Source organism: Marmota marmota, unplaced genomic scaffold (genome assembly GCF_001458135.2).
Source record: "Marmota marmota marmota unplaced genomic scaffold, marMar, whole genome shotgun sequence".
In the NCBI taxonomy this organism is placed as follows: domain Eukaryota; kingdom Metazoa; phylum Chordata; class Mammalia; order Rodentia; family Sciuridae; genus Marmota; species Marmota marmota.
This window is the reverse complement of record NW_025999853.1, coordinates 36476256-36548344: the sequence shown is the minus strand read 5'-3', so window position 1 is coordinate 36548344 and position 72089 is coordinate 36476256. Positions and strand designations below refer to the sequence as shown.

General features: G+C 35.1%; 1 protein-coding gene across 3 annotated transcripts; it reads right to left on the bottom strand.

Annotated features, from left to right (window-relative positions):
• Positions 1-35749: 35749 nt before the first annotated feature.
• Positions 35750-69858, bottom strand: Tspan8 (tetraspanin 8). Of its 3 annotated transcripts, XM_015482609.2 has the most exons (9): positions 69765-69858; positions 62400-62571; positions 54133-54195; positions 49757-49894; positions 48218-48292; positions 48012-48119; positions 44863-44994; positions 41297-41380; positions 35750-36044 (listed from the first exon to the last, which is right to left on the bottom strand). In XM_015482609.2, exons 2-9 carry the CDS (start codon positions 62457-62459, stop codon positions 35991-35993), a joined length of 714 nt encoding a protein of 237 aa, XP_015338095.2. In that variant the 5' UTR covers positions 62460-62571; positions 69765-69858; the 3' UTR covers positions 35750-35990. The 3 variants fall into 3 exon arrangements, with proteins under 3 accessions (XP_015338095.2, XP_048661053.1, XP_048661059.1); XM_048805096.1 differs by lacking the exons at positions 54133-54195; positions 69765-69858 and having other exon boundaries at positions 62400-62788; XM_048805102.1 differs by lacking the exons at positions 49757-49894; positions 69765-69858 and having other exon boundaries at positions 62400-62786.
• Between the last annotated feature and the right edge of the window lie 2231 nt (positions 69859-72089).

The window sequence follows — 72089 nt, the reverse complement described above, 5'->3', positions numbered from 1 at the left end:
TTCATTCAATTATTTGACAAATATATATGGAGTACCAGCTCTCTTCAGGGACTTTTGTCAGTACCAGGGATTTAGAGTAAATGTCCAGAGAGGCTGGAGGATAATCACCAATGGTCATAGGTAATGTTGCCCAAAGTATAGGGGCAAGGTCACTCATAAATTTGAAGAACTTTGAATTTTATTCCAAGTGAAATGGACCGCCATGGCATGGAAAGTCAGGGAAGGGGCAGGGAGAAGGAGTCAACCAAAGAAGTGACATGATCTCCTTTTTAAAAGAACATTTTGGCTCTTCTTTGGAGAATTAAATCAATTCCAATGATATAGCAAACCACAAGTTTGCAGCAAGACAACAGAAACTACTGGGAACTTGGCTTTTATTACTGTTATTGTAGACAAAGAGTGGTACTTTATAGTCATTATTCCCCTGGCCCATTTGGTGGTGAGTTACTCTGGCAGCCCCACTAACTGACCTCCCAATGTTTGTAGGAAACTGTATAGAGTGCTACTAGTGGAGAGAAGTCAGTTTTAGAGCAAGGTACACATTCCTCCACTTAATCAAGCATGAATTAACTGCTTCCCAGCCCTGGCATCTTCTTAGAAATAAGAGGATAAAAATAATCTAAGCAATGACTCTTCATAGCTGAGACACATATGCATTTTATAGAAATACTAACTGCTATAGGCTCTCAAATGGTGCTAATGTCCACAACCAGAAAGAAAATGGTCTGTAGGTAAGGTCCTGTTGGGGAAATAGCTGAAATAAGATCCTATGTCTTCATCATAAATTATAAAGAAAGAAAGCATTTTTCCTGCAGTGTAAATTTTCATGTGAGTCATAACACAAATAGAATAAGCCATGATTAATCAACTAAGAAACTCAATTTGTGTTATGTTGGTAACCAGAACTCAACTAAGAGTCAATAGCAGCAGCCAGGGAACACGAAAAACATAACAACACACAAAAAATTCTGTTAGCATCTTGTATTTACCATTACACTATTTTTTTTTCTTCAGTTAGGACTCTTCTGAAATATGCTTCAAGTCAAATAGAGAAATAAAAGTCAAACATAATAGAAGACTCTTAAGAAGCTCCTGAATAAGTAGACAGAAAGGCATTACTTTGGTAAATCACTTTGGTAAATTTCTCCATTTTGATCAACCAATTCTTTAACTTGATTTTTATAAGGTGGTGTCACTAAAATATGTGCACAAAATTTTTCATGGAAAAATATTTTATTTTTTCTTCCACATTTTTTATTTTTGCATTATAGTTGTATATATTGATGGAGTATGTTGTTAAATTTTCATACCTGTACACAATATAACAATATAATTTGGCCAATATCACTCCCCAGCACTTCCCTCCTCCCTCCCTGCCTCCCACTCCTTGGTCCTTTTTCTCTACTGGTCTTGGTCTGATTTCCATGGGATCCATCTTACCTTTATTTTCCTTTTCTCCTCTCTAGCTTCTGCAAATGAGATAAAACATACAGTACTCAACCTTCTGAGTTTGACTTATTTCACTTAACATAATGGTCTCTAATTTCATCCATTTTTCTGGAAAATGACATAATTTAATTTTTCTTTATGGCTAAATAAAACTCCATTGTGTATCCATTCATCTGTTTATGGATACCTAGGCTGGTTCCATAGTTTGACTATTGTGAATTGTGCTCCTAAAACATGGGTATACACATGTCATTGCAGCATGATGACTTAAATTATTCAGGATAAATACCAAGGAGTGTATACCTGGGTCATATGGTGGTTCCATACTCAACCTTTTGAGGAATCTCTATACTGATTTCCATACTGGTTGTACTAATTTATAGTCCTACCATGTAAAGGTGTTCTTTTTTCTCCACATCTTCTCCAGCATTTATTATCGTTTGTGTTCTTGATGACTGCCATTCTGACTGATGTGAGATAAAATCTCATTGTCCTTTTGATTTGATTTGCATGTACTAATTGCTAATGATGTTAAACATTTTTTCATATATTTGTTGGCCATTTGTATCTCTTCCTTTGAGAAATATCTGTTTTATTCATTTGCCCATCTATTAATTGGATTATTTGATATCTTGTGTAAAGTTTTTAAAGTTCTTTTTATATTCTAGATATTAATCCTCTATCAGAAGTGTAGCTAGCAAAGATTTTTCCCCATTCTCTAGGCTCTGTCTTCATGCTCTTAATTAAAGTTTCCTTTGTTGCACAGAGCTTTTATTTTGATGCTCTCCCATTTATTGGTTCTCAGTTTTATTTCTTGTGCTTTAGGGGTCTTGTTGAGGAAGGTGGTGCCTGGATCAATATGTTGCATTGGTGAACCTATGTTTATTCTAGCCATTGCAAAATTTCTCATCTAATTCCTAGGTTTCTGATAACTGTGAATTGACTTTTGTGAATGGAATTATTTCATGAAGTTTGAAAGAAATCTAGCTTCATTTTTCTGCATATGGATATCCGGTACTCCTAGTACAAATTGTTAAAAGGGCTATCTTTTCTGGCACCTTTGTCAAGAATCAGATGACTGTGTTTATGTGGAATTGTCTCTTTCATTCTACTCCCTTGATCTTCATATCTGTTTTGGTGCTAATAGTATGCTTTTCTTGTTATTCATTGTTTGTTTTCACTATATCTCTGAAGTATAATTAGAGGTCTGGTATTATGATTTCTCCTGTATCAATATTCTTGCTGAATTTCTTTGGTTATTCTGGGTCCCTTATTCTGTCAAATAAATTTCAGGACTTTTTTTTCTAGTTCTATCAAGAATGTCATTGGTATTTTGATGTGTGCTGCATTTAATCTGCATTTTACTTTGGGCAGTATCACTATTTTGACAATATTAATTCTGCCTCTTTAAGAATATAGGATGTCTTTCCATATTCTAAGGTCTTCTTCAAGTTCTTTCTTCAGTGTTCTTAGTTTTCATTATATAGATCTTTCACCTCCTTGATTAGATTTATTCCCACCTTTCTATTTATTCTTTTATTTTGAGGTTCTTGTGAATGGAATTATTTCATGATTTCTTTTTCAGCAGATTCATTATTGGAATGTAGAAAAGTGATTAATTTTTGTGTGTTGATAGTGTAGCCTTTTATTTTGGCTGAATTTTTTTTATCAGCTCTAGAAGGCTTCTGGTGGAGTTTTCTGGGTATTATAAATAAGGAATAATGTTATTAGCAAAGAAGCATAATTGACTTCTTATTTTCCTATTTATATCCCTTTCACTTCCTTCTCTTTCCAGATGGCTCTGTCTAGAATTTCAAGGATTATACTGAATAGGAGTTGCAATAGTGAACATCCTTGGCTTGTTTCTGATTTTGAGGAAATGATTTCAGGTTCTCTCCCTTCAGAATGATATTGACCTTAGCATTGTCATATATATTCTTTATAGTGTGGAAGTAAGTTTCTTCTATCCTGAGCCTCTCCAGCATTTATAACACGAGTAGATGCTGGATTTTGTGAAATGCTTTTTCTGTGTCTATTGAAATACTCATAAGATTATGGTTCTTAACTCTATTTATATAGTGAATTACATTTATTGATTTACATATGTTGAAGTAAACTTGCATCCCTGGGATGAAACACACATGATTACTATGTACTATGTTCTTAATGTGTTTTTTAATGCAATTTGCTAATATTTTACTAAGGAGTTTTGCATTTATGTTCTTTGGGGATATATGTGTAAAGTTTGGGTTTTTTTTTCCTGATTTGTCTTTGTCTGGTTTTGGTATTATGGTTTAACTGAATTCATGGATGTATTTAGAATGTTTCTTCCTTTTCTATTTCATGGAATAATTTGAGGAGGATTGGCATTAATTCTTTAAAGATATGTTGGAAAGTTGTCTGTTAAGTTTTCTATATCCTCATGGTACAATTTGGGTAGGACATACATGACTAGAAATTTTTCAATATCTTCAAGATTTTCTAATTTATTGGAGTATAAGTTTTCAAAGTAGATTTAATGATCATTTGGGTTTCAGAAACGTCTGTGATGATATCTACTTTTCCACCTACAATTTTGATTTGGGACTTCTCTCTCTTACTTTTGGTTAATTTGACTAAGTTTTTATCATTTTTTTTACCTTTTCAAGAAAAAACTCTTTGTTTTATTGACCCCTTGCATTTTTTTTTCAGTTTCATTAACTTGGGCTCTGATATTAATTATTTCCTGTCTTCTGCTGATTTTGAAATTAGTTCAGTCTTCTTTTTCTCCCATTTATTGGTTCTCAGTTTTATTTCTTGTGCTTTAGGGGTCTTGTTGAGATGTAACATTAGATTATTTATTTGCTATCTCTCTATTTTTTAATGTAGTAAATCAGTGCTATAAAAACTGCCTTCTGTATACTGCCTTCATACTGTCCCATAGGTTTTCATATGTTGCACCTCTAGCCTCATTTGTTTCTAAAAGTTTTGTTTTTAATTCTCCCTGATTTCTTCTATGATCCATTTTTCATTTAAAATTATATTATTTAATACCCAGGTGTTAAAATATTACCTGCTTCTTATATGTTGTTGATTTCTAATTTCATTTCATTATGACATGTGAGGATGCAAGGAAATATTTATATTTTCTTTTTCAGTGGGGGGGCTGCTGCTAAGACTTACTTTGTGCTCTATAATATGATCTATTTTAGAGAATTTTTCGTGCTCACTGAGAAGAAAGTGAATTCAGTTGTTGATGGATAAAATATTCTATAGTTATCTGTTATTTTACTTATGTACTTTTTTTAGTTCTGAAGAGTCTTTTAACTTAGTTCATGTCCAATGACCTATCTACTTATGAGAGAGGTCTATTGAAATCACCTACTGCTAAGCGAAGCTAGCCAATCCTTAAAAAACAAATGCCAAATGTCTTCATTGATATAAAGAGAGCAACTAAGAACAGAACAGGGAGGAAGAGCATGAGGAAAAGATTAACATTAAACAGAGACGAGTGGGGAGAGAGAAAGGGAGAGAGAAGGGAAAGCATATGGAAATGGTAGGAGACCCTCAATGTAACACAAAATTACATATAAGAGGTTGTGAGGGGAAAGGGGGGGAAAACAAGGGAGAGAATTGAACAACAGCAGATGAGGTAGAGAGGGAAGATGGGAGGGGAGGGGAGGGGGGATAGTAGGGGATAGGAAAGGCAGCAGAATACAACAGTCACTAATATGGCATTATGTAAAAATTGTGAATGTGTAACTGATGTGATTCTGCAATTTGTATTTGGGGTAAAAATGGGAATTCATAACTCACCTGAATCAAATGTATGAAAGATGATATGTCATGAGCTTTGTAATGTTTTGAACAAGCAATAAAAAAAATTAAAAAAAAAAAGAGATCACCTACTATTATTTGTTAGAGTCTACTTGAGTCTTTGTATTGAATAGGGTTTGTTTTGTGTATATAGGTGCACCAATAAAAATATTTAGCATCACTATATCTTCTTGTTGAACAGTTCCCTTAAACAGCATGAAGTGATCTTCTTTTTCTCTTCTGATTAATTTTGTCTTGAACTGTACTTTATCAGATATAGCTATCCCTGCTTGCCTTCATTATCTATTTGCATGGCACATTTTTAAAATCCTTTCACTTTCAGTCTGTGGATGTCTTTGCCTGTAAGGCAAGACTCTTGTAAACAACATAGGGTTGGATCTTTGTTTTTAAACCTATTTTGCCAATCCATTTCTTTTGATTGGAGAGTTTTCAGCATTTACATTCATTGTTACTTTGGAGAGATGATTTGTATTCCCTGGAATTTTGATTTATTTCTAATGTTCAATTTAAACTTGATTATCCTCAATTGACTATTGTTCTAGCAAGATTTATTCATATTTTGACTCATATTTGTCACTGCAGGTGCATATAATGAATGACAATTCATTGTCATTGCATGTGCATATAATATTTCATTAAGTATGTTCTGTAGTTCTGACTTAGTGATAATAAATTGTTTTGGTTTCTGCTTATCATGGAAATTTTTTATTTCTACTTCAATTCTGAGAGATAATTTTGTTGGATATAGCAATCATGGTGGGCACCATTTATTTTTTGTAGTGACAGTACTATTTCTCAGTTTCTTCCAGAGACTATAGCACACCAAACGTGGAGTCAGGTATCATTAGAGTCATATCAGTCTCTATTTAAGTTTTTTTTTATTAGAGCATTATAGTTACACATAGAAGTTGTGTTTGACAAAAAAAAATACATGCATAGAATTTATTTACTCCATTTCAATCCCCATTCTTCCTTTCCATCTCCTACCTCTTTTCACATCCCCAATTGTTTTATTTGCTGTGCAGCTTTTTAATTTTATGCCACCCCATTTATTAACTCATGGCATTATTTCCTGAGCTTTAGGGATCCTATTGAGAAAGTCATTGCCTGTGTCTATATACATTTTCTTCTGGGAGTTGCATAGTTTCTGGTTTAATTCTTACAATCTTTGATCCACTTTGAATTGATTTTTGTGCGAAGTGAGAGTTAAGGGTATAGTTTCTTTCTTCTACACGTGGCTAAATGGTTTTCTCAGCACCATTTGTTTAAAAAGCTGTCTTCAATTGATATTTGGCAACTTTGTCAAGGATCAAATGCCTGTAAATGTGTTACTTGGTATCTGTGTCTTCTATTCTACTATGTGTCTGTTTTTATGCCGGTACCATGCATTTTTTGTTACTATAGCTCTTTAGTATAATTTGAAATCAAGTATTATCAGATTGATTAGTCAAGACTTTATTTTTCTGCAGAGATAGACACCTGGAGGAATTTTAAGTTAAGTATATTGCAGACCCTCTTTCTGAACAGGGATTTGCAAAGCTTATAAATTTTTAAAAATTTTTTCATGCTGAAAAGGAAACATTATATATGTGCCGATCTATGTGAAAACTGCATTCCCACATATTCTACTATGAACTCAGATTTGTTCTTCCTTATCTAGTTTAAAGTCAACTTTTGGTGAATTCCACTATACTTGAATCCTTTTTATTTCAAGTGAAAAAACTCAAACTGAATTGAGGGAAAAAATGAGTCATAGAACTAAGAAGTTAGAATTTTGGCTTATATCCTATAAGTTTAGCAGCTACAGCAGAAAAAGTACACTTTTTCCTAGTAATCCCATCAGGAATTCTAGCTTTTGTTTCACATGACTGGCTTGAATATGAAGTAAGTCTCTGTCTATCACTAGGGGCTAGGGCATATAATGCTCTAATTGGTTAGGGATTCCTCTCCCAGACATCAGGTGGAAAATCAGCCCTAGGCAAAGAAAATAATAGAAAGGAAATTCAAAGGCTTAAAAATCAAAAGAACACACAATGTATGGAAAGCATAATATTAAGAAAACACAACACTGGGAAAAGATGAAAATGTTACAGATAAGACAGTAGAAATAGATAAGGACTAGAAGGATAAAGGATGTCATGCTCAGGAGTGGGAGTAGTATGAGCATATTTGCATCATTGGTTACATAATTTTGGAAGCCAAGTGAAAGATAGATTGAAAGGAGGAGAGTCTATATAAAATTTTGAACTATAACACTTTTATTATTAAATTGTAAGCTGTTGCTCTTATGCCTGCTTTCCAACTTGATTCTTAGCTCCTCAATAGCAGAAACAATATTTTTACATATCTTTCACTTAGTTCCTTAAAGAAATTCAATAAAATAAAAGGAAAACTACATTTTAATGTAATGACCAGAAGTTTTTTTAATGTAAATCAGATCTGAAGGAAAAAGATATTACTATAAATTCTATGCTTCTGAAAAAAAATCATAAAAATATTCATCTTCAATTCGTTTCAAAACATCAAAATGTACTAAACCAAAACCTTTACACAAATCAGTTTTTCTGGGTTAAGAATTCTATTTTTACTGTAGAGTGTTGTAAATTTGGAAGCTGTTCCTCAGTTTATTTTCTTCAAATCATGCTGTACAACAGGGAAACACTTGCAAACTTTTTCTATAAAGAATCAGGCAGAACCTGGGTTGTGGTTCAGTAGTAGAACATTTGCCTAGTATGTGTGTTGCACTGGGTTCGATCCCCAGCACCACATTTAAAAAAACTAAATAAATAACTATAACAAACTAAAAATATTAAAATGAAATAAATAAAGTAAAAATATTAAGAAAAATGAATCTAGGAGTCATTAGTTTTGGCTTATGGGACAAATGGTCTCTGTTGCAATGACTCATATCTGAGTGAATGTGTTTGTGTTCCAATAAAACTTTATTTATGATCATTGAAATTTGAATCTCCTATAATTTCATATTATATGAATATTATTCTTCGTTCTTTTACCAATTGCTTAAAATATTGTTCTTTGTTCTTTTACCAACTATTTAAAATATAAAAAAAATTTTACTTCACAGATCATACAAAAATTGGTAACAGTGTAACAGATTTGCCCCACAAGCTATTGTTTGCCTATTCCTGTTCTAGAGTAAATCTGGAGAAAATAGTTTCACTCACATCAACATCATCCACAAGCATGCTGTGCTCCTATTATGTGCTTGTAACCTAATGTCCTTTCTTTGTCCCTTAAATGATATCAAATACCATTATCTTTCTATTTTTTGCAAAATGGAGTTAAATATTTTCTCAATTATAGCCTTTAAAGTGCTTTAAACTTCACATTAAAACTAACTAAATAAAACCACTTCTATTCTGTCATAAGAAAGCAAGACTTCAGCTTATCCTCATTCTATTGTAATCTAGTTATATTTGACTAAAGTTGATAACAAGATGTTCATAAATGTAATTACAGCTGGCTTTCCAATGAGTTTATATGTGCTCACACTTGTTTGCTAGTTATTAGTCACCAACTTGTGATTCCACCTATAAATAAGTAGATAGGAAGCCAAGATGTGATTTCGGCAGTGTGAGAAAGTCCTTGCCCCCCAAATACCTTCCTTTACCCTAGCTTGGTACCAGAAATGGTAAAAACCCATTTATTTAGATCTCAGTTAAACAAGTATTCATTTCTAGTTTAAGGATCCCAGCTTTATTTTTCAACACTTTGAAAGATAAAAGCTGTCAATAGAAAATAATAAATACACTAGGCTTGAAATTCTAAACAGTCTCCAATTGTATGGCTACAGCTTAGGAAGAGAGTGGGAGGAAGCCATGGAAAGGAGGGCATTAGGAAAAAGTTCTGAGAGCATTCTGTAAGATGTAGGAAAAAAAGATTTTCTATCTTCTCAATTATGTCCAAGATGGTCTTCATAGTCTTGGATTTCCTTTTATGAGTTAGAGCATAATGTTTCAATTCTTGAAAATATTAGCTTTCCTTTTCTCTCATTGATAAGATTATTAAGGGAAAAAATGGAATTATTTTTATTTCCTGAGCCTTTTATCCCCCTTTCAAAGAGTCAAGTTTTCCAGACAATGGTAATAAATGAACCATGACAGCACAGTTTGTGGAAAGTTTTACTTGACCTGTAACTTAGCTTTATAAATAATTCTAAACAGTCATAAAATGACTATGCTTGAAAGATAATTGCTCATAGAAGTAGCAAGTAAACTCTCTATGAAATTTAGCAGGAATATAATGCCACAAAGGGCTTTCCTTTAAAATTGTGGCTTCTAGCTATAATTTGAATGCATCATTTTATATGGGAATGTTTCCTATACTGAGATAATTATAAAATTCATCTTAGAAAGTATTTATTTTATTTTAAAGGAAAACATTTTAGTATAACAGGATTTTTTAATTTTACTCTTTATAAGGTGTTAAGGGGAGAAGGAATGGGAAGGAGGCAAGATCAGTATTTTCATGTCATTATGAATTATCAGTGAGTTGCAACAAATTTTCAGTACATTTTTAATACATAAGATTTTTAATTAAGTAGGAACTTTGTTTTATCATGATGTTATGCTTCACCAATATTAACTTATATTCATGTCATCACTACCAAAGTAAATTATTTTATCTTCACTACTGAAAATTTTTAAACATTAACTTTAATCTTAGTTATTTTTTTTACCTTCACATGAATGCACTGTGAAGCTTTTATTGAAAAAAGTTACGAACTGGAAGGAAAATATCATTATTAAAATTAACATTTCTATTTATTTGAGGAATCCAATCAAACTGATATCAAACAAGCTTAATTTATTACTCAAAGATGTTTGTTAATGAAAACAATCCATTAACAGCCATCACTTCATGTCTTACCCTAGAAAACTTGGAATCAAAAGAGGAAGAATTTAAGACAATACTCTCTTGATATAAATTCTAAAATCATGATTTATAGAGTCATATGCAAACAGAACTTTTACTATTTATTCAGCAGATGTGTGTCTTTTAGTTTTCATGTGGTCATACAAATTACTGTGATCACTCTAGTAGATGATAAATGTAAAGAATATTCATATTACATACTCATTTACTTCTTGAAAAAGAAATTCAGTACCTATTTTTTTATTAAACATGTTCTTCACTTTTAAAATTAGTTGTTTTGTACAACCTAGTTGTACTCGAAAGAAAGAAAACCAAAAATAGTTTAACATTTACCAACATCTAACTATCAAATATTCACTTTCCTCTCCTTCCCATGTCCAGAATACATCCTAACCCAAGGGAGATGACTCAAAAGTCTTATCCAATTATAGCATAAAGTTCAAAATAAACAATCTCTATATGGGGATGCCAGTTCCTTGTTGATCATAGTCCCTGACTCTTCTCCCTCAGAGGTATTCCCTTTTACATTCTCCTCAGTCACATTTGAAACGGGAATTGAGAAATATGGTTTACTTTGGGGTTGAACAACTCTTCTGTCCCACTTCTTCTCCCTAGATGTTGGAACTCAAGTCTTAAACAGTATCCTTTTCAGTTCTAATTATGTCAGTCTCAAGCATTAGTGGTCTGTTTTCTATTAATTCTAGTCATATTTTTATACCAAAAATCTACACTCACAGTTTTTTCATTAGAAAGTTCCTAGATTGCAGTATTCTTTTGCTTCCTTACCCTCTGACCTATATTTCTCTTCATTTAATTGTAATTGCAAGTATTATGTGCTTATCAAACTTCAATGAGAAAATCACCCTTTTATCCTGAAATGTATTTTATTATGTGAGTACCACTCCCTTAACTGGATCTTTGCTCTGAAAAATATTAACTGACTTGTAGGTTTTAATAATGGGCATGAAAGCCATAAGTTTCTTGTCTTAGATTTCCCTCATTGTGACAAATACCTGTAATAAATCAACTTAAAAGGAGAAAAGTTTATTCTGGATTCCAGTTTCAGAGGTTTTGACCCTGTTGCCTTTGGACCTGTGGTGACGCAGCATATCATCCTGGAGACCACGTGGCAAGGGAGGTCTCTTTACCAGGTGCCAGATAGGAAGCTGGAGGAGGGGGTGGAGAGAAAGCAAGGGAGGGTGGATCAGAATCCTAATATTACCTTGAAAGGCACACCTCAATGACCTAACTTCCTTCAACTAGGTTTCACCTTCTGCAGGTTTTACCACAGGAAACTAAGCCTCCAACACATGGCCTTTGGGGGATATTTAAGATAGAAACCACAATATTCCTAAAGGCCCACCTGATAGTACAAAATGCATTTAGTTTATCTCCAAGTCACCAAATTGTTAAAGTTTCCAGCAATTCTCAAAGGTCCAAATCCAGTATCCTCTGAAACTCAAAGCAAACCAAGCTGAGAAGCCCTGTAAAAAAACAAAAAGGAAAGTTATCTACTTCCAAGATATAATGGCACAGAGTAAACATTCCCATTCCAAAAAGAAGAAACAGAAAAACAACAAGGAGAAAGCAGACTAAAGCAAGACTAAAAACAGGGCAAACACTAAAACCTGTTAGCGCCATGTCCAGCATCTGGGACATATGTTGTTGGAATGTGACTCCCAAGATCTTGGGCATCACAACCACTATGCTCTTGTTTGCTGCTACTTACTTGGCAATGTTTTGAGCTGGCTCTACTCACTGCCTTCAACTTCCTGGAGTAAGTGTCTCACATTCCTGTTGGGAGCCACAACCAAGTCAGGATGGCGCCTGGCATTTTGCCAGAAGGATTGGTTGAGAGGTGATGCCAGCGAGCCATTAAGATGATGATAATTGGGTTAAGCTGTGTATAATTATTAAGATAATGACTGATTGCTGTAACTGGATGATGCTAGATTGAAGCAAGCTGTGTGTTCAGTTGTGTGTGTAAACCTCTGCTGTCCAGCAATGGGGCGGCTCCTGCTACCTCAGGTGCCCGCTACTTTTGAGTTCCCGTTGAGTTCCCGTTGGTTCTCGAGGAGTTTCCTTGGAGTTCCGGTGGTGTTCCCGTGGGGTTCGGGCAATAAAGTAGTTCCTGTTTGAACCTACAAGTGGCTCATGACCTCTCGATTATTTTGTGCCCAGCCAGACTGCGGCACATTCCCAGTATCCATAGCTTCCTGGGGCTTCTATGTCAGCTTCAGTTTTAATCTCACAGATTCATGCATTGCCTTTTTATGTGCTGCTTTCATGAACTCTGAACTTGCCACGCTGCCTAGCCTTTCATGCTTTCTTCCGAAATCTTTGGTGGGAGCTTTCATGACCTCACAACTCTTGAACTCTCCATGCCTATGAAACCAGCATATGGACAATGCCAAGGTCTGCTATGAGATTGAGCAATAACTGGGCCTCCTTGGACCAAGATTGCAGTGGCCTCCGAGGGCCTGAACAGCAGAATATGGGGAAAGGAACCCCCAGGGAGTGGGTAAGTTCCTTAGAGTTCTTTGCTCAAACAAATATCTTTGAGCCTTGCAGTGAGTGTGTGGAATATTGTTGATTTCTGAAATCCCTGGGAGACATCTTTCCTATTGTCCTGGTAAAAGGCACTTGGCTTCTTTTTAATGGTGCTAATCTCTTTAGCCACCACACGTTCCTTTGTCACAACTTTAAATGCACTTTCTTTCTGGTCAAATGGTAAGTTTTTAAAATCTTTCCACTCTGGTTTTTGCTCCTAATTCTTGCTGTAGATCTGACTAACAGCATTCAGCAATGCACATACCCCTGTCTGAAGGCTGTGAGAACTGGAAATTTTCTCTATCAGATTAGTTCATGACTTTTAATCTCAGCCTCCCACAAAGTCTGAGGGCATGGACAAAATGTAGACAAGTTCTTTGCCAGAATGTTAACATGAATGGCCTCTAACATCATTCCCAATAGCTACCTTATTTCCATCTGAAAACTCATACGCTTGTCATTTATTCTCCACATTTCTAGCAGTATTCTATCTAGTCTTCTGCGTCATCTCCAGAGTTGGTTATCAAGCTCTGCTCACAGCATTCTAGACTTTCCCTATCACACTCCTCAAAATGTTTCCAAATTCCAAATTCCTCCTCCAGACCAATTCCAAAGGCTCCTGAACTATCTTATCATGTCTAGTCACAGCAACAACCCCACTTCTTGGTATCAATTTTATGTATTAGACTTCCATTGCTGTGATAAATGTGTGAGATAAATAAATTTAAAATGAAAAAAGTCTATTTTAGCCCCTTGCTTGACCCTTGTCATCAAGGCTGAGTTTTAATCAGTCTTTTGTTCTTCAAAATATTTTTTGCCCCACTATTAATTATTTGTCAATAAACTAGTTGCCTTTTATAATCCTACCAGTCTTCAAATTTCTGGATTATTTTATTTTGTTTTATTCCTGCATATAAGCTAACTAATTCCTTCCTGATATCATTTCTTTATTTTAAGAGCATACTAAATATAGACAATAGCAACCAATATACATTATTATGCTTTCAACCTTTTCCCCTGAGAGTTACAAGTTTATTAGTGTTAGGTGGCAGGCTTCCCTTCCCTTCCCCTTTCATGGCGGCTGTGGGCAGGGACTTTCCAAACTGCCGTGGTTTTGCCTGTGGAAGCAATCGCCCTGTCAACTCAATTAGCACTGATCAACCCACGATAGACAAGATTCCCCCTAAACTCAGTTCATGCAACCTGCTGTCAGTAGCTGCAATTTAAACAGCCTAGGCCCTCCTACCTCCAGTTTCCCTTATTAACATTATTCTTGCCTTTCCTGCCAGTGACTTCCCCGGTCCTCACCCTTTCACAGACCAGTGAAGCTTGCCCCAGAGCACTCCTTAATAAACCTTCTTTTGGTGCCTCATTCTTATTCTGTGGTTCCTGATCTCCTGTGCCCTTTTCTGCTTTACAATTAGAATATTTGTCTATGTGACAAATTATTATGTAAATGGAATATTCAGTCACTGAATAAAATAGATCGTCACATACAAATTCTCTAGTAAGTTTCCCAGTCACTAATACCCCCAAGCCTATGACATAATTTATTTTTATTTTATTCTTCACTGTTGTACCATTCCATTCCTAGATCCAATAACTGAGTTGTTCAGGATAGGCTAGATTATGCTTCTCCAAATTTTAGCAGTTTAGATCAGTAGTCAGCAAACTTTAAGGTGCCAAAGAGTGATTTCATCTTTACATGATATACTGTCTTTGAAGTAAGTACTTAACTCTGCTAGTGTATATGCAAAGTAACTGGAGACCATATGCAAGCAAATGGGCAATATTCTTGCAAATAAGTATGTTGTAATAACACCTTCTCTACAAAAACAGGAAGTGGGAAAGATTCATCCCTTGAGCTGTAATTAGCCTATCCTTGACCTAAACAATAAAATATTTTTATTTCAATATTTTCAGGCATAATTTACCTGCAGCAAAGTGCACACACTTTAAGAACAGAACTCAGTACATTTTACACATGTATATACATGGATAACCATTTTGTTCAAAATACAGAACATTGATGCATGGATTTATAAGCAGAGAATGGAAGCCTTACTTCTTGAGGTGTTTTAGCATAAGTTCTATCCAGTGGTTGGATGATGACTAAGATATAAACACATAAAGACAACCTCTAAAAAGCCAGATTTCAAAATACAAACAGACTATAAGAGGGGGGATATCTAGCCAGAGATACCAATAGTCACACACCACAGGAGAAAGATTTCAATAATTTAGCCTCAGTAAATTAGTTTCATAATTTTTATTCACACACACACACACACACTCACACACACTCACACACACACACACATAGGAGCAGTGAAAATATTCAGGGAATAAATACATCAGAATACAGTACTGATATAATGTGTTATCACAAATGTTAATTTTTCAACAAAAAATATGAAACTGAGCATAATCCACATTCAGGAAAACATACAGACAACAGAATTTGTTCCTGAGTATTCCCAGATACTGGATTTAGCTGACTTCAAAGCAACTATTAAGATTATGTTCAAAGAACTGAGCAAAGCAATGTTTAAAGAACTAAAGGGAAGTATGGCAACAATGAATTAACAAATAAGGACTCTAAATAATGTCATGAAATGTTTCAAAATAAATTAAAATTCTGAGAAGAATGCAATAACCAATTTTTTTTTAAAAAGTCACTAGAAGGGCTCAAATAAGAGGCAGCAGAAGAAATACTCAATGAATTTGAGGATAGACCAATAGAAATTGTTCAATCTGAAGAGCAGAGGAAAAAAAGAGAGAGAGAGAGAGAGAGGTTTTAAAGCAGAACAGAGTTCTAATGACCTATAGGATAACATGTATACAAACATATGCATATTGGTTGTCTAAGAAGGAAAGAAAAGAGACAGAAAGGAACCCCCAAAAAGGTGAATAAATAATTGTCAAAACTTTTCAAATAAAATGGCAACTTTTACCCATTGTATAAATTTTTATTTCTTTATAATTATTTTCTAAAGAAGTACAGCCATTATGAATTCAGCTAAATGCCATTAGACTGTTCATCCTTTAAAATTTGGCTCAGGCTTTGATAATGTCTGTCTAGTAAAATGTCTACAGACTAGTGACTGCTTTTATAGCTCTCATTCTCTCCTTTCATCATAATTAAATGGTTTTTATTCTGTTCCATCATTTAAATGTGTTTTAACTATTTTCCCGAGTCTTTGGCTCATCTTTTAATAGTGACATTTTATAAACATAAGTTTGTAATTTTTTTCAGAGTATATTTTGTTAGTCAATTGTTTTAAAGTTAAAAGCTTCTTAACCTATATAAGAAATCTTTACCTATCCCAAGGTTCTGAAAATATCATGTTGTCTTCTAGTAGTGTAACTTCTTTCCCAGTTAAGTCTGTGGTACATCTTGAATTAATTTTTATATATGATTTGAAACAGTGGTTAAAATTCACTTTTTTGCAACATGGCAATACAGTTGCTCTGACAACATTTATTGCAAAGACTGCATGTGCCAGTTATTAGATTATTTTCTTTCAGCTCCAAAGCCTCCAGTCTATCTGTTGCTAGTGCAAACTACATTTCTGTTTTGCTAGGGTTTCTCTTCTAGTTTCGACCAACAAAGGTTGCTGGAAGAAGGCGTCAATGCTGCAGGGGAAGAAGGCGTCAATGCTGCAGGGGAAGAAGGGGGCCTATTTCTTGCTGTTTGTTTGATTCATTGCCCTGAGGGCTTCCATGACTGATGGTTTCTGTGAGTGGCACCCCAGGTGATGTTTCAACCCTGTAAGGCCTAGGACCCAGTCCCGAAAGCCTCCTCCTTCAAAATTATAAGCATACCACCAGCTGAGCATCAGCTTGCAATCCCTTTCTCTCACTTTCAAAGCTTTTCCTTTTGATCCTTCAGCCAGATGGGTGGTAACTGCTTTCTGAAGTTGTCACACCCTACAGTTGCCTGTTTGGTAGCTAATAACATTTTTACTCTGTGAACAATGATTTATATTAAATTCTCTTGGTTTGTTGTACTGGTGTGGTTTCTATCTCCTGATTGAACCCTGACTGATACACCATCTGTTTACCCACTGAACTGTGACAGAGTGTCACTGTAAATAAGGTGATTTCATATAAATGGATATGTTTTTGGCCTGTATTCTATGTCATTGGTCTGTTTGTCTATTCTTGTGCCAGTACCACACTGTCTTAATTACTGTATTATTAGAGTAAGTTTTAATATCTAGCAGTATAAGTTTTAAAACTCTGTCTGTAACCATTGTTTTGGTTCTTCTAGTCCCTGAGTTTTCACCAAAGTTTTAGAATCAATTGATACATTTTCATTAAAAATATGTTGAAAGTTTTATTGTATTACTGTATATCTATAAATCAATTTGGAATGAATGGATATTTTATGATGATATTTTTCATGATAAACAAAAAAGATTTATTAATGAATACAATTTAGCTCTCTACCTACTTAGGGCATGCAGAATTCATCTAAAAATGTTTCCTAGCTCTCATCACAGTGTTTTCACAAATTTCATTAGGTTTAGTCCTAGATATTTCATGTTTTTGATACTGCTGTAAAAGGTAGTTTACTATTTCATTCTATAGTAGTTGCTAGAATACAAAAAAATAAAATTACTGTTTATTATATTGTATTCATTAACCTTGATAAATTAATTTTATTAATTCTAATAGTTTATAGGTCCTATTTCTTTCTTTCTTTGTTTCTTTCTTTCCTTTTTTAGTAGCTTGATAAATGATTTCCAAGAAATGTGTTCTTTTTAATTGAGTAGTCAAATCTTCTCATAAAATTCTTTTTATCCCCTTAATAGCTAAAGGATCATTAATGCCATCTTCCTTTTTGTTCCTTATAGTGAAGTATTTTTCTCTCTTTTATCTTGATCAATACTGTTAGGAGGTTATAAATTTTGTTAATTCTTTCAAAATTCAACTTCTTTCTTGGTATTCTCTACTGAACACTACCTTTCTATTTTGTTGATTCTTTTCTTTTATCTTTTTTTTATTGATTTAAAAAAATAAATGACAGCGGAATGTATTACAATTCTTATTACACATATACAGCACAATTTAGCTTATTACACATATACAGCACAATTTTTCATATCTCTGGTTGTATATAAAGTATGTTGACACTAATTTGTGTCTTCATGCATGTACTTTGGATAATGATGTCTATCACATCCCGACATCCTTGCTAATCCCCTGCCACCTCCCTTTCCTTCCCACCCCTCTTCCCCATCTAGAATTCATCTATTCTTCCCATGCTCCCCCTCCCTACTCCACTATGAGTCAGCCTCCTTGTATCAGAGAAAACATTCAGCATTTGTTTTTTGGGGATTGGCTAACTTCACTTAGCACTATCTTTTCCAAAGCCATCCATTTACCTGCAAATGCAATGATTTTATTCTCTTTTACTGTTGAGTAAACTGTGGAGCCAAACTTTTCTTTTATCTTTGATTTTTTTTCTTTCTACTATAGGATTTGATTTTCTCTTTTCCTACAGCATCTTGAAAGTGGAAAATTTCTCAGGAATTTGGCTGCATCTGATCAACTTTGACATATCATGTTTTTATTTCCATTTTATTCAAAATATTTTCAACTGCTACATTAGTTTTCTGAATTATGAGTCATTTAGAATATGTTGCTTAATTTCCAAACATTCAGGAATTCTCTATGACTTTTGTTGTTGTTATTGATTTCTTGTTGAATTTCATTGTGATTAGAGAAGTTAACCAGTATGATTTCAATCTTTTAAAATTTATTAATATTTACTATGGATCCAAACATATGGTCTTTTTTGGCAAATGTTTCATATTTGTCTGAAAAGAATGAGTATTCTGCAGTTGTTGGGGGTGATGTTCTATAAATGTCAATTAAAGCAAGATGAGCAATAATGTTAGTCAAGTTTTCTATAAGTTTATTTTTTGTTGCATCTTTTGTTACTGAAAAATGTTTGTTAATATATATGCTCAACTTTGTGGTTTTATCTATACTTATTTTATGTTCTGCTGTTTTTTACTATTATAGGTACAAAGACATTTTGAATCCTTATGATATGTTGTTAAATTTTATTGTAAGACATAAAACAATAAAGAGAGAGAAGTGGGAAATTTTAATATAATAATGATGTTAAAATATTTTTTTCCAAATTTATATATATATATATATATATATTAGAAACAAGACCAAGCAAAATCCCAATGATACTCCTTTCTTGGAATTATAAAATTCATCCTATAATTCATACAAAATGATTAAAAACCAAAAGCTAGATAAAACAATTTTGTGTAAGAATGTTGTGGGATTCTTACACAGAGACCGTACACCAGGGCATTCAGCAGGAACAGCATTACACTGACGCCAGCACTGGCCTGGCAAATTCGTATCCAAAGACTGAGCCCAGAATGCAGGAGGTGTTGCCGTATATACATCTTGTTAGTTCCTCTTTACTTGCTAGCTCTTTGTCTCCCCATAAGGTAATGTATCTTTTGATTAGACATTTTATTTCTATAGTATAGAGTTGCAACAGTGTTATAACAGAGTTGTGGAATATGCACATTGATACTAATAGTGCCATGTTATTTTCCTTTGTTCTGAGAAAGTCTCTACTACAAAAATATAAAAAGAGAGGATTCATATTTTAATAATGTTACAATTACAAATACAGAAATTAAAACAGTAATACCATTATAGGAGAGCAATAAGAATCAAGTATATGAAAAAGTAAGCTTAGGAACATATCTATCTCATCTTTATTCACGAGTTTTCCATGTTACATTGCAAATTGGTAGGAAAATAATAGATTAATTATGAATGGCACTGGTACTTTTGGCTATTTATTTAAGAGGTGAAAGCGTGTTTATTTTATGTACACACACTAAAAAAATTACAATTGAACTAAAGATCTAGCTGAGATTCTGTGATTTATGGATTTGGAGAACTACAGACTAGATATTTTGAATTTAAATTTAATTTTTAAGAATCAACATAAGGGGCTAGGGTTGTGGCTCAGCAGTAGAGTGCTCACCTAGAATGTGCAAGGCCCTGGGTTGGATCCTCAACACCAAATATAAATTAAAAAAAAAAATAAAGATATTGGCAACTACAACTAAAAAATAAATATTAAAATAAAAAAGAATAAACATGAGCCAGGCATAATGGCTCATGCCTGTAATCCCAACGACTCGGGAGACTGAGACAGGAGGATCGTGAGTTCAAAGCCAGCCTCAGCAATGGTGAGGCACTAAGCACGTCAGTGAGACCCTGTCTCTAAATAAATACAAAAAAGGGCTGGGGATGTGGCTTAGTGGTTGAGTGCCCCTGAGTTCAATTCCTGGTGCCAAAAAATAATAAACATAAATGTTAAAAATTATCTTGAAAGCTTTGTTAAACTGACCAACATCAACAACCAAAAAAAAAAAAAACAAGCAACACAGAGGGGAAAAATGATGGAATGCTAGAATCTGGTGATGCAATGAGCTCCAAAGCAAGCCTTAACCTGTGGGAGTTTGGCTGAATCCTAAGGACTTCAGGTTCTACTTGGATGGCTTCATGGACCAAAAAGGAGAGGAGATTGCCTAAAAGAATACTTCCACATTTAGTTAACATTCTAAAGGGCTTTACCCTTGATGTCAAAGTGAAGAAGAAATAAACCCACTACCTTATTTCTACTAGTTATGTGAAAATACTGCCAACCCAGGACCACTTTAAATAAACAGAGAATGTTTTGGCCTTTCATACCAGACAGACGACATACATTCAGACCTCCACATAACTAGTAGAAATACATAAAGCATCTTTGAGAAATTCAACTGCATTTCAGGCCCTTAAAGAGCTCAAAAATTAAATAATAAAATTGCAAGGACCCAAATCTTCACCATGTCGGTCTGGGATCTGACTTCCTTAACAAAACTCCTAAAGCACAAGAAGTAAAGTCAAGAATCAATAAATGAGATGGATTCAAACTAAAAAACTGCTTCTCAGCAAAGGAAACAATCAAAAATGTGAAGAGAGAGTCTACAGAATGGGAGAAAATTTTTACCACCTCACCTCAGAGAGCATTAATCTCCAGGATGTATAAATAACTAAAAAAACTTAACAGCAAAAGAAAATAATCAAGAATATAAGCAACAATAAATGTTGGCACGGATGTGGGGGAAAACGTACACTCCTACATTGCTGATAGGACTGCAAATTGGTGCAACCATTATGGAAAGCAGTGTGAAGATTCCTCAGAAAACTTGGAGTGGAACCAACATTTGACCCAGTTATCTCACTTCTCAGTTTATACCCGAAGGACTTAAAATCAGCCTACTCCATTGACACAGCCACATCAATGTTTATAGCAGCTCAATTCACAATATCTAAACTATTATACCAACCTAGATACCCTTCAACAGATGAACGGATAAAGAAAATGTGGTGTGTGTGTGTGTGTATGTGTGTGTGTGTGTATACACACACATACAATGGAATATTACTCAACCTTAAAGAAAAATGAAATTATGGCATTTTCAGGTAAATGGACAGAGCTGGAGAATATTATGCTAAGTGAAATAAGCCAATCCCAAAGAAGCAAAGAAGGAATTTTTCTCTGATATGCGGATGGTAATTCACAATAAGTGGGCCAGCAGGACTAGGGAAGAATAGATGTACTTTGGATTAGACAGAGGTGAGTGAAAGGAGGGGTGGGGATTATAGGAATAGGAAGGATAGTAAAACAAATCAGATATTGTAACCCTATGTACATATATGATTTCATGGTCAGAGTTTTTCTACATCATTTACAACCAGAAGAATGAGAAATTATACTCCATTTATGTATGATGTATCCAATGAAGCACATTCTACTGTCACATATAACTAATTAGAAACATAAAATATAATAAAATTCCAAAGAAAAAAATTTAGTTATCAAAACACAATTCATTATTGGTGGGCAATGAACAAAACATGATTTTAAAAAGCAACTTATCAAGTTGGAGATAGGCATTCCTAAGTAGCTACCAGTTCCTCTCCTATTAAACTATTATTGTATTTCAGGAATGGCCAGGGTGGGATGTGGATGGGAACCCTTGCTTATATTCCCAGTCCCTCAGGAGACTGAGGAAGGAGGATCTCAATTTCTAGGCCAGCCTGGGCAACTTAATACAATCCTATCTCAAAATAAGAAATAAACATTGTAACTCAGTGGTAAAGGGCCCCGGGTTTAATCTTCAGTACAACGACAACAAAAACTATTGTTTACATGAATGAGGAGGTGCGGATGTTTGTACAGATGTCCAATATAGCATATCAGTTATTCAAAAAAAAAAAAGGAGAAATAAGTGAGTTGTCCTTGGGGGAGTAAACTGTGGCCATTGAATTCAATGTCTTCTAACAGAATGAATTCGTTTTCCTTGAATACGTATCTCAAAGTCACAATGTGGAATTTTTCAAAAATTCATTGACAAAAGGATGTGGGTGGATTGACACCATTCACCTGTCTAAACCTCAAACTACATGGTTATGAATACATGTATTTAAAAACATAAATGAGATCAATAACCTCTGGAGACAATTATTTCTGGGGAAGTAAGCAGGAGAGAAGTCATGTGAGGCAGGGGAAATGAGACTGGAGCTCTGTTTGCAGTGCTTACATCTCTTCTTTTTTTTGTATAAGGCAGATATTAATTGAATTATGCATTTTAATACTGGAAGGCTGTTTAACCCTATTTTCTTGTCTGTATGTTTGAAATGCTTTAATTGTACAATTTGGAACCACCATTTGTTTTTTTTTTTTTGTTTGTTTGTTTGTTTTAATGAAGAGAGAGAGAGAGAGAGAGAGAGAGAGAGAATTTTAATATTTATTTTTTAGTTTTTGGCAGACACAATATCTTTGTTTGTATGTGGTGCTGAGGATCGAACCCAGGCCGCACGCATGCCAGGCGAGCGCGCTACCGCTTGAGCCACATCCCCAGCCCTTAATTGTACAATTTGAAACAAAATAATGTAAAGAATCAAAAACCCAACTCATGTTGATAAAAGATATCCATAATTAGTTGACTTGCTGAATTTCACTGAGTAAAATTATAGGGAATTAAGAATATAATTAATGCCACATAATCATTTTTTAAATTCTCTTAATAAAGAATCCTAACTGGGAATGACTTTAAGGAGAAAAACTGAAATCTACTATCCAGTATGTTTCTCATTCACCACTGTAAATTCATTCAACTTTATATCAGCCTGTAATCTGGTATTATCATCCTTTAAAAATTATTTTCTCCAGGTTTATATTATGAAAATGTTCTAAAACTCACATTAAAAATTAAAATAGACATACAATAAACATGTTTTTGCCTTTAACCTAGAGGAAAGGTAAGAATGGTTCTAAAATATCATCTAAAATATCATTTATATATAATATCATCTAATAGTAATATATTCAATAATCAAATTTCCCTAACTGTGCCATAATGGGTTTTGTAGTTACTTCATTAGAATCAGGATACAGGTCTCATGCACTGCTTTTGTTGCCATTGCTGTTGTTTTTCTGTCTTTTAAAATCTTGAGCATCTTTCCCCTGTTTCTTTTTTTCCTTCATGACCTTCTAAAGAGTCCAGGCCATCTGTATAGTAGAATGTTTGGCCTGACAGGGAAAAATTTAACAGCTGATTCTATTTTTACTTTAGCCTTGAGGATATGAGCATTTGACTCTTGATGTGATCTTCCTTTCAATGTTAACTCAGGAATTGTTGGTTCACCTATACCAGATCCAGATAAATGTGAATCCCATGGGAGAAAGACTGTGTGTAGTGTCCAGCACCTGTACTTCCTTTTCTAACCTATTTATCAAGGGATAAGAAACTGGTATGAAGAGATGTAACCACCCTGAAGAATTACCTGGGCTTGCACACCTTCCATTACCTGGGCTTGCACACCTCAAGTATATATGAAAGCTAGAGCTGTTGGTTTCCTAGAGCAGAGGCTGGTGGGAGCCAGCTCAGCCTCATCTCTGATGACCACACATGTCTCAAATGCAGAGCAGCACATTGGAAGTTACAAGACCTTCACTATGTTATTGATATGCTGTTGTTGTTCACTATGTGTTGATATGTTGTTTATATTATATCCTTTTTTGTCCTGAACCTTCTCTTAAAGTTGAGTAAATTTGGTACTTGAGTGAGGTATACTGAGTATTGTGAGTCTGACTGTCGATGCGGAACAGTCATTATAGTACCACATTGTCCTTTTATCTGACTCCCCTCCCACCATAGTGTCATGTAACCTATTCCTCTATTCACTGAATAGTCTTTTTAAATATAGAGACGTAATGAGATTCTGATTGAGGAAATGCTTCCCCCTATGCCCTTTTTAGGTTTTTGGTCTCAGACTGTGAATTACATCTTTGGGGCGATCCTCAGGCCTCTGGATTTAGAATGAATTATACCATCAACTTTTCTGGTTCTCCAGGATATCATGGAATTCCCATAATGATATGAGCCAATTTCCATAATAACTCTCCTCCTATATGTCTATATATAGCCTATTGATTCTGTTTCTCTAGAAATTCCTAATACACTGTTGTTTATACATCAGTTTTAGCATTCATTTTATTGGGTTTTCCCATTAAGATATCAATCGTGAGGCTGACATATGCACTGAGAGAGTTCGCTTAGATTTTTTACTTTATTAGTTATTTTCTGTCTTGAGTATTTCATTTCATTCAAAGCATTTTTAGTATTTCTAGAGCTAACTATATGATTCTCATTATTTCTCTTGTAGATTAAATATGTATATTTATGAGTGTATACAGTTTATGTGTAGATTAATATATGTGACAAAAATATATATAGATACACATTGTATATTTATAACTTTCACTTTATTACAAACACCCAAAAAATAATTGACCAAAATGAATATCAAAGTCAGGTCCTCTGAATCTAAAGCCAAAAGCAAACTTCTCCCTTTCCAGATGGAAAGCAAATGGTAGTTATAGACAACCAAAGAGTTTTTAAATAAAACTATATTTTTAAATGTAGCTTTAATAGTAATTAAATAAATTCAGTGAATAATGTATGTTTTTGATAGGTAAATTTATATATGCATTTTATGTAATTTTATATGCACACTGGAAAAATATATGGCAATGAAAATCAATTACATACAACTACCCTCAAGAGTATAGAATAATATGGATGCATTTTATAAGCATTAATGTTAAGTGAAAGAAGCCAGACATAAGTAGCAATGTTGTTAAATATAATTTACATAAAAGTGCCAATAAAAGGAGGAAAACCCCAAACCTGTTCTGTAAGAATTCAGGTTTATAGTTACTATTCAGGGAAGCAGGTAGTGATTGTAAGAAAATATAAAGGGTCTTCTAAAGTCAAGTCACATTCTGTTTTTTGATCTGTGTACTAGGTGTTTAGTTTCTGAAAATTCTGTATCTTTATACTTATTATACTAGTTATTGATGTTTTCTTGTCAAATTATACAGAATTTAGAGGCTTAAACATAATTAATTATTATATTAATTTTGGGTCCAGGAAATGGAGAGAGGTTTAGCTGGGTACTTCCCACTCAGGGTCTCTCACGGATGGGGCTGCTGTCAACTGAAGACTGAACTGGGGCTGGAAGATCTGCTTCCAAGACACTGCACTCATTCACCTATTGGGAGAAAGCCTCATTCCCTCACTAGCTCTGGGCAAGGCCCTTAGTTCCTCACCCATCGCCATAGAGCTGCCTGAGTGTCCTCACAGCGAGGTGGCTGGCTTCCTCCAGAGCAAGTGGTTCAAGGACAAAGAGGAAAACACAATGCCTTTATGATTAGTTTGCAACTTACTGCCATTTCCACCACTTTTTATTCACTGAAGTAAATCGCTACATCTGACCCACCTCAGGAGGAGCAGAATTAAGCTTTACCTTTGAAGGTAGGAGTAGTAGAGAATTTGTGGACACATGTATATCATACTTCAATTAGAAGGTAAAATAATACAGTTATAAAACATTCTTTCAAATGAACATTATTATAGAAAAGTGTTTCTTCCCCATACTATTTCTTCAATGTCTAAGGAGTGTTAGTTTAGTTCTAAGCCTTACACACCTCACCCCAACACCAGCCTACCCTACTGCCCTCCCTGTCCTAGTCAAAGTGATTCACCTGGTAGTCAGCTGGGGATGAATAATTGAGAACTGCTTGGTTTCGCTTCTTCAATTCCTCCGTGGTCAGCATTTCTCTTGGAATAATTGTTCTATGGCAGAATTTTATAGTTTGAGGAGCAATATTTGAAAACATTTGATAGATGTGCTTTGAACACTGAGAAATAAAATTGGGAGTAGAATTTGTAGACCAAAATAACCTGTCAAGAGACAACTCACAGGGATTGGATTCATGACCATGAGCATGTGGGTAGGAAATGGCTCTCTTGTTGGTTGGTAAAATCTTCCTTTCACCTAAGGTTTTTATGATTGGGTGATTGACATTTTACTATTACAGCACTCTCTTGGCAAAGTGACTGCCGCTTATGGTTGTTTTGTCCACAGACATGTGGTTGTTTCATGGAGGCAGGACTATATATACGGGCAGTGTGATAGTCAGCTTTCTACTATTGTGAAAAACAAAACAAAAACAAATAGACAAAAAAAATAAACACTTGAAGTAATTTAAAAAGAGGAAAATTTTGTTTGAGCTTAGAGTTTTAAAAGTTTCAGTCTATGGTCGATTGACCCTAAGGCGTTTGGCCCTGTAGCAAAGCAGCATATCACTTTGGGACCATGTGGTAAAGGAAGCCTATTCTCCTCTCTAGCCAGGAATGAGAGAGAGAAGAAACCTGAGTCTCATAATCTCTCTGAGGGCATGCTCCAACTGTCCAAAAGACACCCCCAACCCAGGTCCCAGTTCTTAAAGATTCCACCACCTCCCAAAAGCACCACAGGTTGAGGACCAAGCATTTAACATGGAGTCCACTGGGCCACATGTATCCAAACCATAGTGGGCAGCTTCACTCAAATCATCTTTGGGCTGTGCAGGCTTCAGTAAAGGCATGAAAGAGAAACAGGAATAGGGGACAGGTGGTGGAGAGTTATAGTTCCAATACCAGGAAAGGTGTACGCCACTAGACCATTCTAAGCAAATGTTAAAGGCTTTATTATTTAGACTGTTTCATCTTACTCCACAGGCACACCCAAAGCAAAGACTCAAGTCTAAGAAAGAGACAAACATTCCACATTAGATGTTGAAAGACAGAATGATTTCTGTTGCTTTAAATGAATCCCATATATACTCCAAGACACTGGAAAATAATAACTATAAGTTACCAGAGACAATCTCTAGAAAAGCAGCACTCAATAAGCTGCTCCAAATTCCACTCTGAAGTTAGAGCCAAGGAAGAACCTATGGAAAAACTAACCCTCCAATTGTGAGGTTTGCACACAGTTTCAAGAGTGAGAAAATATGTAAGAGTGACTTGGTTTGCTTTGGAGTCACTATGTTAGTGTAGGTTGACATGCAGATATTCTAAGAGAACATGCCTTAGAATGGAATTCAGCAGCGCCAAAAAACAAAGGTAATAAAAAACAATAATGAGTTTTCGATGCTCCCCTGCCCCCTGCAAAAGTAGCAATTCTCAACCTCCAATATACATTGTAATCACAAATTAACTCAAAATCTCTAGAGTGGTATCCAGGTATTAATATTGTGATATTTCCTTGGGACAAAGTATGTGAAGAGCTAGCCTTGAGCCTGACCAATAATTGATATCTACTAAATAAATTTCCTCTCCTACATGGTGTAGTCTTTCACTTTATATAAGAAACTTAATTATCTTACCAACATTTTCCCCCACAACAACAGGTAATCTTGTTACCATCCAGGGGTGCTGGGCTCATTGTCTCCATTCAGCAAAGAATTGAAGAATAAGACACTGAGATAGCAAGCAAGCAGCAGGTTTATTGCACAAGCGACAGAAATAGACTGCTCCAAAGAAAAGGGGCCCCAGAGGTGGGAATCCAGTGAGGGAGCTGGGGCCTGTTCTTTTTATAGTTTTTGGAATTTCCTCTTTTCCTTATCTCCTTCCCCTGTCCAGGCTGTCCTCACTATTATTGATTGGTGCCCGCTCTGTCCACAAGTCTGTTTTTGTTTTTCTATTGGATCCTCCATTTAGGAGCATGAGTAGGAAGTGTCTGTCTCATTGGATCCCCTGCTTGTGTCCATGAGCACTTTCATTAACTGGGAAGCTGACTTCATCAGAAGACCCTCTCCATGTTTCTTTGTTCAGGCCCTGCCCCCACCTCCTCACTGGCCATCTTGCCTTGGCTGCCTAAACCCTTCTATATCTCTCTCAGTCCAACACTGCAATTTAATCTATGAACCTGAGAAAAGTATTATCCAAAGAGTCATTTTTCTTTGGAGACTTCATGGTCTCATAACCCTAACTACCTTTCCTTCATTTCCCCCTCTCCTGGCTGAGTATTTTGTTTCCCCGTTCTTTAGCCTGGACAAGAATTGCTACCACTTGACCCTAAAGATACAGGATAATTACATGTAAGAGGAAGTTGAGTCGTAGGAAAAATAAAAGTCTACTTTACATTTCTCAAATATTTGATGTTTCCATGATATTTTTAGCCATTTTCTAGCTGGATGCTTCTCAGGGAAGAAAGTTGACTCTTCCTTCAGAAACTTGCTCATTCTATCTAAGGATTTTTATTTAGATCTTTAGATCTTTTGAAAAATGCTTTCCAACGTCAAGATCTTTGAGCTTCTGAGGGATAATTAGAGACAAAATATTGAAGAGTTAGCCACCGAGCCACACCCATGGCCTGATTTACAAGCCAGACTCCGGCTTCCAGACTCATGAGACTCTCCCACTCTTCATTCAATAAATACTGGCCACATTCTAATGCTCATTATGCACATTGGATTCTTATTTCTGAGTATTTAATAATTTATTTGACTTTCGTGTCTCCATATTAATCAGGGTTTTTATTTTGGTTACTAAAAAACATTTGATTGCCAATTATTATGGTTTTCTGTTATGAATATATTAGTGATTTCTTGCTTGTTTATCACATTCCTGATAACTTTCATCTCCAATTTTGACATGAACCTGTTTTCCAGATTCATTTGTTACTGCAGAGAACAACATGTTCTATTGGATTCACTTGAAATAGTGTCACAAATTACTCTTGTAAATATTGAGAGCCAGGTGCAAAGTCATGTTTCCCTCAGTTAGTTATTGCACTTGGCTTTGCCACAACTGATGCTCAGATCGTATTCAGTAGATGAGACTTATTTGGGTCTCACTGTGCCAGCAAAGCTGAGGGAGCTGACTTTCTGCTGGTCTTGATGGGTGCTGTTTAACATCATCACGATTCCTGATTACATCCCTTTTCACTTGCTGTGTGTCATTCTCTGCAGGGCTCAATTCTTGGCCCACTGTCCCTGTTCTCTTTTAGGTTCCATTACTTAACATGATAGCTGGATAGCAGCCTTGGAAAGAGATTCTAAGCTCAAGATTTATCATTCTGCAGAAGACCTATTGTCAAAACTTATTTCAAATCTCAGGGCTTTGAAGATAAAGTTGTTGATGACCTAAACTTTCTTTGAAGTGTAAAGAAGCTTCATAATCAAAACCAAACCTGATACATATGTTTTTAAATACAAATCCTCGGTGAAATTATTCTTATAATAGGGATGATGTTATACCTATTAACACTTATTGAGTACTAACTGTACTTATGTTCTAAATAATTTGCTTGTGTTGTCTCATTTAATCTCATAACAGCTCTATAGAGATTTATTTTTATTCTTGATTTTTGATAAGGCTCAGAGAAACTAAGTAATACGTCCAAGATCACTCAGCTACTAGATGGTGAAGCCATGATTTGAGTCCTACTAAATCTGATTCCAGATTCTATAGTTCTTAATCACCATTCATTATATCAAAGAGAGATAAAATTGGTAACTAAACAAACTCATACTCTAATCTCATCTTTTGTAGTCAAGTTAATGGGTTGTAAGTGATACTTTATCAACTTTCAGTCATGGATGTAGCAATTTTAATGTCTTTTTAAAAAATCTAAACAGCATTTCTTCCTATTAATTCAGTAAGCATTGGTTGGACAAACATTTACCAATGAACATACAATGTATGAATAGACCACAAATGAAAAAAGCTATTTGTTCTTGTTTCAGATTGTTTCCAACCAGATGAAGGAGGCAGACATGGAAGAAAATATTTTAAATATAATGTGATAAACCTTCGGGATGGGGTAGACTAATGGTATGAGGGTGGGGGAAAGCAAACCACTTTGGATTTAAGGCAATATGTCACCAAATTCTCATTCATATAATGTTTCAGAGATTTAGCTACTCTAGAAAGAATCTAAAATTTTCTTAATCAAATCACTTATTCCCCCAAGAGATGCATTATAGCATAGTGGTTTAATAGTGTAACTTGTAGAGCCGGGTGCCTGAGTTTGAATCTTAACTCTAATTAATTTTTAGCAACTTATTTAACCTCTCTGCATTTCAATTTCTTCATCTGAAAAATAATAATTTAATAATAGAATTGTTGTGAGAATTGAATGAGTTAATATATGTGAGTTCTTTAGAATAGTATCTGACATATATTAAGTAATAAATGTTTTAGTTATTATTTTTGTTATAAATAAATATATTGATCTTCAGTGGAAGAGATTCATAAGGATAGAATGGGTATTTCTCTTCAAATGGACCAGGTAATACGAATGATAATATATGCTTAGTGAGTTACTAATATATATGAGGTACCATGGTAGAGTCTGGGGCACAAATTCAATTCAGAAGCCCAAAATTACTCAGAGAGCTTATAATAAAATGCAGACCAAAAATACTAGCCAAAATATATTAGGATAAATGATGTTTAAATATGTTATAGGAAATGGCAGATGAATGAAAGAATTAACTTAGTCCCCTGATTATATCCCAAAATATTTAAGTTAGACCTTGACGGAATCCAACCAAATGAATATGAAGGTCATAAAGAGACAGAGAGTATAGCATGGAAAAGATATGAAGAAATGATACAAGAGCAGAAAGCTGAAGGCTTTTGGATTTTTTATTAATATGCATTAATTGTACAAATTAATGGTTTTACTGTAACATTTTCACACATGCATGTAGCATACATTGTTCATGTTAAAGAATGGATTTGAAGAAGGAAAGCATAGGAAAGCTCATGAAGAGATTATTGAAGTACTAGGGGTATAACTCAATGGTAGAGCATTTACATATCCTGTGTGAGGCACTGGGTTCCATCCCAAGCACAGAAAAAAATTATTGCAATGATCCTGATCCTATCTCCTCAAAAGAGATTATGAAATATAAAAGCATATTAGTGACAGAGAAGCAAAGAAGGGCAGGTTTGAGAAGTGTATGCCAAGCTTTAATGTAAATTTAATATATCTAAATTAATAAAAGTATACAGTCTTAAACATAATGAGGATGAAACCTATATTTCTCTGAATTGGAAAAAATTCCATTTACATTGAATTATCAATTTGATGAGGATTTCCTTTTATTTTGTTTTTGTCAATTAATGAAATTTAGTATTTTTTTAATATTCTGGTTTGATCTTAGAAGGATGAAGGTAAAGAAGGAATTTATTCTTAAATCTGAATCTAATATGCTTCAAAAGAGTAAAATCTTCCATCATAATCACCTTTAGTACTAAAAGGTGAAATTAAAATCTAGATAACCATCATACAAAAATATTCATTTTTAAAGTGCTTTTAATTGTGCATTATAGTTATACATAATAGTGGGGCTCATTTTGACATACTCATACACGCATAGAATTTAACTTGCAGCATTTTAATCCCCAGTGCTTCCTCTTTCCCTCCCCTCCCCATATTCTCCTTCCTTTACTCTATTGGTCTTCTATATTTGTTTATTCTTTTTTTTTAATTGATGCTTTACCTGTAAAGGTGGAATTCACTGTTGTACATTTATACTTATACATGGTGTTATTTTGTAAATTCATTTATTTCCTCCCTTTTCCATTTTTTCTCCCTTCCCTTCAATCTCCTTCCTCTACGCCACTGATCTTCCCTCTATGTTTGTGAGATCCAATCCTCCACCAAGTTATGGAACCAGTCCAGGTGCCTGTCAACAGATGAACGGATTAAGAAAAGGTGATGAGCTGGGGATGTGGCTCAAGCGGTAGCACGACTCGCCTGGCATGCGCGGGGCGTTGGGTTCAATCCTTAGCACCACATAAAAATAAAACAAAGATGTGTGTCCACCAAAAACTAAAAAATAAATATTAAAAAATTCTCTCTAAAAAAAAAAAGGTGGTGTGTCTCACACACACACACACACACACACAATGGAGTTGTGCCATAGAGAAGAGTGAAATTATGGCATTTACCAATAAATGGAAGGAACTGGAGATTATCATCTAAGGCAGACTTAGAAAGTTAAGGGTCAAATGTTTTCTCTCATATGTAAAAACTACAGCAAAGTAAGGGAGAAAATAAATATCCTTATTTTTCAATTCCTAAAAAGGAAACTAAACACACTTCAGAAATTACTACACAGAGATTAACAAGTAATGGTAGGGAATCTAAAATATTTTCTTAATAAGATTTCTCATTTGAAGTAGAGGACACTCAAGTGACCTACAAAAGTCACAAAGTTCACATGCTGGTCCGTGAGTTCTGGCTCCTTCTAGTTCACCTTCCATAGTCATATGCATGGTGCTGTCTCCTGGGAAGGAATTGTTTCTATTCCTGTGTGATTCTCTATTCTTAGTTGTGGGGCACATTCCTGTGCATGGTAAGTTTGGCAGCATTTCTGGCTTGGCTCCACCAGGTACCAGTAATACCCACCTTGTAACAACCCAACCAAAAACTGTTTCCAGACATTATAAAATATTCCCAGCAGGACAAAAGACACCTTTTAGTCAACTATTCTAAAGCCTCTCTATCCCTAAAATGCCATGAATGTTACCCAAAAGAGGAATCATTCAAAAAATTTTGCACGATTTCTCATGAAAATTCTAAATCTCTTTTATACTTTCCACAATTTTCCTAACCATTTTCTCAAAAATTTCAACACCTATTTGCCTGTTTTCCTTTATGGTAAGTCTTCCCTCTGCTCCCTGTCTATCCCTTGTTATTCCCAGGTCTAGGAAACTGTGTTCCCAGGCTCTTTTGTCTTCTGGCTTCTAGCAGGGTGCAGCCATGGGAGTTCTGGAAAAAGATGCGAGTGGGGAAGAGGGAAGAAGCCAGGGCACTGCGCTCTCTCTCCTCTCTTCTTTTGGCAATATCTGCTAAGTTGCCATCCTGGCTCCTATTTCTACTAGGCAAGTCCTTCCTCTGAGGTCCCTGCCATGGCCCTATCTCCCACCAGGTGGCTCTGGATCCTGGGCTCTCATAGCACTTCAGATTCTCCAGATCTAAGGGTGGTAGTAACAACTTCCTACTTTGCTAATCTCTGGTTTACCTCACCAACCCATTTGGCTTCTCACTTTTTCCAACACCTGTGTAAGAAGTTGCTATAGAATGAGTTGTGTTTCCCTATATGTTTCCATATGTTGAAGCCCACCCCTATTGTGGAAGAATTTGGAATAAAGACGTAATTAATTTTAAATAAGGTCATAAGGGTGGGATCTTGAGTTTATAGGATTACTATCCTTATAAGAGGACACCCTAGAGCATGCTCTTTCCCCTCCTTCCTTGTGTGGGGACACAGCAAGGAATTGTCTATGAATCAAAAAAAAAAAAGCCTCATCAGGAGCTAAATTTTCCTGCACCCTGATTTTGGAATTGTCAGCCTCTAAAATTCTACAGAAAAAAATTTTCTGTTGTTTAAGCCACTCAGTTAGCTGAGACTGTGTTCTAGCCACTCAATCTGACAGGACCTTGCATTAAAATTTCACTGTTTGAAATGGCCAGAGGATTTCTGTTTCCTGCCAATACCAACTGGCAAAGTTCTTTATACCATCGATACCACGTAATATTTATTGAGCTTCTAACGTGTCTGACATTGTGCAAAAGACAATTTTTTAAAATTTCTTACTCTCAACAACATTATAAGGCAGACAAAATGATAATACATAAGAATCACAGGTTTTGAGTCACTTAGACTGAATCATAACTCCTTCCCTTATTAACTGCAGTATCGAAGAAAAGTGCATCTCTCCCTGACTTGGTTTCCTTGTCTCTAAAATGGGTCTAATAATAGCACTAATGTAAGAGGTTTATTCTGGACTAAATGAGTTGTTCCAAGTTCTTAGAATACTTTTAAACATATAGTAAGCTCTCAGTACATATTATTTTTAACTTCAATTTACAGAGTGCCAATTATAATTGTGCCAAGTGCTGTGCATGAAGACATAAACACAGATAAGAAATAATCTTCAAGGAGTTTCATTAACTCCTAGGCAAACACATTTAAACAGGTAATTATAACAAAATACAGCAATTTTATTGACAGGTAGATTATGGAAAGCCAACATAATCAGCAATCAAGATTTAAAGCTTTCTTAAGGTTTAAATCCCAGTTCAGCCAGTTACTCTGTCTGGGTAAGTTACCTAACTTCTCTAAGCCTCAATGTTCTCACCTGCAAAATGGGGATAATAACAGTATTTATGTCATAAGGATGTGATGAGAAGAAATTAGGTCATAAAAACAGTTTCTGGTCTAGTTCCTGGAAGGTAGAATGTGATCATGGAAGCATTGTTATCTCTCATGATTAATAAAGAAGCACAGAAGAGAGGCCCTAACTCAGCAGGGCTCCCCCATATTACCTAGTTCTTGGCCATCACTCTAACCTGTTTGAGAATAACCCCTTAACATTTCACTTTTCTAGTATGAGTATAAATTATTACAACCACATTAGAAAATTTCATGGCAGAATCTATTAAAACTAAACACGTATAAAAAACAGTCCCACTCTTCATAAATATATCCAGAAATGCATATATGTATCAGAGGATATGTAAAAAATGTTTATAGAAGCTTTATTCATAATAGAGCAACCAAATGCCCAACAACAGAAAAATGGATAAATATATTGTGATGTATTCAGATACAATGGAATATTACACATAGCAATGAGAATGAACTATAGCTACATGCAATAATATAGATGAGTCTCAAAGACAAAATGCTGAGCAAAACAACCCAGAGTGTATGATTTATTATTCCCTTTAGAGAAGGTTTAAGAATTGGCAGTATGAATCTGTGGTAATGGTCCTCAGAAGAGTAGTTACTGTGGGGAAGCTATTTTCCAAGAGAAGGAGTATATAGATACGTTTACAACCACCTGTTAAAATAATAACAATAAGAGCCCAAATGTTATAGTATTTGCCAGTTTTCTTGGTGTTAATACTCCCATTATGGTGGGTTATGAGTTAACAAGGTGATGGCACTGAACCCAGACTTATTCAGACTTGAAGTACATATACGTACAATCTGCTCAAGCAAGTTGGCATAAGCCAGCTTCAGCACACCACTTGGATGTGGCATGAAGGAGAAGCTGGGCTATAAAAGTTTCACATCTCTATATGGATGGTGTCTACACAGGTATATACCTATTCACAGAGCTATGCACTTAAGATTCATATATATATATAGTATATATATTAAATATAATATATATACTATACGTTAATAACAAGTAAATTTTAAGAGTATCTCTGAGATCTTGAAAGAAAAGTATTTAAAACCGATGTACATGGGAGGAAGATCCAGAAAGATTCCAGAGATTCAAGGGTTGGGAGGGGAGCTCTCAGTTCTTGTCCCCACAATGTAGGCAGCAAAAGAGAGGCACTATTAGCAGTCAGTGACACATAGCGGAAAAGTGGTAGCAACTCAGCCAGAACACTCTCAATCATTTTAACTCCCAACTTAGTTCAATTTTGTCACTAATGCCCGCTACAGATCACAAGAGTCTTGTTTCTATGGCCCCCGTCACTTGGAAATGAAGGTTATTCCTCTGGGTGACTCCAGATGAACATTATAAGCATAGAGCCACCTGAACACCATGATCAGACACCCAAAAAAGCACCAACTAATGTAATTTTTATTTTGAGTAAAAATACATATTAATATCATTTATCTTATGACCCTAAAATCTTAAATATATCCAATAAGTATGGAAGATATCTATAGTTAAAGGAGGCATTTTAGTAAGACAGCTGCTCTGGACATATACAACACTCATATATTTAAAGTCACAAAGCCAAAGTAAAATTGCAAAAGGGTTTGAACTGATGGTAGCTTATCATATCCATGAACAAGTTCATCTTTTTTCAATCTGGCAAAACAGGATCATAGAAAACACCGTACCAAGTACCTAGAGAATAAAAGAAAAGATTGATGTGAAATTTTAAGGCAAAATTCTAGAGACATTATTAAATAAACAGAAAGAACATTATATTTGAAAAAATTCTGTCTTACTGAATCTCTGGGGAAATTAGACTCCAATGGGACAGGAGACTACTAAGAAAGTTCTGAGGTTTTTTTCCTGTCTTAAATAGGAGTTTTTACTATTCAGTCTTCAACAGCCCTATTTAGTTGTGCAGTAGTAACTACCACCAAAGGACCCCTTCCACTTTCTCCAACATTCATGTCTTTCTGTAAAGCATTTTCCCTGTAACTTTGGGACCTGAGGCCTAAATATACCTATTGCTTACATAAAAAAAAAAAAAAGCTATGGTCATCTGGTTTAGATTATCTGCATAAAAATCAAGAAGTCTAGAATTTCTCTCGCCATAGTTTTAGGCATTGCCTAGAAGAAGAAAAATGAAGAAACTTAAAAAAAAATTCTAAAATATGGGGAGAATCACTTAATTCAGGAATTTCCTTTGAAGTGCCAAAGCACAGCTGAAAATATGGGGCATAATTTCTATCTCATTATCTCTCCCAAGAATAAGGGACCCCAAAACTTGCTCTAAACTGGCTTTGCTGTTGGTGACTTGCATGTGGTGGCTTTGATGTAGAAATGACAGAAAGGACCTATGTGCATTGCAAATCGCAAATTTTCTCCCTACCAGTTCCCTTTGAAGGGTAGCAGGGAGGGCAAGGTGCCCTTATGCCGAGTCATCTCAAACACTCCTACTGTGTGACTTTTGCTAACTAATACCTTAGTGGAAATGTAATTCAAAGGAGAACGGCTGCCTGGTATTTCTTCCTTCTTAGAAAGAAAACAGACATAAATTCTCTGAAGTAATGATTTTCAATGAGAATGTCATAAAATTCAGGACTAAATTCTTTTACCTGATCCGAAACTTTTAAGTCTGGAGGACAAGGATGTTTCTTGCATCTCACTGTCTCTGTAAAGAACTTTTATGATCTTTCCAAACAAATAGCAAACAAAAGAGATCCATCATTTTATACTGTATGCTCAGACTCATGACAAACTTCCCAAGTGGTATGCACAGGTTCCCATGTTCTGAAGCAGGCTAACCACTGTGATAAAATCATCATTTTTCTTTTAACCACTCTCTTCTTAGGACCTCCTGTTAGGATAACTTTCAATATGATGACTGACAGTTTCAATGGCTTTTTATTTTTTTAAATGAAAGTGAAGAAAAAAGTGTTAATCTTTTTTTCTGGGCTTATAAATTGCTGTTATCATTTTTAAGGAGAGAGATAGTCTGGTTATTTAAATCTAATGAGAAATTTTTTTAAAAATGTTCAGGGATAATTTTTTTAATACAATAAAGCATTCTGTATAGATTCCTAGCATCCAATCTGAGAAGAACTCCTACTAGGGTATATTGTCTTAACAAAGTCTTTTATAATCCATGACCCACCCCATTAAATTCTATGCAGAAGTCTAAATGTGAGAAGGTTTTGGCTGTTTGTCCCCATATTTCCCCATGGAAATGGTCTGAATTTATTTTCTGCAGGGAGATAATCACTTTGTTTCATTTAAAAGATTTAGTAGAAGAAAATTTCTATGTATTTTTGTGTCTTTTTAAATTTGAATTTGAAAAACAGAGAAGCAGGGGGCAGTGCACCTAAGTGATAGGCAATTAGTCCTAATGACTAAGAACATAGGACATTTTAGGGTACATGTTTTTTTACAGACTGGATAACAAAAGGCTATTTTTAAAGCTTCTTTTTTAATAAAATGGAGAAAGTATATAAAATGAGTTTTGTTTTCTTTAAAACAAAAGAGGGAAGGCAGGCTTTAGATTGAGAAACTATACAGAATGACAATAGCAGCCAAAGAGTTGCAAAACATTCTTTGAATCAAACATTTGCCATATTTATAGATAGTCTGGAAATCATACTTAATTTAACTGATCTAACTAAAAATGAATAAATAGTCATATTTTGGGACAGCACCATATATAAACTCTGTTATGGTTTGGATGTGAGGTGTTTCCCAAAAGCTCATGTGTCAGAAAAATGCAAGAAAATTCCTAGAAGAAATGATTGGGTTGTGAAAACCTTAACCCAATCAGTGAATTAATCCCAATGAGAATAACTGAGTGGTAACTGGAAAAGGTGGGCATCGGGGGTGTGGCCTTGGGGTATATTTGTATCTGACTAGTGGAATCTCTCTCTCTCTCTCTGTTTTCTGATCATCATGTGAGCTGCTTCTCTCTTCCATACCCTCTCCATGATGTTCATCCTCACCCTGAGCCCGGAGGAATGGAGTCTGCTGTCTATGGACTGAGACTTCTGAAACTGTGAGCCCCTAAATAAACTTTTCCTCCCATACAGTTGTTCTGTTTGGGTCCTTTTAGTCACAGCAGCGAAAAAGCTGACTAAAACAAACTCTATACCTATAAATTACTGTATTGAAGGTTTTTATTAAGGTATTTTCCTGTACAGAAAAACCCATGAAATATCTAAACATGTAACAAGTACATGGATTACACCAATTTCATAAAATATTGAAATGCTCTCTTCCTCTTGTAATTTTATTTTTCCACTAGATGCATCTAAAATCTTGGCAATGCTTTGGATATGGGAGACATCAGTCTTCACAATTGACTATGTCCATATTTTATTTATTCTATTTTTGGCTTTGCTTTCAAGAATCTTCTTAAAAGCATCTGTGACCTGTAGCCAGTCTTAGTCAATTGTCTGAAGTTGGGTCTAACATGAAATTTAATAATAGAGCCAATATTCAATATTCAATATTCAATACCTTATAATAAGCCTGTACTCCCAATCATTCATTCATGTATTTATTCATTTACCTACTTTTGGTGCCAGTATTGAACTCAGGGCCTGGCACATGTTAGGCATATGCTCTACCACCAAGCAACATCCCAGTCCCCAATCATGCATTTAATTCTATTCTATTAAGATATATGTGCATGTTGCTGCTTGTTTATACAAGTGTATCAATGTGTCTTCACTCACCTCTATAGACATTAGCTTTTATTTCTAAATTAACATAAACCCAGAATATAGAGCAAGGAAACCAAAGGCAGAATCACAAGAAATAGACCTAATGCATATTGCCACTTGACTTTGATAACACATCAGACACAAATGAAGAGGATGCCTCACTTTTAGATCTACTCATTTGCTTTGTAAGAAAGTAATAGTCAACAGTCCAATTTGCTGCTAATAATACCTACCCTTTGTCTAATAGTTGGCTGAGAAATTCTACCTATAACCTAAACGACCATGTAAGACACTAAATCGTTTTAATCTCAACTAAAATTCCTATCCGACAGTGATGTGGCATGGGAAAGAGGTGGAAAGTATCACAAAGTCTAAAGGGATGCTGCAGGATATTTCTTAAGAGTGAAGCAAATAGCACTTGGTGGAGCTCAGACCTCAGAGGCATTCACCAGGAGATACCTTACATTGCTTAAATTCTTGCTAATGCTCTGAAATAGGACTGTGTGTGAATTTGACTCACTTGATATCTAAATTACCTAAGATCTGGATAATTCCAAAAATGCTTCTCCAGAAACAGTTTAATTTCATCCTGTTGGCAAAGATTTTTAGGACATGAAAAAGCATTCCTTGGGTTCTAACAGTCCATGCCAAGAAAATCCATCAAGATAAGTCTTCTACACAGAATATTTTTTTCAACATCAATAATTAAATTGCTGAGAGTAATACCTAGGCCCCAGTCAGAGCTTCCTTGAAAACTTCTCCAAGTGAATTTATAGTACTGAGGCTAAGAAAAATCAGAGGCAATTTCCCCTGGTCTTTAGAACTTACTGGTTTCCCTAGAATAGAATAACAGGAGAACAGCTCTCCACACTTGATTTCAATTTTTATTTTGTTTCAAAATCATGATGAGAAATCAGAAGTTATAAAGGTTAGTTCTTTGTTTTATCCTGGTGGTTTTTCCTTCTCACTTCAGGAAATTTTAACCCTTATGCTGTTTTTCAAAGGGGAAAGGTTATCTAAGACCAAGAATCCCATAAAAATTAATTCTACTTTTTCCTCAATAGAGAGATCATTCAGAAATAGCAGCCTTGGCCCTGCTCTAATCCACCCCCATTAGACTCAAGGCTGATTTAGGGAGATGCTGGCCCTTGGGCACTTGGTACCCCATGCTTTCCTAAAGCATCTGGGTATTTTATTTTTTTATTTTATTTTATTTATTTTATTTTATTTTATTTTATTTATTTTTTATTTTATTTTATTTTATTTATTTTTTATTTTATTTTATTTTATTTATTTTTTATTTTATTTTATTTTATTTATTTTTTATTTTATTTTATTTTATTTATTTTTTATTTTATTTTATTTTATTTATTTTTTATTTTATTTTATTTTATTTATTTTTTATTTTATTTTATTTTATTTATTTTTTATTTTATTTTATTTTATTTATTTTTTATTTTATTTTATTTTATTTATTTTTTATTTTATTTTATTTTATTTATTTTTTATTTTATTTTATTTTATTTATTTTTTATTTTATTTTATTTTATTTATTTTTTATTTTATTTTATTTTATTTATTTTTTATTTTATTTTATTTTATTTATTTTTTATTTTATTTTATTTTATTTATTTTTTATTTTATTTTATTTTATTTATTTTTTATTTTATTTTATTTTATTTATTTTTTATTTTATTTTATTTTATTTATTTTTTATTTTATTTTATTTTATTTATTTTTTATTTTATTTTATTTTATTTATTTTTTATTTTATTTTATTTTATTTATTTTTTATTTTATTTTATTTTATTTATTTTTTATTTTATTTTATTTTATTTATTTTTTATTTTATTTTATTTTATTTATTTTTTATTTTATTTTATTTTATTTATTTTTTATTTTATTTTATTTTATTTATTTTTTATTTTATTTTATTTTATTTATTTTTTATTTTATTTTATTTTATTTATTTTTTATTTTATTTTATTTTATTTATTTTTTATTTTATTTTATTTTATTTATTTTTTATTTTATTTTATTTTATTTATTTTTTATTTTATTTTATTTTATTTATTTTTTATTTTATTTTATTTTATTTATTTTTTATTTTATTTTATTTTATTTATTTTATTTTATTTTATTTTATTTTTAGTTTGGCTTGCCATAAATATCTGTTGGAAGAACTAATGGACAAGCAATAGATTGGAGAGTAAATCATGCAAGATTATACTGTACCTCGACAGCTGCCAATCCGAATGATAGTCCAATAACTATATCAAGGTGGTTTGAAACCGAGGCTCTTATAACTGGTTCACATGTCTGTTCAAAAAAAAAAAAAGTTACCTTTTGTTAAAATGTAGACCTTAATTAATAATTATTTATTTAAGATTTTTATTCATTTGGTCAACTTTTTATATTGCTCCCAAGGATCACACTCAACTTAAAGCAACTGGATTCTTGTTTCCCTCCCTGCTAACCCCCTTGCTTTGGAAGGTTACAACTCCTGTGATTTGTTCATCTACTAAAAAGCATCTGAGTAGCAAAATTCTGCTCAATTTTGTAATTACCGAATCAAGGATCTTTTATTATAAATAACAACTTTTTATACTAATATATTCCTAAATTATAAAGAATTTGAGGAGCAAACTTTGCTTCAACTTTTGAGTTGCTGAACCTAGGGGTCGATAATTATAAACCATGTGTGTTTTTTTTCACAAATATCTCCCCAAATTATAATTTTTAAAACTTAAACATGATAAATAATGAATTTTATCCTAACTTCAGATATTTTAGAGATTTTTGTTGTTGTTGTTGTTACCAGAGATATTGAACTCAGGAATATTAAACTCACTGAGCCACAACTCCAGCCCTATTTTGTATTTTATTTAGAGACAGGGTTCTCACTGAGTTGCTTAGTGCCTCATTTTTGCTAAGGCTGGCTTTAAACTGGCGATTCTCCTTCCTCTGCCTCCTGAATCACTGGGATTACAGTTGTATGCCACCACACCTGGCTATTTTAGGTTTTTAATCAGCAGCAGAGAGGTACTTGGGTGAAGTTGTAGCTAATCATGTTTTTTAAAACAAAAAATTTAAAATCCTTTGATATCTCCTAGAAGGTAAAAATTATGTCTGCCATTATGCTATTATGTTAGATAAGACATTTAGAAAGTGATCTCTCTGCTATATTTTTTAAAATATTTTTTAGTTGTCAATGGACCTTTATTTTATCTATTGATATGTGGTGCTGAGAATCGAACCCAGTGCCTCACACATGCTAAGCAAGCGCTCTGCCACTAAGCCCCTGCCCCAGCCCTCTGCTGTATTTTTGATGCTTATTCAAACTAACATGCAATTCTAATTTCAAATAATTTCAGACCACATTTAAAAATTTCAACAATTATAAACCATAAGGATAATTTTTAAAATGGAAAAATACTACACAGTGTAGTAGAGGTATTGCCTGTATTGTCATAAAATGTATCATCCCTATGATAGTCATATGCGTACAAAAGGCTCATAAAATATTACTACTTATAAAATAAAAGTTCTCCAATGGGCTTTTATCTTTTCCCTTCATCCTGAATTTAGTGGGTTTTTCTATGCACATCCAATCCAAAGCAGTAAGCATTTGAGGTGATCATCATGTCATTTAGGGTTAACTGAGAGATTAATGATAGTATCTACTGAGTCACACTTATTATACTTGAGGGTTTTTCTTTCCCTTTTCCCCAAGATAAGGAAGCTATCTTGGCAAACAGGAAGGAAAAAAGAATTATGAATCATGGACATTCCAGATTTCATATTTTTCCAGACTTCTTACAAATGACACGCGACAGATGCAAGTATTTTATGAATTTCTGACCTTCCTTTTGGGAACTTGGGGCAGCTATCAACCTACATTCAGATGAATGTTGTGTGAATTTACAGGGACTATCTTTCTTTTTTCTCCTGATAATACTTTTCAAAAATAGGCTTTTCAAAACCCTGAGGCAAAATATCTTTGAATTTAATATTTAATAGGAGACAGTAATCTGCAATTGAATTTAGTCATTTCCTCATTATCCTAAGTGGAAACTACATTCATTTGCACTATATTTATTTCCTACTCTTTGAAGATATTGTGCCTCTAAAATTAGGTAGGGAATAAAGGACAGAATAAAGGAAGAACAAAAAATACGAAATTTGTAAGCAATATTACTTTGATGATGAAAAGACATAGTAATATGGTAGTCTGGCAAATAATTTCTCCCCCATCAGTTACTTTGAAATATTAGTACTGGCAATTCTTCAGAACAGTCTCTATTATTCTAATAAGATCAGTGACACAGATCAGTAGTAGAAGGAGAAAATTTTTCTGAGATACTTCATTTCCTTGAATATATTAATCTCAGGAGCTATCACTAAGCCCAAACAATACCAGACTGAAAATAATTTTCAGATATTATAGACATTAACTCATTGTGAATCATAATAATTATGTATCTCTCTCCCCAAATGATTATAACTTGCTAGAGGATCCTGAAGCATTTCTGATTTTAGCAAGGGTCCATTTGACATATAATAGGCAGTGAAGAATAACAGCAAATAAATGAAACACTAATATCAACGTTACTTTTTTATGCATTCCTTCCAAACAGAGGGACAGTTTATGAAAAGCCCTTTGGTGAGGGACAGATGTCACATCCTTTTGTGAAACATATTCTGAACTTCAAATGTTAACTTAGTTTGGGTCCATAATACCCAAATTTTCCTCTATCCCCACAATACCAACAGTCCCTCAAATGGAAATTGCCTGATTACATTTCTCTCTTCCTAATTTGAGCATCCATGTGTATAACATTGTACCCTGTTCAAGAATAGATTTCAACTGGCTGGCAGAAAGGCTAGCACATAGGTAGTCTGTAAATATTTGATGAATTGATTCAGAAAAGAAATATGACAAATACATATTAATAGCCACAAGTCACATAGATATGGCATCTAAAACACATTTTTTTAAAAATCGTCTTTTAAGTTAACTTTAAATATCCAAAGCAACTCCTCAATTGCAATAGGTAAATTTGTAGGTACATTAAACATTCAGAACCTAAACCCTTAAATGTCACATCCTTTCTTTACACATGTACAATTTCTTGAGAAAAGAAACCTTTGATTTGGGAGGGTGGGGGGAGGCCTGATTTTACAAGCTGAAGTGAAAATATTTATTTCTGGAACTTAGTCTACAATAGGGGGAAAAAAGAGAATAATGATTAAGGTCACCAAAGACAGGCCAAAATAAACTTTTATGTTAGTTTGTACTTTGCTTTCACATGTAAAATGTTACTTTGACCTACTAAAGTTGGGTTTAAATAATACCAAACCCATAGAAGAAATTAATGAAATACTTTAATTTTTTAAATATCTGTTTCTTTCTATGTTTTTTTCTTTTTTTTTTTTCTTTTGTACTGGAGATTGAACCCAGGGACAGAGCACATTCCCAGCCATTTTTAAATTTTTGTTTTTAATTTTGAGACAGGGTCTCACTAAGTTACATAGAGCCTCACTAAATAGTTGAAGTTGGCCTTGAACTTGTGATCCTCCTGTCTCAGTGTCCCAAGCCACTGGGATTACAGGCATGCACTATTGAGTCCAGCTCTGCTCTTATTTTTCAGTAAGTATTTCCTTTTTATTTGAGTAATTCCTGAGATTTTCATATCATGATTTCCATTGTACTTGCTGCGTTTCAAATTTTTGTAGAGATTTTCATTGGGAAAATAAAATAACAGAACCACTTATTGTGATAAGTTTGATTTAGTTCCCACCTGTTTATAAACATATCTTCCTGTATAAGTTATACAAGAATCTGATGGACTTGAACATTTACATGACTCATAAGCTTCTTCAAAATTACGTCCCCAATCAGCAGCTCCACTGATCAAACCACAGCATTTAAACTGTTCAATGAAAAGTAGAATAAAAACAGTCATTGAGAGATTAAAAACATTTTTAATACATTGAATTATATTCTTCTGAATATCATTATGAACATGTTTCTTATGCTAAAATATAAAGTAAGTCAACTCGCCCAGTTCTCTGAATATAGAAGCAGAAATAAAGGAATCTTTCATTTTGGTCTTAATAGTTATTAATTAAGTAATAACAGGAAAATTTGAGCTAAGATGCAAAAGTCTAAGGAACTTAGAAAACTGATTTTTAAAAAGTAAAGACTTCCCTTCTAGTTTTTTTTTTTTTTCTAGACAGAAAAGAGAGCAGAGTTAGGTCTAGGTATCCTAGATTTTTAGCAAAGAAGTTTCCAAGTTTTCACAAGAGAGTTAAGGTCTCATTAAAGAACTGTTGCTCAAAAGAGATAAGAAGTGTTAAAATTATGATTTTTATCCCATGATTTCTGATCACTTTTGATAGGAGGAAAAGGACGAGAGGTATTTCAAAGACCAATGAGCATGCTCCAGGGGCCCTCGCTGAGATGAACTTGCATAGGCGTCTTTTAAATATTTGAGGGAAGTACAAATTCAAGCTGGAGCTCTTAGAATAATGTCAGTAAGCTTCAGGCCCAACATAGACAGACACATGACAAAACACCAAAGACAAGGCAGCATCAAGTTTGGCCAAGTTTGAGGAAGAAAAAAAGGGAAGTGATAAGCCCAATCACTCAGGGCATATGGCACATAATATTACTAAATGAAAAAGATAAAAGACATTATCCTTCATCTTGCTCCTAACTGATCTATTAGGGAGAAGAATCTTCATGCAGAAATGGCAAGGAAAAAAAATTGACTAAAGAAACTAGAACCTTCACTGTCTGATCTTCCAGACTTTGAGGCATTGAAATGGCCAGATTACTGAAAGCACTCTCATTTAATGGGTAGGTGATCATGTTACCCATGTTATTTAAACCTCTCTATGTCATAGGATTCTTCTGAAAATTCAGATAAGAACAATTCCTAATAAAAACATCTAATTCATAAATTGTAGAAAATCCATATGAAGATATGAAGTGGTGTTAGCTCAGTGCCTGGCTTATAGAATGCTCTTAATAATATGGATTATCTGCTATAATTTTATTTTTGTCATCTGTTGATGTGTCTGTTATGCTCTCACCTAAATGTGATCTGTTCAACATTGTTATCAAAGATTTGGATAAAGACATAGAAAGCATTTCTTCAATACTATAGTTGATATAGAGATGGGAGTGATGATTAACATGCTGGAAGACTGAATCAATTTCAAATTTGATTCAAAAAATGGATTTAAACTAACAAATTCAACTGAGGCAAATATAAAGCCTTGTAATTTGGCCCAAAGACTGAATTGTACAAACACATGACTCAGATGATGTTCCTATGACAAAGAGCTAGCAATTTCAGGTGGTTCTAAGGTCAAAATTAGCAAAGAGGATACTCTTGGGGGGGGGGGAACACTTTCCTGTTCCCATGGTAGACATGACTAATTGCTTATGCTTTCTGATCTCATAATCTTGAATAGCATTAATTGATATGGACACTACATGTCAAATAGAATTTAAATCTCCTAAATACACTCACAGGTCAGTTCGTATTTTGTACAATATGCCTCAGGTGTCCTTTGGGAGGCATAGAGAAATAGAGGAGACCAGGTAGGAGGCAGAAAAGCTAAAGCTTGTCTTGATGTCTGATCTCAACATCAGCAGTTCGTAAACAGTTATGGAAGAAGTTGATCGGAACTTGCTGGAAAGTAATATAACAGCTGAACAAAACCTGTATGATAGAGTAAATGGTAGAACACCCCTAGACGAGTAGTCATCACCAAGAACCCAAGAAGGGCACATTCCATACAGTGTTAACACGGTATTTGGGGGAATTCCTGAAATCCAAAGAGAAAACCACTCAGCCTCTGCAACTTCTGTGCATGTGTAGGGTACCCCAGGTCACCCACAGTCAGAGTTTAGGGTAGGAACCTTTTCCCAAAAAGAGTAACTAAAAACAGAAAGCCAAAGCAGATAAGAACATAAAGAAGAAAAACAGAATGGATAATAAGAAAGAAGCATAGAACTACGAACACAAGCAGCTTCAGGCACAGGATTTCTACACAAGAATGGGAGCACATCAGAAGAACATATTCCAACAGAACATTTAGAAACCCACAGCTGGCACTGAGACCTTACAGTCCAGGAACAGTGGGCAGCAAATATGACTCAGGACCTAACCCAGAAGCCTCTATTTCATTTTGTCCAAGGTCAGTTTACTAGGAAGGGTCAAGAATGATCAGCCCCACTCAGTGAGTGAACTAGTTCTCAAGAGAATGATTTGCTATAAAAAGAGCAAAAGTGAACCTGCTAGCCTCTAGCTTCCTATCTCACCATGTGATCTCTTCTGTATATGCTCCTACCAGTGTAGCAACCAACTTTTATGAAGCCCTCACCAGAGATGAGCAGATGAGGTTGCCATACTTTTGAACCTTCAGAACCATGAGCTAAATACATCTTCTTTTATACAGTATTCAGCCTCAAGTATTTTGTTATAGCAACACAAAACATTCTAAAACACCATCTCCTGGGGTTGTTGTATTGTTTGCTACTAAATATAATATCTGATACAAAGTAAATATCAGTGAAAATGTTAGCTATGATCATTTTATGGAGGAAGAGAGAGTGAGAAATATCCCAGATATGCTACTGTTTAAAAGAATTACGGTTTTTACCCAATCAAGGGTCATAAACTGTCATAATCTGCCATAAACCTATCTTCCTAATCTGTGTCCTAAACTACTTCAAAACTTCATAAGAATCTGGGAAAAAAATAAATACAAATATGCTTGAATTTTTCTTTTTGCAAGGTGACAAGAATGATCAGCTAAAATCTGCAAAAAAAAAAAAAAAAAAGGTATTCAATCCTTAAGAAATACACCTTAAAAAGTGAAACCAACATTGAATAACTATGCCCAGCTGCCCAGATGACATATGAATTCTAATTACCTCTTTTTGGAGTGTAACCATGGTTTTCTGAAATTTTCTTCCTTCTTCATTTGTTTGACTCAAGAGCTGTGCACTTTCGTGGAGAGTTGCCTTCAGAGCACGCTCAGTCTGAAAATTGAGAAGTATTGTTAGATTATTCGCATCAGAGATAGTGTTTCAAATTTTTAGACTTTTCCAAAATTATCAAATATTCTCTGTGTACACACCTCAGGTTTGAATTTCGCTGCTAGGATACCTGCTGTCAACTGCATGAGCAGGATCGGAAACAAACCTATGAAAAACTGGAGAGAAGAAAAGAAAAAAGTAATATCTGTTACCTTCAGTGTATCTAGTAACATCTAGGACATTTCAGCATGACACACTCTTGACAACTTGGATCAGATAGCAGTTGAAATATTAGCCACAATCTTTATTTCCTCCACCCTTTGTATCAAGCTCCCAATTTGGGGTCCATTACTACTCAGGAACATTTGCTTCAAAGACTGATCAAAGAAAGTAGTTCAAACAAAACTTACTTTATAGGACAATTGGTATCCCCATGATATTAAAGGAAGGAAAGTTTGAAAACATAAGTGAATTTGTTAGACTATTATTTCTCCTTTGCTTTCTTCATCAATTACAAACACATGCAGAGCTGGCTTCAGAACAGTATTGCCACCACCATCACAATTACATGGCATCTTGTTTTATATGTAGATTCCTGAAATCTGCCTTAGATCTGCTGAATCATAATTTTGAAGGATACAGGCTCCCAGATTAATGTTTTGTTTTTTCTTAAACAAGCTTCTCAAGTAATTAAAGTCCCCAAATTGCAAATAAGGCCTTATTAGTTAAAACAACACTGAGATGCTCTTAGAGTTCTATTAAACTCTGTCTCTGTTTCCCCTCACAATAAACAGTTAAAAGTATGGTTTCAAGGACTGACACAATACTTATTTTATTAGAAAAATAAGTTTTAAGTTCTCTTTGATAAATGCTTATATCAGATTTATATATGATAAACAATTGATTTCTTTAAACATTTTTACCATACTCATCCATTATTTTCTACTATATATGTTTAAAGTGAATGCCTATCAGTTATCACAACCCATTCTATCCTCCTGGAAATTTTCTAAGTGACAAAGTTGATTCTCTCCCTTAAGATTTTCGTAGCTGGGCATGTGGGCATTTTAATAAGATTTGGCCATAATTCACACTCAGAGTCATTTCCTATCATTGACTGAAAATAGCCTCTGCCACCCTCCCACCACACCCAAAGCCTTTCAGTTGCCCAAACCTGTCAGCTCTGGACTGCCCTGCTGTCTTCCTGGAAACGACATCACCCTGTCACCATACCGTCACCTCTGCCTCTGGCTTGAAAACTCCCTCTTATATCCTTGCCCTTCCGACCATTCCCACACTAAAGCTCTTTGTTTACTGACTACTCTTCCCCAGTGGGTTTTAATTATCCTTAGATCTCATATGTCATTTAGCACACTATCTGGCACATACATCTATGCAGTCGTGTTGCATGAATAAACAAAGTGAACGAATGAATGGATGGATGATTAAAATATACCCCCTCTCAGAACGTCCTCTAATCTAAACCAGGCTAAGCCAAATCTAAACCACATTAGTGTCTACAATCAAACCTCAAAACAGAAGTTAAAGTTGCATCAATCTTGGCAAGTCTTTTTTGACAGAGAATGGGGACAGGAGATCATCCTCAAGAATCTGAGAGTTGGAATGTCTGGAGAACTCACCAAAAGAAGCATACAGCGATTCTCTTTTAGAGCACCATAACATCCCAGGAAACTCATAACTATGGTGATGGCACCTACAGCAATCAACATATTCACAGAAGAATGGGAGTGAGCCCCATTGTCCCCAGAACTAATAGCCTGGAAATTAAAAACAAAGAGAGAGAGAGAGAGAGAGAGAGAGAGACAGAGAGACAGAGACAGAGAGACAGAGAGAAATTAATGACAGAAACTCTTTTCCTCGATGTTCATGTTCATTCAATAAATATCTATTGAGTACCAACTATGTACAAGACCCGGTTGGGGGCCCTTGAAACATTTCCATAATCTAAACAAACAAAACTCAACCCTTATACATTTCGTGAAGCTGCCACTTTTCTGAATAATGTTTCCAACCTTATCTTTTTCTAATAATGTTAAAAGTTGGGTGGAAGAAATGTAATGGTTTTTAAAAACTGTTTTTCAAAGCTTAGAAAGACCAGCTACTTTTCACTCTTTTTTGATTCACATATTTTGCATTTTATACATAAACTAGCATGTGTTTAGGGGAATTTAATTATTTTAATTCAAAAAGCCCATGTTCTTCAAATCACTGATATACACAATGATAGGAATGAATCTCAGACTCATTGTGTTGAGTGGGGGGGGGTCCTTTATTAAGAGTAAATACTGTTTTGGTTCCATACATACAAAGTTCAAAAACAAGCAAATCCATGGTGATGAAAATCAGAACCTTGTATTCCTTTGAGCAAAGAAGGAAGGGGACATAAGGGACTTTTTCAGGTTAATAAAAATGCTTTGCATCTTGATTAAAAAAAAAAAGTCCAGTACTTGATATTCCATTATCAATTCTATCTTCTCTTTCCTAGAAGGCATATTCTAGAAACTCTATTTTACCTACTACTATTAAGTATTCAGATGAGAGGCAAACATCCTAGGGCCTTTCTTGGTAGGTGGGCTACATATCTGCCATAACTCAGTTCACCTGGCAGGCAGCACAGCACCCTCTTCTTCACCACTCTCATTACTCCTAGCCTCAGTCTACCAATGTCCTCCAGGTATAGCCCATCACAATTAGAGTGACAGCTTACACCAGATGTTAACATTTTTTAGGCGGGTAGCCCATCTGTTTCCTATAATGACCACCACGGCTGCTGTCTGCTAGACGGTCTCTAGGAAGGGCACTAGTCCCTCCACCCACTCAAAGACTCTGCCTCCCAGAATCTGCCATGCAGCCCAGAGGTCACCTCCCTTAACAGTCAGTACAAAAATAACTGTTGCCACTACTAATAATTCTTTTGTTTTAAAGACTTAATTTTTAAGCCTAGAGAAAACCTTTATTCAACAATGAATAGGAAGAAATGTGTAGAAATGATAAAAGTATTAAAATGAAGCTCTATATTCCCATCAGAGGCCTAGGAAATAACTAGGTTTGCAACCCTAGGATGGTCAACTAACTCATTGGGCCCAGTTTTCCATTTATAAAAGGGAAGTGGGTCAGGTCTGTGATTTCCAAAGACTCTTTTGTCTCCAAAAGTCTATGCTTACAAATAATGTTTCAATTTACATATTTTGAAAGTTTGGTTATGTCCTAAAGATTTCTGTTTGCTTTGGGGGTTTTCTGTTTGTTTGATTGTTATGATTTGGAGCTAGGAAAATCATTTTTGTTAATTAAACAGGCATGACATCTGGGTCAAAATAGATGGGACAAAAAAGCAGCCTTAAGGAAGAAAAACATAAGTAGCTATATATGAATTCACTATCAAATATTGCTCTTCAGAACACTGCAGCCAGTACAGGCAAACCTAAGGCACACGGAAGGATGGAGACTCTCTAGCTGGGTTATTAGAACTTAGGATACATAGCCCAGAGTTAGAAAGAATAGGCCAAATACCTAACACCTGTACTGGAACTTCTGAGGACAGACCATGCAGAGTGAACCACAGCCAGTTGAGGAAAAAAAAAAAAAAAAACCCGCTGTGTTGACTGCCTGTCAGTCACTATTCCAAGTCCAGCCCAATAAGTGGCTATTGTTATAAAGAATGAAGTAGAAACCCCAGTTGAGATGCTTGCTCCCACAGAGACAGACACAGCAGCTTTTTAAAAGCTGCAGTGCCTTGGGTGAGCACTGAGTCTATGTGTATCTTAAGACAAGGGGAGGCTTTCTACAGGAAATGGGATGGCTGGGCCTGAAAGAGGAGCATTTGGGTGTCATCTTTAGAGAAGAAGGGATCTGCTAGAACAAGATGGCTACCAGCACACTTTGCCTCGTGGTGCAAAATTTATCCTGAGGAAACCAGGTCCCTCTGAGACACTTGAGCAGAAAGAGATGCCACCTCCCTGACAACCTTGTTTTTTTTTTTTTGTTTTAAGCCCATGTTTTCTCTTCTAAAACGGCTGCCTCTGTTTTTCCAGTAATAAATCAAATCTTCTCTCCGTCCCGATTCTTTGTCACTGCCTTCAGATTAATGTGAATCAAAACAATTTCCCATGTCAGGCGGGTTAATGTTGTTCTGGCCAATTGAGACTTTCGTTCAGGGTAAGAGGCCGACAGCATAAGAGTCAAAATGTAACTAAAGATGCTGTCGAGTACATTCTCCTCCCCAGATGTGGAGTCACACCCTCTCAAGGACAACAGTTCTCCTTTAACACGTTCAATGTGTGCAGTTCCTTTACAGACTAAACACCACGTTTGTTTACCAGAAACAGTTGGGAGAAAGAGACTGTCAACCAGAAACATGAAAATGAAATAAAATAAAATGCAGACTGCACACACATCTTTAAAGGACCAAAAGCACCCTCAAATGGCTGTTAGCCTCTGTGCCCAATTATGAGCTCCAAAGTCAAACCGATTCTGCACACTTTCCAGTATTCTCCTTGGACCCAAATATCAGCGACCCAGGCCATTAGGCAGTCAGAGTTGCATTTATCTGAATAAGTAATAAATGAAAATGATAAATTTGGGAGTTACCAACTACTTGCCACAACCACCCCACCACCCAGTTTCTTCACGGAGGCGAAGCCCAGAATGAGGAAGCGGCTAATTGCCACAATGATTCCCTAGGTTCTCAGGGTAGAAAGAAAATTACGAAAAACAAAAAAGGAGGAAAAAAAAGAGAAAGAAGAAATACTAAATAAATTTTCAGAAAACCCAACCACTCAACCACTTTAGGAAAGGAAGCAGAACAGATGTTAATTTGCTTTTTTTCCACCAGGCTGTGTCCAAAGGCATTTAGCTGCACCACATAATAAATTCTAATAGAAAATGCATTGTCTTAATTACTGGCTTCATATTATCTTTGTAGCTATCAAATAGACATCAAATTGCCTCCTAAGAGGAAGACTTTTGAAAAGACATTGCAATCGTGAATAGTGACAGTAGCGTAAAAACCAAGAAGAACAAGTCAACTGCTTTACATCGGGTAAGAATAATAAATTAAGGAAAGGATTGCTCCTGACAGGAGGGAGGAAGGAAAAGAAAACTGGGAACAGGGGACCCAGGAGATAGTGCCAGGGTAGCATTGTAAGTATTATATTGGGGGAACTGACAAAACAATCTTCCCACACTCTCACCTCCACCCTCCTCCTTCCACACTATGAGTCTATGGTATGGAGCAGAAATAGCACATGTGGAGTCCAAAGGCTGGAGCCAGAATCAACCCTCAGAACTAACCTTCCTTCAAACCTGTGGAAATGTTAGTAAGAGCTTTGCCCAAGGGACAGAAAGGCTTGCAGTGATGGGAAGTGGTCATGTTGATCCTGCATAAATAGCAAGAAGCTGGGCATGTGCAGCTACCTGCAGAGTCGCACTAGCATGATCAGCCCCCTGTTGTTATAAGGGGTGGCCCTCCATGCTAGCTGTGACAGATCTGCTACCTTTACAACACTGATGTACATTCTTCTCCAAGGGTACTTCTCATGTTCTTTCCTTTGGGGCCAGTCACCTGGGAATCAGCTAAATATTGTCAATACCTGGTGCCATATAAATTGTTCTTCTGGGTGGGGAGGAGGAGCAGTGGTCTACATCCCCAAGCTGTGTCAAGCCAACCATAAACAAATACTGAAGGAGTCAAATTTCCACGTTGGCCCCTTTCTACCTCCACTTCCACTGAACTCTTCCTAATTGTGGGATAACACCTCTTCCACTCTCCAGAAGGTTATTCTATGCATAGTGATTACTTTCTTTGTTCCATGCACAGTGCCAGGAACATAGTAAGTAATTTTGATTGAATTATAAAATCAAATTATCAGTACAATTACATGAGGCAATTAAGAAAAACCTACAGAAATATTTACTATTATTAATATTGCCATTGCTTTCATTATTATAAGAGAAACTATTTGGGGGCAAGATTACGTTGTATTTATTTTTATATTACCCCTTGTCCATCTTTGCTTGCTCGGATCCATATTGCTATTGACAGGATCAAGATACCACATAGCTGCAGAAAAAAACAAAGAGTGTTACAATTAAGATAAAATGAAACACTATTTCCAAACACCCTATCCATCTGGTTGCAATAGTTTGTCATTAATTGTACATTACAGCCTGACAGACACAACTGTCATACTAAGGCATATTCATATAGATAATTGCTAAAGTATTATAATACACAAGTTTGACAAGAGTAACTCTGCTTCCCATTCCTAGTCCACTCATAGATCTATAGCCAAGAAGTCATCTCTACTAAGAAGGGAAAAACTATTTTTCATGATTTAATTCTAATCATACATTTTTTGCTTAGATAATTGCACAAAAAAGATAAGTCACAATAGTTTAAACATAAAAGATCCTTAGAGTGCCTGTGGGTTTATTCCTGGAAAGCTATCTTAGAAAAAGATGGGAATAACTAATTACCAAATATTCATTCAAAATGTAAGAGGGAGGTTGAAGTTGGAATCAAAAGGAAACAGTAGAATATTTAACAAAATGCCCAGTTAAGCAACAAAGATGTATATCAACCAATACTTTTTGAACCTCAATAAACTCTTTAAAAATACGCATTTTTAGGTAGTAAAGCTTAGCCAGAGAAAAGGAACAATGGAGAACAGTACTTAAAGTCTTAAATTCCTTTAATGACTTTACCAGATTATTTAATTTGGAGCAAAGCCAACACATAAAATGGAAAACACATTTTATTTTAGTGTTAAGGAAAACCCTTGTCTTTCAGAGTTTAAGAAATAAAGATATATATTGTGGATTCAAAAAATCAAAGATTTATTATTAGATATGTTGAGAGCAGCTCTGGTAACATACCAGACTTGGAGGACTTTCTAGACTTTCTTACCTTTCCGTGCTTTGACAAAGGAACGTCTGAGTTCTCCAAAACCCACTGACCTTGGAGAGACCTTGTTTTCATGTATGGGTGAGCCATATGCCTGGAACCTCCAGCAGCACTGTTAATGGTTTCTTATTAAGTTTGCAATGGAAATAAGGTCAAGGGCCTTGTTACCAAGTAGGGAGGTTCAAGGAGCAGCTGAATGTAATCTGTGCTCCCTAAATGACCTCAAAAATTATCCAGGTCCAAAATCTTCATTTTGGTTAAAGAAACTGAAATCCTGAGAGATAACAGGCATGTGGTAAAACTTCAAGGCAACTCATAACCAATCTACCCCTACTTCATGTTTCAACTTCTATAAAATAATTGAAATTATTCTAATGAGATTGAAAGGTAAAGCTCTTTATCACCTACCAATGCAATTATTTTACACCCTAAAATACAAACTATCCAAAAACAAAAATAGCTTTGGAACTTAAAAAATCTCCCTTATTTCCCCCATGCCCCACCTCCTTCCAAAAAATTCTAATTTCATTTGCTAATGGAAATAAGTGCTCTTGTTAGCAGTTATTTGCTAATAAAGCTGTGCAAATTTGTGTCAAATGATAATGAGACCCTCTGAGATTTTCAGTAATTTTATACCACTGGATTTTTTTGTTGTTGTTGTTGTTTGACTTGCTAACTGATATTTGCTTTTTCTTCTTTTACAAATAGACTTATATTGATTGATTGTCTTGATAGTCTCTCTAGCTTTTAGCTTTGATTAAAATTAATATTAATTATCCTAGTAGCTAATTGTGATCACCGTGCTTACTGGTATTTACTAAACTGTCAAATAGAAAACTTTAAGAATGCTTACAGAATAAGAGTGTGATGTTTTTTGAAATACCAACTCTCTTTGTGTTACTGTTTACTTCACTTTAGCAAAGTAGTTAGAAAGTAAATCACATATATAAATTTTATTAAATCAACCAAATGTGCCAATTAAGTGGCAACATTTAGTCTTCTCAGCCACTGAACTTTGTCAGTAACATCAGCATGGAAAAGGAGTATCAAATGATTTCAGAAGTCAAGAACATTTTGCCCAAATTCAATCTTCACAATTAGACAAAATTCTTTTAGAGATTTTGAAATTTAATAAACTCTCATCTCTCTCTCTCTCTCTCTCTCTCTCTCTCTCTCTCTCTTTCAAACTTTATTTTTTTAAAAAAAGAAATATATCATTCTCATCTTATTTGGAGAAATTCACATGTAAAGATCACAGTCTATTACCACAAAATTATTTATAAATGCTTTGACTGACTTTAAAAGTAAATTTATTTTCTATCAAAATGATCATTCCAGAGTTATGATTAATACTAAATTATTTCATCTCCTCTCTTTGAGCATCAATCATAATGGTTCTTTGAGCCCTTTCCCTAGTATGGCCTTCAGGGTTTGTCCCCTGATCTTTTTATACTGATTTAAACAACAAAAACTATGAATTAAGAAAAAAGTATCTACTCCCTAGAAGATGGAGTAGTAAATGCTATATTTGTCCTTGGGTTAAGCTCCAGTAATTGTTACTAAATCGTTATTTTTTTCTATGGTATCTTTTCTCTTTCAAAACTATTTCCTAAATTTGCACTCCATAATAAAAATACTGCTATTTAGAAAAGTGACTTGTTTCTTTTCAGCCACTGGGCTGTTACACCTTTTGTCATCATCCCAGTTCAACCAAGGCTAAATGTATAATGTCAGGCAATCACTGTTTTTACAAAGGTCACACATTTCAGCCATTTTTAAGTCTTTGTCTTGGGGCATCTTCAACTGATAGAATAAAATATAATTGTGTCTGATTATTTTTAAGGTACCCCTATCTTAGAGTTATATTTACTTTGCTTCCAGATTTTTAATTATTCTGAGCACATTCAATTTAGGGGCCCAGGCAAAGCACACACACACAATGATAGACAATGAAATGCTGGTTCCCAGATTCACTCCAAAACTCAACTCAAAATGGATCAAGGACTTAGGTATACAACCAGAGACCCTGCATCTAAGAAAAAGGAGGACCTAATCTCCATCAGGTAGGATTAGGCCTCAACTTCCTTAATAAGACTCCTGTGGCACAAGAATTAAAATCAAGAATCAATAAATGGGATGGATTCAAACTAAAAAGTTTCTTCTCAGCAAAAACAATCTGTGAGGTAAGCCTACATCTTGGGAGCAAATCTGTAAGCCTATATCTTGAGAGCAAATCTTTACTCCTCACACATCAGATAGAGTACTAATGTCTAGGGTATACATAGAACTCAAAAAGCTAAACACCAAAAAAACAAATAACCCAATCAATAAATGGGCCAAGAACATGATGAGATACTTCTCAGAAAAGGATATGCAATCAATCAACAAATACATGAAAAAATGTTCATCATCACTAGCAATTAGAGAAATGTAAATCAAAACCACTCTAAGATTTCATCTCACTCCTGTCAGAATGGCAGCTATTATGGATAGAAACAACAATAAAAGTGTTGGCGAGGATATGGGGAAAAAGGTACACTCATACACTGCTGGTGGGACTGCAAATTGGTGCAGCCAATATGGAAAGCAGTATGGAGATTTCTTGGAAAATTGGGAATGGAATCACCATTTGACCCAGCTGTCCCTCTCCTCAGTCTACACCCAAAGAACTTGAAAACAGCATACTACAGGAACACAGCCACCTCAATGTTTATAGTAGCACAATTCACAATAGCTAAACCATGGAACCAACCTAGATGCCCTTCAATAGATGAATGGATAAAAATAAATGTGGCAAATATACACAATGGAATATTACTCAGCAATAAAAGAGAATAAAATCATGGCATTTGCAGGTAAATGGATGGCATTGGAGAAAATAATGCTAAGTGAAGTTAGCCAATCCCAAAAAACCAAATACCAGATGTTTTCTTTGATATAAGGAGGCTGATTCATAGTGGGATAGGGAGCAGAAGCATGGGAGGTACAGACAAACTCTAAATAAGGCAGAGGGGTTGAAGGGGAAGGGAGAGAGCAGGGATAATTAATGATGGTGGAATGTGATGATCATTACTATCCAAAGTACAAGTATGAAGACACGAATTGGTGTGAATATACTATGTATACAACCAGAGATATGAAAAATTGTGCTCTATACATGTAATAAGAATTATAATGCATTCTGGAAAAAAACAAATAAATAAAATAAAGTTATTGTGTCCATCTTAAAAAAAAAAAGAATCTTTTGCTGTCTCCAAGGCTCCTCATGCTTTGGCTTCTTTCAGTTGCTAATACCTTTGCCTGTACAGCTTGGCTCCTTCTTCTCATCTTGCCTCTCTTACCTCATCCTATTTCCCCTCATTAAGAACTGTCCACTCAGTCCCCAGTCATATTTTACTGTGTCTTCAAGCAAAAAGCCCCATATTCCATATTTACTCCAAACCCTAAGAAAGTTTAAAGATCTACCATACTCCAAGGCCTGAACTTTCTGAGAAAAGCAAAATAAATTTGGGCATTTCATCCATTTTTAATATAAGACTCAGAGAAATAGGTTTTGTACCTATAACTTCTCTATCATCTATAGCACCTCGAACTCTCTAATTTGCAGCAAACTTTAGAATGAATGGTTAGGAATAATTTTTGCATTTACATATTTCTCTTCAATTAGTATTTCTAACAAACAGAAATTCCTGCATTTCTATATGGCATATTTCAAGTTCTCTCCCAAAAGAAACCAGTATGATTAGTTTAAATGACCATATGCATATCTTAGAGATATTTCAACATCTGGCCCTACTTTGCAAAAAATTAATTTTGAAAGTTACATCAGAAAAGAATGCATTTGAAAACATAAGGTCATCGGCATCTACAAGAAAACCACATCAGTGGGACCGTTAAAATTTTTACTTAAGTAAACATTAGGAATGTGACAAATTGCTAATTTCCGATGAAGGATCATAAAATTCCAACCATGAACTCTGGGTTGAGGGTAGATGGAGGGGTAGAGACAAGAACATTCCCTAACCTCAAACCACCCCTCCTACTGCCTAGATTTTGATTTAAAATACTGGTGTCACGTGTTGGCTAAGAAATAACCAATGATCTTTAAAACCATTGCTTTCAATTTTCTTGCTGAAAGACTCCATTTCAAGATTTCTTTCATAGAGATTATAAAACCCAAGACACGTGCTGCCAGGAAGAGCCCCTGAAGGAAGTTAGAACTGTCTACCTGAAATCCACAATGTGGGAAAGACTTTGTGTTATCAGAGAAACAAATAGATATGGCAACCATAAAACCATCGGAGCTCCTCCAGGAAATTGGTGACGATGTGGTATAGACCTCTTACAATTGACCTTGAACCTCAGTCTTAAATATATAATCCCAGATCTATGATAAACTCTTATCCTAGATTGTCTTTATTATTTGAGTTTAAAATTCAGATCTAGGGGCTGGGGATGTGGCTCAAGCGGTAGCGTGCTCGCCTGGCATGCGTGCCGCCCGGGTTCAATCCTCAGCACCACATACAAAACAAAGATGTTGTGTCCGCCAAAAAGTAAACATTTAAAAAAAATTCTCTCTCTCTCTCTCTCTCTCTCTCTCTCTTTAAAAAAATTCAGATCTATTGCAAATTCCTGTTATTTAATTTTAAAAAGGAGGAATTAACAACCACTACCAACTTTGCATACTGCTTTTATGCAAGAAAGACATATTTTTTACTGTTTTGGAATTTGAAGATTATTATTGGTTTTGGTGCTTTGGGACATCTTACTACAATGGGAGCCATACATTTATTAATATATTGATAGTTGGTTTGTTTAAAAGGACCACATATATTCTGTATCATAGAAAGAAGACAACAACTGCAGTTTTCAGAACTTCCTGGAGAAATAACTGATTACAAGTCAGGGCAGGAAAAAGCATCTTGGAACATGTTGATATACCACATAATGAAGAAGTTGCCAAAGTTATTAGAATCGTGTCAAATAGACTCAGAAGTCAACCTGAAGAAGCTCCTAATGGTCAAACATGGAACAAATGGCACATCAATAAGGATAAGAACTATAATGAAATTTACCTATTATTTCATAAGGATACTTAAAGACAAGCTTATCACTGTTGAAAACTGGTTAACTGAAGATTAAGAAAGAAGTATTTATGCTACTTTTTATTTAATTATGTATGATATACACATAATTAAATTAAATTTCAAACACACACACACACACATACTGAGTACCATTGGTAATCAAAAAGTAAATCAGTAAATGAGAATATTCTCCTTATAGAAAATTTTCCAGGTAATATGTGAAGAAAACTTGATAGAATTAGAATATCAGCAATTTTAATCTCTTAATGAACTAAAAATGGAGCACTTGAGCATCATTACAAAAATGTGACACATCTTTCTGATGAAAGAATACATTATCACTTATGAGGTAGTTATACAAAGAAAAAAAACAAATCTAAAACTTATCAAACCATCTCATGCAAAAATTAACTTACAGATTGTACACAAAGACATATTAAATTACACTTTAAGTACACAAATAGAAAAACTCAGACCATAGAAAAATGTGATAAGCCAAACAGCACATATCACTATATAAAATTTGAAGGGGGAGAAAAAAGATGATGTGGGAGGGATAATCTACAGATTAACTACAAATGACATGAAAAAATATCAATCAATCACAATGTGTGGACTTTATTTGGATCAGAATCCTAACAAACATTTCTGAGGCAACTGGAAATTTGAGCCCTAGATAGATATTTCAGAATTGATTGAGAAATTCTCATAAAGTTTTTAAAGTATGATAATTATGTTATGGCTACACTTTTCAAAGAAGTATTTTCTTTCAAAGATATGTACTAAAATATTGATAAATGAAGTGGCATATATTTAAGATATGCTTCAAAATAGCAGGGGACGGGGAAATGAATGAGTATGAATGGAGAAAGATTGGCTGTGGATTCAAGGCTGTTGGGGCTGGGTGATGGGGTCACTTAGCCTAGTTTATCTTTTGTGAATGTTGGAAACTCTCCATAAAAATCAGCTAAAAACAAAACACTAAGCCAAAGAACATAAGCATTTGCTTCTTTATATTCTACTCCCAATGTTTTAAATATTTCAAGGAAAGAAATTTATCAGAACTAATGTTAAAAAGTGCATACGTGCATGAGCTTCATTTAATATTTTCAGAAGCAGCCCATTTTTTGAGGGAAAGAAGAAAGAAGAAACCTTCTTTTTATTTTATTTACTTACATACTCATTTATTTAATTTACCAGTATGTCATCTGTATTCATTAGGGCTACTGACCATTAAATGGAAAGTTATTCTATGCAATAAAGCTGTACTCATGTAGTTAAGTTTAATAAAGTTCATCATTATTTTAATAGGGTATAAATTTACCAACACATAGATACTGGCTTTCTGCTTATTAAAGACAACCAAATTCAAAAGCAAAAACAGTTCTATTCTCATTGTACCATATGATCTATTTTTCAATTCAGAATACAACATGATTTTTCTTATTTAAGCACTTTGGCTATTCTACTAATTTACTTCTGGACAGTTTTAAAGCTGTATTATACATAGTAAAAATGATAAGGTCAATTATCAACATCCCAGCCTACCCTTTCACACCGTGTTTTTCCATTTTCCAATGTTAGATGCTACTTACAACTTACTTACAACTTAGTCTACCTCAATAGGCTTTCAAGAGAAATATAATTTGCTAAATACAAACCCTGCCACTTAAAAGTAGGTTGATGACACATCAAAATTCTAACTTTTAAAATCCTCAAACATATCCATTAGCCTAGTTTAATCTTCTTGTGATTAAATAATTGTATTATTTTCCCCTAAATTTTTTCAAGATCCATTGTTTTTCCTTGAGGCTCTTAAAATTATCCTCTTCTCCTGTCTCTCTCATCCCACAACTAGTTAGTCACCTGTTTCAAACCCAAATGTTAAAGGAAAAAAATCAGGAGACAGGCTCTCGGTGAATAAAAGCACATTTTCTCCAAAGAGTCCTAAACAGAAAAGCCCTGATTGATACATAACTAAGAATAATTTTCCTTTAATTAAGGGGTATTTTTCCTCTGATTGTTTTTGCAACGATATCAAAACATTTAAGCAGTGTTTATCCTTACAGATCCTGAAGTGCACTTTTTTTTTAAGTCATTGGCTTATTTTCAATTGCTGAAATAACCAAAGAAAGAACAATCCAAACAAATACATGGAAAATACATTTTCCTCCTCATCCTATTTCTCTAGTATAGAGTCTCTTCTTATTTATGATATTTATATCAGGATCCCCTTTCTTGGATAAAATTGATAATTAAAAGAAAAACACTTACCAAGAACACGAAGTTGAAGATAAACATAGAATATTTTACACAGGGATTCGCACCTGCCATTTCGAAAAAGAAGCAGGAATCCAGATACACAGTGAAACTAATTATTCGTTAGAAGATTGTCCTTCAGTATGCTCTGGAACTATTTGCCTGCAGACAGTCCTGTGCCCACAGCCTCAGAGCATAAATAGAAAGCAAAGAAGTAGACAGGGGGGAAAAAAGAGAGAAAACTAGTTATTAAAATGGATAAAAAAATTAACCCACACATTTAAATATCCCAAAGGCTATATCCAGGCCAGTTTGTGCTTTTGCTTGTCATGGCTCCTGAGGCACTGGGCCAGGATAGTTATGATCCTTTCTCAAAAACTGCCTCCTCTAAAGTAAACAGATATCAAGTTAAGGGAGGGTTGTTGGAGCAGAGGGGAGAATGGCACAGCAAGATAGTAGGTGGTTAGACTTCAGCCTTATTTTCCTGCCTTCTGTTTGGACCATAGGGAAATAGGTCGTTTTGCTCTCACGTAAAGGGACATTGTGTCTCAACTCATTTTTGCATTGTATTTTGTCAAAAATACAATTTTTTCCCCCAAATGCAGTAAAATGTGTGCTAAAATTCCAAGCTTAGGTAACCTTTTATCATTAATCTCAGAATTGTGAAACAACCATTACATGTATCTGCCTTCCAAAGCTTCTGACTTTTTCAAAACAATCCCAGGTAGCTGCTTTAACTGCATCTCAGTGGCAGGAGGTGGAGGGGGAGAGGCAGCCTTGCCTTTAATGTAAGATCATTCCGTTTTCATCTTTATTTCTTTACAATGCAAAAAAATAATAGTAATAAATAAAATTCCCAAAAGCTACTCTCTGACTGCTCCATTGTTTCTTGTTATAATGTATATCCTGTCTTGATAGCTTGGTTTCTTTTAAAGGCGGACACTGTGTTTTCTTTCTTCTGATAGATTATGTATAGCAATAGCTCCATCCCACTAACTCAGTTTCTGGATTCTGGATTCTCTTGGACCAAAAAAATCAATTAATTAATTAAAAATCATATGGAAAGGCAGCCATGGATCTGTTGACTGTAGATTCTACAGTTTATTTCTAATGCTAATACAAAGCAACTGTATTCAGATAAAGGCAAAAAATCTCTGATCTAATCAGGGAGGTTTAGACCACTTTGCATAAACAACCTGGGTCACACCAGTTTCCATACCCTGACTCTCAAAGGGAGTTCCCCAAATAAAAAAAATTTAAAAAATAAACTTTATATTTCAAAAAATCATTGAGGAAATAATTCCTTAAACTCTTTATAAATTCTATACAATAAGCAAGCATGAACTTCTTTTTTTATGGTTAAATTTTTTCTAAATATTTATTTTTTAGTAATACCTTTGTTTTATTTATTTATTTTTATGTGGTGCTGGGGATTGAACCCAGGGCCTCGCATGTGCCAGGCAAGCACTCTACCGTTGAGCCACAACCCCAGCCCAAGCATGGACTTCTTCCAAAAGAAGAATATTTTTCTAATTTTCAATAACATAAAATTCTATTCTCTAACAGTAAGAGAATATATTTCAGTGCATTATTGGCAATAATATTTAGTGTTAAAGGCCAAATTTAGAACTAGTTCTAAAAATAACAATGACTTAATATTTAAATCATCACTAACACTGCCCATGTTCTGTGCTGCTTCCTCCTAGGAAACTGAAATAATTTTATACACTTCTTAGTGCATATGAGATAATCCATGAGAGAAAAAAAGAGTTTTCAGTTGAAAACCAAAAGAATCTGTAGTCCCCAAACAATTAGATATCACATAGAGATAAAATTAAAAGAAAAACATTTTAAATGTTATTTTGTTGACAGAAATCTAATGAGTACCTACTTATCTTTGGTTTGGAATAGATTTCCTGGTGAACGCAAAATCTCCTTAAAGAGAATACAGTCTGTAGTTTAATCATTCTTGAATGCTGAAATGCAATCAGTGGGTGTGCTTTTACAGGAAAATGACTCTGTGGAATAGAACTCCCAGTCCAATTCAAAACCAATATGGCACAGTTCCTTCTTGTAACTTTCCTACCCAGTGAATGTTCAAATCGCATGGTACTTGCCCAAGCTAAATACTGTAGCGTCAATTTGTATTCTTCTTTCTTTCTTACCTCACATCAATAATTCCCCGTAGTCTGTCATGCTCCTAAATTTCCCTCATCCCTGTTTCCTGCATCTCACCCTTTAGCCAATGTCTTTATCAATCTCTGGGTCTTCTTCTCTTATCCCTTCCATAGAATCATAATCAGTTTCCCTGACAGCTCTGCCCCACCAGCCCTAGCACGCCAGAATTCATCTTATCAAAAGCCAATCTAAGAATGGTTTCTTGTTACTTATGGGAAAAATTTCAAACTCCTTGGGATGCACTCGAAGCACATGGCACCCAACTTGCAGAACTCTTTCCTGCTGCCTCCACTTCCAGCACCTCCATAAACACAGAATTAGTTCAGTGGCCTCTAGCATACTATGGTCTTTTTTGCCTCCATGTCATGCTGTTCTCTCTTTCTGGAATACCCTTTTCTACCTACTCTACCTGGTGAATTATCACAAACACCTTTTGGTGCTCAGTTCCACTGGCACCTTGCCTGCAGAGGCTTCCCTTCCTCATCTGCTGCCCTGGCTCTGACCTCTCAGTCCTCACACTAAAGTGATTTGAACAGACCTTGACTCTGCGGTTGCCATCCTATATTCATTTATTTGTGTCTCTCTCCTATTTGATTCCCTTATGCCTGAAAGTCAGAGATCCTTCTTTATGAAGCCACAGAAGCTAGCATTGGAAATAACAGTGCCCAGCTCTCCCGGAAATTCAGCTAGTGATTCCCTCACTAGCTCATAGTTCTCTAGGGAGGAAATCCATCATTAAACTAGGTTTAGTTAGCAGCATGGACACTTTGGCAGAGAAAAGAGAAAGAGAGATCCTTTATGCTCAGGGTACAAGAAACGATATGAAGAGGACCATCAGATGCCCTATAAAATTATGGTACTTTCTTTAGGTCACCAGACAAATCAGACTTACATTTGGGACTTGTTTGAATTCACCCCCAAAGTTCATCTGTTGGAAACTTAATCCTCAATGCCACAGGGTTGAGAGGTGGCCCTTTAAAAGATAACTAGGTCATGAAGGCTTTACCAGCATTATTGTGGGAGTGGGTTTGTTAGAAAAAGGAGTTCAGCCTCCCTCTCATACTATTTCTTCATCCTCCCCACCCTCCTGTGTGCACAGTCTCTCCACCCCCTCCCCTCTCTCTCTCTCTCTCTNCATTCTCTCTCTCTCTCTCTCTCTCTCTCTCTCTCATACACATACACACACACACACACACACACACACACACACACACACACACACACACACATTCTTATCCATCTGCCTTCCACTGTGGGATGATGTATCAGGAAGGCCCTCATCAGATGTGGACCCCTTGACCTTGAATTTCCCAGCCTCCAGAAAGAAATCTATCCTTTATAAATTATCCAGTCTCAGGGGTTTTTGTTATAGAAGTGCAAAACAGAGTGAAACAGAATTTGATCCAAAAAATAAACATAGATAGTTGGTTCATACTTTCTTCGTGGTATTATCTTCCCCTCTATAAGATAAACTCAAAGCTTCATTCAACAAATGATATTTCAAATGCTATATTAGGTGCAGAGACATAGCAGTTTATAAAACAAGATAAAAATCCCTGCTGTGACAATGCCTATTGTGAGATGATAATTTCTCTTTGTGTTTTAGTTTCCAAAATCTAGTAACCCAAAGTACTTTTCAACAGAATAGGTAGTTTAAAAAGCAAATCATGTGTTTTAGAGAAAAGATACCTTTCTCTTTTATATTATAATTCCTCCCATCATAACTGTCACTTTATACTATATGTTTTAATGGCATTGTGAATTATCAATTCATTTTCTCAAAGGTTGGTAACAGTAGGAAGAAAATAATATTAAAATTCCCTACAACTGTACTTGGGGGTGTAGAAAGAGCATCAGGTCCTGCATTCTAAACACTTAGAGTGAAGAGTTCTCTTTTAGTATTTCTTATTTTGGGAATCCTTTTTTCTTATTTCTGGAAAACTAAAGTCGCACACTTCTGGGCTTTGTGGTATTCTCATGGGAGCAGAGCCTTGGCTTCTGCTGTCTTCTAATCTGATTCCAGCCTTCCTGAGATCAACATTCTGCTTTCCTGTGAGCTTACTGCTCTGCATAACCTAACCAGTGTATTTCACAGCCCGGCTTATAAAAACTCTTCATACATTTCCACTCAGCATGGGAAGCATCTGGCATGAGAATGGTCCCCCTTCTCATTGTGCAGGACATTTTAAAACAGCAAACTGTACTCCTAATATTAATTCCAGCTCAGAAATAAAGTGTGACTTAGAGTTGCAAGTATCCACTATCTAATAGCCAACATTCTTTCTTTCCTATAGATATTTTTATTCTAATATTCATTATTCATACCTACATATAAAGCTACCATTTAGGTCTTATAAGGAAAAACATGAAACTGTGGATTTAGAAAAACAAATTCTAGATCACCAAAATTGGTTGGTGTTTATGAGTAAAAATTGAGGCAAAATAGAGCAGTGATTAAAAATGTAGCTTTAGACCATAATGAATTAGAGTTGCCTGTGCATTCTTACTAGGCCTCACTACAATGATTATATTCCTTTTATATTTACCATAGTTTTGGGAAGTTGAGGTAAAAAAGCCAGAGATGCTGGGTGAGGGTTGGGGTCAGGTCCTTATTTTGACAGTCCCCAAAGCATAGCTTAGCCACCCTTTCCATTGGTGATCTGCTTGTTTGGAAAGGTTCATCTTAAATGCTTTTCCAGGAGCCAGAATGTCAATTTCTTAGTTTTTTTCATGAGAAAAGTATCCAAAACTTATCCAGCGTAAGATAGTGCCCTATTCAGAAAATCCTATCCCTATGACACAGTGTCACAGAGGCCAGAGCATGCACAGGTAGTGTCTGGGGGATGAATTCAGTTCAGGGTCAGTAGATGTTTTGCAGAGATTGGATAAGCTGTTGAGTCTAGAACCATCCCAAAATCCAATAGTCAAACCCTCCCATGGAAGCTCTCAGTGGTCTTAGCATCCTCTTCCTGCATATTGCTGAGATACCCCCGCCCCCAAGTCTTCCTTCTCAAGGTCACCTTGTCTATACTCCACTCAACTCTTCCTCTCTGTGATCACAGTCTATCCCTAGACAAGGTCACATGATAACTTACAAGGTTTTCCTTTACCAAGCTGTGATTGCAATTGAGCCCGCCCTCGAAGATCACCTTTTAATTGCATTTTCAATACTTCTAAAATTCTTTAATTATGATTGATTGATTTCTTAGTCCTGCTCTATTATTTTGTTAGCTGATTTCTCAGAGGTCAGTTTTATTTTTTCTTCTCTTCAAATTAGGACTTGTGCCCAGTGACTACAACACCCAACAAGAGAATAAAGAATACAAAACAGGGCCTTGTGATCACCAGCCCAGGAGTCTTGAATAGTCTATTTTTGTGCCAAATTTTTGCCTGGGTATTTGCTTTGTAAGTTTGAAGTTTAAATACCAACCTGTTTTTCTGTGAGCTGTCTGAATTGGTCCTTTGTTTAGCAAGTTCACAAGGTACACATTAGTGTCTGGATGTGATTAGTTTCTAAGTTAACAGTGATTAAGAGGTAGGGAAATGAGTAGGGGCCACCAACACAGAATTTAAAAGTGAAATAATAACAATAATAGAGTAAGGTGGCGAAATTTAAAGCTTGTATGGGACACCAAGTTCTCAAACTGAAAGAACCCAAACAAAATGTTACACTGTTACACAGGCTTCTCTCATGACTAGTCAGAAATAAACAGACATTGTACACATAACATAAATTAGGATTCACAAGTGACTAATTCCAAATTAGAGAGATTTATTCAGCCTCACATGGTGAGAATGTATCACACAGCTTGTCTGGTTCCCAGAGGACAATAAAATAACAGGAAGTCATTATAAAGGTCACTTATGAGAAAATCCCAAACCTCCAATTTACACCTTTGTAAGAAACAACAAAATATATTCCATATAAACTCAGGTAGAAAATAATTCATTCTCTGGTTTAAATAAACATTTTTTCAAACCACAAAGAATCCTATTTTAAGTTTTTCTTGAGTACTGAGAAAACTTGATTTTCTCTTAATGTGAGAAGATAAAAGATGTACCAGGAAACCCATGGCTGAACACTTAACCATTATTCTGAGGACAGAGGACAATAGCCTGGTTTACCTTCACTTCCTCTAAATACACTACCCCAATTTCAGTCATATCAAGTCAAAGTTCATGTCTTTAAGAACACAATCTCCAAATAACAGTTTTTTTAGAAATCAGTAGTAGAAAGACTGTTTCTCCCAGAACTCTCTCTTAGCTTCTTTCTCCATTTATCGTTAGACATTTAATGCTTACTTCTCTGACCTTCTCAGTAATTCTCTTACTTATTAACACTCTACTTGATTCAAAAAGTGCCTCTCCAGAAGTCAACCATGTGAGGAAGTCAGAATTTTTTTGTTTTTAAATAGCTACTCTTGGGAGTCTTTTGAATGCCCAGGGGTAGAACCAATCCCAGAGATTGTTTTGCTGTACAGAATCACATTGATCTCTAATTTGTTTGGCCTACATAAATCATTAAACCTTCAGAAAATATTCCAAAGGAGTCCCCTTCCTTATTTTGTTGTGTTTTGTTTTTACACATTGTAGAAAGGACCCAAACTCTTTCTGAATACCAATTTATCATGCCATGTTCTTACTTGAAGCTTCAGAGAGCCAGGAAATTCCTGTGAGTACTGTGCTCTTTTTTTTTTTTTCTCTTTGTTCATGAGTGCAAAAAGGTATTAAGCCAGATGGACTGGCCTGGCCAAGACCCTCCAAATGGAATGTGCAAATATGGGAACATATTCCAGGATTTCTGTGCTGGTAGCATAGGACCTGATGCATAAGTATTATCAGCCAGAAATGTCAAGTTTCTCGAGAATCACTGTATTTTCAGCCAATACCCTGGGAGCTTTCTGAGAAGAAAAGAGTTCATAAAGCAATTCTCTGTGCAGCAAAAGATTATGTCACTCCCCAGCTTTGAACTCTAATGGATTCCCATCACTGTTAGAATAAAATCCAAAACCACTTAAAATGGGCCCTTGGCTGCCTTTCCCACTGTGCTCACTCCCAATTTCTTCCCTCTCATGCTGCTGCTGCCCCAGTGGACTCCTTGACTTTCTAAATGTATTCCTCTCTCAGGGCTCTCCCATTTCTTCTTTTCCCTCTTCTGCAGTGACAGATGTTTTATCCTTGTTAGATTACATGTTGGTTTACCTATTATTTTCCTTTGGATTTCATTTCTGGAATTCAAACATCAGGTCCAGGGTATTTTCTCTGTTGTTCACTGCCATGTCTTGAGAGCTTGGAATATAGTCAGCACTTAAATATTTCTTCAATGAACAGATAAATACCAAAGTTATCTAAATACCTGAATTGATTTTGAATAATAATAATAATAATAATAATAAGCATCTATTTGTATGTACCACTATGTTCCTACTTCTAACATAGTGACTGGCAGATTATAATCACCACTATGTGCTTCTGCATTGCAAGAGAAAAATAAAACCGACACCACACTAACAGACCATATATTCTATCGACTTGAGACAGCAAACAAACAATACACAAATAATTATACAAGGAATCACCTTGTAATAGCAGGATCCTGTGTTACTAGGTAACTGCAGGAACTCCTTCCCATCAGGCGGAACCTCTCAGAGGTGACATTTAAACTGAAGCTGCCTGATAAAAAAAGTCACAAGACATGCTCAGACCTAGGGCAGCATCATAGACAGACACAGGTGACAGCACAAAGTCTCTAAGGTGAGCACAAATGTGTCAGGCTAGAGAAAGATGGTCAATGTTGGTGTAGAGTAGGAAATTGGTATGAGTTCAGAGAGGAAGGCCTTCAGTCCAGATCCTGCAGAGTTGTAAGCCAGAGAAAAAAGAATGAAGTTTATAGAAGAATTATTAGATATGAATGCAGATCTGGAGCAATAAAGTGATACGTTGCAGTGATTCAGGAAGGAGATGACAATGGCTGGTTGGGATGAGAATAGTAAAAGAGGAAGAAATGGATTTAGGATAAGCTTTAGAGATGAAATCAGCATTGATAGTGATGGAAAGTGGGAAACACAGATGCCACCCAGATTTTAACTTGAACCACTTGGTTGACATGGATGCCACCAAAATAGAAAACTAGGGAAGGAGCAGAGGTTCTGTTTTGAACATCATAGATTTGAGAAGCCCATCGGATGTCCAAGTGCAGATGTCAAGTGGCCTGCTCAATATATGAATGCAAAACTTAGGAAAAATTTCAGGATTAGAGATGTAGATTTGGGCAACCATGGGCAACCAAGCCATATGGTTGATATTCAGAAGCAAAGTATTGGATTAAAATTACCTAAGGAGAAGTCCTGGATAGATGACGTCAGAACTCTGACTTTTCCCCTACAGCATACCAATATCTAAAGTTGTCCAAAAGAGGAAGATTAAATGCATAAGATTGAAAAGCAGTTAACAATGAATTAAGAGGAAAAACAGCAGCACGGTAACCCAAAAGCAAGAAATAGAAAGTGTCTTAAGGAAAAATGGGCAGTTGCCACGTCTTAAGGAAAGTATCTTAAGGAAATATGGGCAGCTGCTGAGCTAAAGAGAAAGAAGTCTGGTAAGATGAGACTTGTTGGGGCCGCATGGGAATTACTGCTGTGTTTGAGAGTAGACCAGTTTTAGCCACATAGTGGGGACCAAGCCTAAAGGAAAGGATTGAAGAAGGAATGAGAAGTATGAAAGTGAAATTATTTACTTGAAACAATCATTGCTGTAAAGGGAAGTGCCAAATAAACGAAATCTGGGATAATATTGGTTTATACAGTTCCACTGTCCACTGGGAATTTCAAAAAGAAGTGAACATTTTTCCCATATAAAAGGAAGGGAAGAATTTCTTACCCTATGTACAATTAATATTATAATGTTGTATCATAAATTTAAACTTTTCATTGAGAAAAGAAAGCCTATAAGAAATCATAAATGCAGTTACCAGCTTAGATTTTAGTGCAATGTAGAAAAATATAAATACGGAGTTACTTGGATAATAACCTCCTGTATTGACACTTATATAAGTCTCTCTCAAATGCCATAGTAACTAGGAATTTTGTATGTTCTGAAACAACCAGGTGCCAGGTTGTTCTAAGACTCAAGAAAACAGATCCAGGATCACATAGAGTGCAATTTATTGAGGGACTTACTGATAGAAATATTTACTGATAGCAGCAACACCAAACAGATCCCCACAATTTGGGTCAGGAGGAGGAGCCTATAGATGGGTCAGGACAAAAGTGACTTCATCCTAGATGGAATGTAACCTAAGTTACAATAGAGAGTCAGACACATTTCTGGCACCAGGATCCCATTTGAATGTTCTACGTACCACTTTAATGATTTTATTTCTGGTTTGTTGGGAAACTATGCAAGAAAAACCAGCTACTGTCACTCTGGAGCAATCATAGTAATTATGATTCAAGATGGCTGTAGTCATGTCAACTTGAATCCATATCTTACATAATAGTTATGTAAGTTATCAGTAAGAAATGGCAT

Excerpts from the sequence above, each read along its gene's own strand:
- Tspan8 (XM_015482609.2), bottom strand. The coding sequence starts at position 62,459 with ATGGCAGGTGCGAATCCCTGTGTAAAATATTCTATGTTTATCTTCAAC. Across the intron at positions 44,995-48,011 it reads TGGTTACACTCCAAAAAGAG|TTTAAATGCTGTGGTTTGAT; the intron begins GTAATTAGAATT and ends TTCATTGAACAG. Across the intron at positions 41,381-44,862 it reads GAAGATATGTTTATAAACAG|ACATGTGAACCAGTTATAAG; the intron begins GTGGGAACTAAA and ends TTTTTTGAACAG.